General features: G+C 38.0%; 4 protein-coding genes across 5 annotated transcripts in view; 1 reads left to right on the top strand and 3 right to left on the bottom strand.

Moving 5' to 3' along the window:
* Positions 1-17,597: 17,597 nt before the first annotated feature.
* On the bottom strand, positions 17,598-21,694 carry txna (thioredoxin a). The gene is made up of 5 exons (XM_082164947.1): positions 21,516-21,694; positions 20,044-20,148; positions 19,898-19,963; positions 18,095-18,160; positions 17,598-17,925 (listed from the first exon to the last, which is right to left on the bottom strand). The coding sequence occupies exons 1-5, from the start codon at positions 21,537-21,539 to the stop codon at positions 17,860-17,862; spliced, it is 327 nt and encodes a 108-aa protein (XP_082021073.1). The 5' UTR covers positions 21,540-21,694; the 3' UTR covers positions 17,598-17,859.
* Positions 21,695-24,087: 2,393 nt separating this feature from the next.
* On the bottom strand, positions 24,088-33,480 carry faah2a (fatty acid amide hydrolase 2a). Of its 2 annotated transcripts, none has more exons than XM_082163599.1 (11): positions 33,157-33,480; positions 31,961-32,043; positions 31,753-31,889; positions 31,470-31,679; positions 30,351-30,470; positions 30,043-30,178; positions 28,188-28,305; positions 27,987-28,106; positions 26,610-26,721; positions 26,216-26,404; positions 24,088-25,180 (listed from the first exon to the last, which is right to left on the bottom strand). In XM_082163599.1, exons 1-11 carry the CDS (start codon positions 33,340-33,342, stop codon positions 24,993-24,995), a joined length of 1,599 nt encoding a protein of 532 aa, XP_082019725.1. In that variant the 5' UTR covers positions 33,343-33,480; the 3' UTR covers positions 24,088-24,992. The 2 variants fall into 2 exon arrangements, with proteins under 2 accessions (XP_082019725.1, XP_082019726.1); XM_082163600.1 differs by having other exon boundaries at positions 33,150-33,284.
* A 5,676-nt stretch (positions 33,481-39,156) lies between these two features.
* On the top strand, positions 39,157-54,163 carry tesk1a (testis associated actin remodelling kinase 1a). The gene is made up of 11 exons (XM_082164508.1): positions 39,157-39,348; positions 39,819-40,359; positions 43,214-43,335; positions 46,870-46,918; positions 47,007-47,153; positions 48,562-48,644; positions 48,828-48,918; positions 49,006-49,089; positions 49,745-49,831; positions 49,938-50,034; positions 50,643-54,163. Exons 2-11 carry the CDS (start codon positions 40,195-40,197, stop codon positions 51,677-51,679), a joined length of 1,962 nt encoding a protein of 653 aa, XP_082020634.1. The 5' UTR covers positions 39,157-39,348; positions 39,819-40,194; the 3' UTR covers positions 51,680-54,163.
* Positions 54,164-62,787: 8,624 nt separating this feature from the next.
* Positions 62,788-72,089, bottom strand: part of LOC309495319 (sterile alpha motif domain-containing protein 9-like) — a 16,035-nt gene continuing 6,733 nt past the window's right edge. Inside the window, exon 3 of the mRNA XM_082164990.1 lies at positions 62,788-67,564. Within this exon, the coding sequence (XP_082021116.1) occupies positions 66,341-67,564 (1,224 nt within the window). The 3' untranslated portion in view covers positions 62,788-66,340. The remainder of the gene's footprint in view (positions 67,565-72,089) is intronic.

Consider the following 72,089-nt stretch of genomic DNA (forward strand, 5'->3'; position numbering starts at 1 on the left):
AGCTTCGAGTAATGAACCTTTGGCTGAAGCAATGGCCTGCGAGGTATCAGTGGTTCAGGAAGCCTCATTTTGCCATCACTAATGAGAACCCATGTGCAGTTTTATTATAACTAAAACAAAACATGAAACAAAAACATGGCGTGGCATGAAAACAAAAACCAAAGCTTGAACATGAACTTTGCACAACAGCAGACTACAGGAAACAATACTTGACAAACACACATGGCAAACAAGAGGGCTTAAATACACAGACTAATGACAAAACAAGGGACACCTGTGAACAATGATCAAACAATTAACCAATGACAAGACATGGCAGGATCACATGACAAACAGGGAATCACATGACAGACATGGAAACAAGACATGACACAGAAACATATTAACAAACCCAAAACGTGACAGTCTCCATGACCTCCCTCAAATATCTCCACAAAGAAAAAGAGGACATCCACTGCACTCTGATAAAAAAAAAAATTATACAAATATCTTCATTTGTGTTTTGAAAATAAATAAAAGTCTAATGGGTTTGGAACGACATGAGTAAATGCTGAAAATGTTCATTTTTGGGTGCAATTTTTAGCTACCGTTTTAAGCTAAATGGCTAATCAGAAGCTGGTTAAAAAAAACATGATAGCAAGTAAGAGTTGAACGACTTCAGATTTTTGTGATCAAAATCGAGTCGACATTGACTACTCACTGATGAAGTCATTAATGAACAAATAAGCCTGAACCTTAATCTCGAACTCGAGTTGACTTGTGCACAGCTATGAAACAGCGCTGCCCACAAGGCTATTGCTCCTACATAACACCTAATTTTTATCAGTTAATTTGTCTTTGGGTTATTATATTTCTCACAGATTTCTGGTTGTTCTATACAGATAAAGTAGCACAGTTAAGATTACATTTAATGCATTTGTGAGAGAGAGTGATTACGTGTGTGAATTAATTATACCTGGCAGCGTCTCTCTACTAACGATGAAGCTGTGGGTTTTAGTTACTAAGAAATTTGTGACCCTGGACCACAAAACCAGTCTAATGGTTACATTTTGGTTTATACATCATCTGAAAGCTGAATAAATAAACTTTCCATTGATGTATGGTTTGTTAGGATAGGACACTATTTGACCGAGATACAAATATTTGAATATCTGGAATCTGAGGGCTCGAAAAAAATGTAAACATTGAGAAAATCGCCTTTAAAGTTGTTAATTTATGTTCGCGATTGTGCTGTATTCACTCACAAAAATAAATGTTTTTTTATCTTTACGGAAATGTACAAAATATTTTCATGGAACATGATCTTTGCTTAATATCCTAATGATTTTGATAAAAAAAAAAGAAAAGAAAATTTTTACCCATACAATGTATTTTTGGCTATTGCCACAAATATACCCGTGATGCCTGTGACTGGTTTTGTGATCCAGTGTCACATATATTTCAGTTTCTAAGCTATTTTATTGATAAATCACAGAACAATACATTTCTGCGCTACTGAATGTTTCCGTGTGTGCGCGATCTGTACGAGATATGCAAGCTACTGGCTACTGTCTGTGTGTGCGTTTTATAATGTAGCAGCACATAGAACGGCGATTAACTTACATGTACAATAAGCTGTTTAAATCGTGCATTCACCCAATCAATATCTTGTGGAGCGCTCTTGGATTATGCATTTATTTGTCATTTTAAATGTTGGAAACGGAGTGTAAAAATGGACTCCAAAGATTTCTTTGAACTAGTCGATGTCAAGCTTAAAGCGCCATGGCAGAGCATTAAAGTCGGTTAGTCGACTAGTCAGTGCAACCTCTAATAACATTTTATACTGCAGTAATTATACTATTAACATTATAATACATATTATACTATTTATAAAATCAACCTTTTTGATCCTCCTTGATTGGGTCACTAACACAGATTTAGATAGATTTGTGAACAATATTTGAGAGAAATAGGCCTTTTGTGTACATAGAAAAAGTCTTCAGCTCATGAAAAATGGGGGCAAAAACAAAAGTGTTGCTTTTATAATTTTGTTCAGTGTAGTTACCTATTCAGTGTGTATCTGATATGAATAAAAAACTTCGTCAAATTATAATACAAAGGGTTATTATTGCAGTGGCCTAGAACTGTGTGGACTTTGTTTTTACAAAGTGTTTTGGTGGGTAAAGCTCTGGAAGCTTATTCTGCTCTAAGCCTTGTGAAGAGTGCTAATTATGATCAGGTTAAAGCATCTATATTGAAGGCATATGAGCTGGTTCCTGAAGCTTACTGTCAGCACTTTCAAAGTTGTACCAGACTTGCTTACCACACTTATGTTGAGTTTGCAAAACAGAAGGAGAATCTATTTGATCGGTTGTGTACATCTCAGAAGATGGAAAGTAAGGAACATCTTAGACAACTCATTTTGCTTGAGGAATTTAAAAACTGTCTGCCTGAAGTTGTGTCTGTTTATTTGTCAGCAGAAGGCAGTGACTTTAGAACAAGCTGCAATCATGGCAGATGAGTTTGTTTTAACCCATAAGGTACATGTTGGTGAGTTTCAGGGGCAAGATGATGACTGATGATGGATCAATTTCAGAAAGGGTTTGTTTTTATGATAAGAGATCAGGTCATCTAATCGCAGACTATCCTGCTCTAAGTAAGAAACAGAAATCTGCAAAAACTGTAGCGTTTGTAAGCCCTGTGCCAAGTCTTCCTCTAGCATCCTTGGTTGCTAGTGTTCCATGCAAGAAAGGTGATTTAGTTGGCTCATCATCATTTTTGATGGTTTTGTGTGTCTGTCTTCTGACCCTCAACAAAGGCAAGTTATCAAGATCTGGAGAAATACAGGAGCTTTTCAGTCTGTTATTTTACATGATGTTTTGTCCTTCATTGAAATTTCAGCTCAAGGTTCAGAGGTAATTGTCAAAGGTTTTGGTGGAGGATATTTGTCAATCCCTTTTACATAGCATTAATCTCCAATCAGATTTAGTCTCTGGGGATGTTGTTGTGGCACTTTGTTCCCAGATTCCTATAGATGGTGTGTCCTTTATTCTACTTTACTTTATCTTTATTGTCCCCAGGCATTCCCAGAAACGTTTTCTGTCAGTGCAACTACTCGTGCCATGTCGGCAAAGAGGCATGTTGAAGATAAACATTCGAACAATCAATCTGTGATTCCACGTTATGATAATTTCATGGCCCAAGGTGACATGAACTTGTCAGGGTTGGGAAAGATGTTTCCATCTTGTGAGCAGTTAAGACTTGAGCAAAAACAAGGCCCCACTCTGTAACCTATGTTTGAAGATGTAGTGTCAGATGAAGATTACCAAATGTAGCTTCTGGCTAGTTTGTCAGTGATGGAGTTTTGATACGAAAGTGAACCGATCCAAAAAATGTCAAATGAGGATAACTGGAGTAGTGTGTTTCTAGGTCTGACATATTGTACAGTATCTTTGCCCATGATCGTTGTCTGTCTGGGCACTTCGGTATCAGGAATACTTTGGATCGTGTGTTAAGGCATTTATTCTGGCCTGGTGTGAGGTCAGACGTGGCACAGTATTGTAGATCATGTCATGTTTGTCAGGTTGAAGGCAGGTATTTTTCAAAGAAATTTGATATCCATCAGAAGCACTATTCTACAATTGAGAAGGAAGACTTGGTCTTTATTCATGCTCTGAATCATTACGATGTGTACGTTTCATACAGTGTTCCACTTATTGTGTACACTGATCATAATCCTATAGTTTTTCTCGACAGCATGAGAAATTCCAACCAGCGTTTAATGTGATGGAGTTTGTTTTTTGCAGGGTCATGATCTTAAAGTTTGTCACATTTCTGGAAAGGATAATGTTTTGGCAGATGCCTTCTCAAAAGTGAACCAGTGAACCAGTGAAGTGAAGCAAGTGTCTGCACTAGTTTACATTTTCCTTTACATGTTGGTGTTGCATTCGGTTGTCCTATAGCAACATTTTAAGGGTGGGAGTGTTATGTGGGAAGTTTTCTAACCTGTGTTTTGTCTGGTAGCTCACCTGCAATTAACCGGTTAATTGGTGTCACCTGAAGGGAGCCATTTTAAATCCAGGACACATGCTCATTCTCTCTCTCTCTCTGGTCTCGCAGCCAATAGCAGTGTTGTCATCTCTACAGTCTCATTTTCCTTTTATAATTTAAACAACTTTACTTTTGATTTGGCAGACGTTGGTCTTTGTGTCCTTAATGTTGCTTCCCTAGAGCCAGGGTTGTAACAGACTGGTAGACACAGAACACAAAGAATCCAGAGAACTAAGAACCATGAGGAAGATACAACACAACCAACCATACCAAAACAATGACTGACAAAGAACAAGAGAAACACAAGGGCTATATATACACATGAGGCTAACAAGGAAACAAGGGGAACACAAACACCTGTGGAAACAATCAAGGTGAAAAACTACAAAACTACAACTATGGCATGAGACAGGAAGTGAAACAAAAGCCCAAAGACAAACACAGAGATCATGACAGAGCCCCCCACATAAAGGGGCGGATTCCAGATGCTCCAAAAACAAACAAAAGTCCAGGAGGTTGGTGGAGTTGAGACGGATCAGGGGGAGGGAAGGAGGGCTAGGCCTATGGAGAGGAAGCAGGACTGGACACTGATGTGGATCGGGAAGCCATGGCAGAGCAGATGGAGATGAAGACCACCATGGCGGAGCAGGAGGAACTGGTGACCACCATGGGCGGTGCAGATGGAGCTTGGAAACACCAAGGCAGAGCAGGCGGAGCTAAAGACCACCATGGCAGATCAGGCAGAATTGTAGACCACCACGGCGGATTAGGCTGATCTGGGTACCACCCATGGTGGCGCAGAAGAAAACCACGACAGATCAGGCAGAATTGTAGACCACCACGGCGGATTAGGCTGAACTGGGTACCACCCATGGTGGTGCAGAAGAAAACCACGACAGAGCAGGTGGACCTGGAGACTACCACGACTGAGCTAAAACAGACAGAAAGAGGTTAAAACGGTCTCTGTGGCTGTAACAGGAAGCATGGAGGGTTCACAAAAGGCCTCTATGACCATGTCAGAGCAGACAGAGAGTTAATTGACGGCCTCTGTCCTGTGTCAATGCAGACATAGAGTTCAGGAACAACCTCCGTGGTCGTGTCATGGCAGACATAGGATTCAGAAACAACCTCTGTGGTCATGTCAGGACAGATCTAGGGTTCAAGGATGACCTCCGTGGTCATGCCACGATATACAGAGAGCTCAAATGTGGCCTCCTTGGCCATAACAGGGCAGGCAGAGGGTTCAGGAGCGGTCACCGGCACCGGTTATTATAACAATAATACAATATTGTTAGTCTTAAATATTTTTGTGTGTCCTAAAGGATTGGTGGTAGAATTGTTGATAAGTATGCCAGAGGTTCTGGGTTCTAATGTGGCCTCTAATATATAGGGCCTATATTTATCCCCTCTCATTACAACCAAAGTTGTTTATCAGTGTATATCAAGAGCAGGGACACGTTTGTGTGCGTTTTGTTTAGTGATTTCACCGGAACGAATAGAAAGTCTCCGCAACAGCGATAAGCACTACATATATGTGAAGAGAGACTCTGTGCACGAGCGCCAAGGAAGCACAGTTCACTTCCGCAACTGATAACATCGGCAACAAGCACTCACCATGATTTCAAAAACAACATTCGAGCGCCAGCTCTTACGAACGAACGAATTGCTAAGCAAATGGAGACGTTTCTTTTGAATTAGGTACATGTAGGCCTACATCCGTGCAGTGAGAAAAGTAGTGGGGACAATATCGGCTCTGGCAATAAGTGGTGTGGGGACATATCCCACCCGCAAATTAACTTAAGTGATTGCATAAATGCTCAAATTTAAAGACAACCTGTTTCCATTTTAAGCATCATTATATGCTTCCAATAAAAATAAAAATAAAAATAAATAAATTGTAATAGATCACTAATGACCCAAGTAACATATCTACAAAAAGAATCCACCCAGACTGCGATCTAAACCTAAAATAAAGAGATAGGCATAATGCTAAATGAGAATAGAGGAAAAAGGAAGCAAAAAAAGAAAGAATGCTAGCACATGCATAATGCTATCTGCTTTTTGTAAATAGATAGTTTGTGCTGGAATGAAGACTGGCTTCATTCCTGCTGTTATTAAGGATCCTGGTCCCTGTAGGTACTGAAATAATAGCTATTTCTACCACCAATCAGGTGTTAGGATTGGGCTTACTGTGCGTTCAAACCGGACGCGAATAGCGCGTCAAATTCGCGCCTGCCGCGTCTAGTTATACGCTTGACCACTTTGTGTTAATTCGCGCGTCAAGAGCGAAATTGATGCGTGTAAAAACAAAAGTTTGAAGCGAAATTTACGCGCGTCAGAGGCGAAAGTTTCGAAACCCGTTGGCAGCCATCTTTTTTAGATGTTTATCGAGCATTAGCATTAGCATTAATCGAGAGAGTCACCGCTCGTATATGCTCTGGAGAGCAGAAACAGCTGCGTAGGGGACATCGTCGCTGTACTCGGGTCCACCAGACCCTCCGGAGGGTTTCAGGAGTTTCACAATTTGCTCCAGGAGCTAGGTTTGGTGGGCCTAACGGTGAGGACGCTGACGAGGACAGCGTAGGCCGTATAAGGCCTCGGCCTCGAGTGGTCGCTGCCTGACGAGCCCGCGCTGTACAGCCCGGCGAGAGGTTCACCCTCACCCGCACCCACCTAATCTGTCATTTATTTTTGTTTTGATAATAAATGGAGCCAGCCTCCAAAAGTGAAACCTGTCCTGTGATTTTTTTTTTAGTTTGTATACACTAAATTGTGTTTTTTGTCTTTACATTAGATTAATACTCTTTCATATAATCTAGAATAGATATGGAATAAATAGCATTCAATACAAAATGAGTATCTCTCATATATTGAAATCGAGTTTTTATGTGAAAGATTTGCTTTATTGTTGTGCATTTTAGTCATATTACAAAATAATTTATTGAGGCCAAACATAAAATAACAATATAAACTGTCACTTCACCACGTGACAGCAGCAAGCAGGCTCCTGATTGGTTAATGCGGCGCGAATTGACGCAGAAGTTCAGATTTTTCAACTCGGGCGGCAGACGCGATTTCGCGTCAAACGCGTGAATGCACAAAAAGCACTAATAAAATAATTTGCGCGTAACGCGCCAGACGCTCTATTCGCGCGAACTTGACGCGCGAATGAGGCGTATTCGCGTCTACCGCACCGCGCTCTACGCCTCATTCGCGCCGCAGGAAGTTTTTGCGCGCGTAACGCGTCTTTGCATTGACTTAACATTGAAATCACTCGCGCCTGAAGCCCAATACTTCTGCGTCGGACCTACGCTGGAGCCTCTACGCTGTAGACAACGCGTTGGTTTTCATTTATACTTCTGCGTCGTTGTACGCGTTGACGCACAATTACACTTGCAGAGGGAGCATGTGAAACCCGAGGGAGGGGTCCTAGCAGACCAATCACAGCGCTTGCATCCGCGTAGAGTTGACGCGTTGTTACATTTTTGGAGAGGTGCACGTCAGGGTTCGCCGAAGGGTACGCGCGCTACACACAGCCTACGACGTAGCTACGGCGTTAAGGCCAATTTATACTTCTGCGTCGGGTGCGCGTAGAAGGTACGGCGTAGCATACGCATTGACGTGTACCATACGTCGTACCCTTCGCCGTACCCTGACGCGCACCTCCTCAAAAATGTAACTACGCGTCGCGGCGACGCGGACCGCAAGATCTGTGATTGGTCGGCTGGATAGCATCGCGTTTCCTCCTACGCATTTCCGGAATGATCTTCTGCACTCTGCATCGCCCGCCCGCCATTTTTAAATTCCGAAGATCAGTGAAGAGCCATGGAAATAGACCAAGTGACCGAGAGATTGCTTGAAGAAGTGCGGAAATACAGCCATCTGTATGACTCCTTCAGTCGCCATTGCTCGTAGAAACCTAAACTCAAAACAGCCGCGAGGAATGTAAACACAGTGGAACATTAAAACCCACCCGCGCCAACTAGCGTTTCGGCGGTGTAACTGCAGAGCAACACAGACATTCGCAGAAGTATAAATGCTCACGACGGCGTCGCCTACGTGCGTAGCCTACGACGTACACTATGGCGTACACTCGACGCAGAAGTATAAATTGGCCTTTAGTTCGACGCAGAAGTATAAATTGGGCTTGACGCGCTATTCGCGTCCGGTGTGAACGCACCATTAGGACTGGGTTATGGGCATGTGTACACCATAGTTAGCACTTTAAAATTTCCGTCCAGTTTAAGGGTAAGGTTAAGGTTGGGTTTGGGTTCTGAAAAAAAAAAAATGCTAAGTATACTTGCAGCCAGACCAATTTAGTATACTTCAAGTGTGTTAATGATTAGTTAACTTGAAGTGTGCTATTTTGAAGCAGCTTATTTTGTACTAAGTATATTTTAGTTGTAATTAAATTGTAGTAAAGCATAACTTTAAGTGTATTTAGTGTGCTAAATTGGAACAACTTCAAGTATACTTAGTATACTTTAAGTATATGCCTGTGTAGGGACTAATTACATGCTTGATTAGTGATATTAAAGTGTACTTTATTTGTGTTACAAGTACATTGCAAATTCATTACGAGTGTCTTTGAAACATGCAAGCAATATATATAGTGTATTTATATACATCTTTTTTATTAGGATTGGACATTAGCTAGACAGGAAATGAGGTAGGAGTGAGAGAGGGGGGACAGGATCGGAAAAGGTCCACGAGCCGGGACTCGAACTCGGGTCGCCCGAAGCACAACGGCACTACATGTCGGCGCACTTGCCCACGAGGCTATCAGCCATAAGCGTATTATATTTGAGTAAAACGTTTATCCTCAGTAATACCTTTGGCTTATTTCAAATATTACAAATTGCACACTTTGTCTTTAATAACAAATTCACATTAATAAACAAATAATAGTCAGCTAGTTTTTGTACAAAATACTATTATTAAATGTATTTTTAAAGTATACTTTCAATTCATTGTTACAACTAGTGCAGTGCCCGTGCAAAATCAGTTTTTGTGTGTGTTTTTAGTAATTGTTGGTTTAGTGTGTTTGAGTGCTCATTGTTACAATTACACAGCAAAAGTTCAGTGACATTTTTATTTGTGCATGGTAGAAACCACTGATACTGACATAATGACATACAATAAATATGGAAAATTGAACTACACAATTCAGGGAGCAGGCTACACAGTGAACTCGGAGAAAACGCTCGCTTGAGCAAACAGTTTGTGAATAGGCTGCTACTACAAATAATGGCTGTGAAAGAGACTGTGAACGCTTTGAATAGGATATGTTTAGTTGGTGAATAGCATAGGCTACTATTACACAGTGGCGATAACATTAAGCGCACCAGAATAAAATATAATATTCAGAAGTAAACAGTGTAGCTGACTTACAGATTCAGTTAACATCCACAAATGAATAAGCGCGACGATTCAGGGAGCAGGCTACACAGTGAACTCAAAGAAAACGCTACGCTTGAGCAAACAGTTTCATTATTTTAAGAGTTAAATTAACTCTGCTCAGAGAACATTTGGTCCCTGTTCTGCCCTTTGGGTATTGTCCTTGCTAGAACAATTAGGACCTCTAGCGGTCAAGTTTGGTATTGCAGGCTGAATCAGGAAGTTTAGTTTCAAAAAGCACATGGTGAAGATTGTTCCAGCTGCAATAATCCTGTTACGTTTCGATTTCTCCTTAGCAAGAACTGCCTGTAAGTTGTTTATATATTTTCTGTTTAACATTATTTCTAATAATAGATTTGTGCTGATTTCATGTTGATTTGAAACATATATGGGTATAAATCTTTGATTTCATTTCGTGAACTGATTGTTTACTGAGACATTTAATTGTAATTAAGCCTTATTAGTATCTGTACGAGTGACAATTTCACCTTAGTGTATTTTTTCTGCTTGTTTTCAGTTTCACTCCTTTGTTCATGTCTTCATGCTCAACAAGAGTCTTTATTAAACGGAGCTAAGAAGCTATATTCTGACTCTCATGTTTTTCATGACTGGAGTTTGGCTGGCTGTCTAATTTTGGTTAAGAACACCAATTGGAGGACAGTACAGTCCCTCTCTACAGAGAGTTAAAATAACTCTGAATCAGAGTTAAAGTTAATGAGATACTTAAGTGATTAATTAAGTGATGATTGGGCATTAATGATGAACACCTGCTGTCAACAAGCAGAATCACTGAATGAAAGAGATTCAATAAGAACAGAGAAAAAGAGAACTAAGGGCGCTTTCACACTGGCAGTTTAGTGCGGACCGGGGCACGGTTCGCATGAAAAATCGCTAATGTGAACGCTGTCATCGGACCCGGGTGCGCACTAGAGTACCGAACCCGAGACTACCTGGAGGAGGTGGTCTGAGCTCGGTTGCTCCCGAACCGTGGCGCGGTTCGCGTTAATGTGCAAGCAACACGGACTCGGGTGCGCGCTTGTTCAGGAAGTATAGTATCCCGCGCATGCGTATCACTGTCGATATCATTGTTTCCTCACACACGACAACCATGAGTGGCAGGGGAACGTTGTGAAACACGGCGTCCCCTGGATATGTGCTGAATTACACCATGTAATGAACATAAACGTAGTTGTCTCTCACTATGTTGCGCATAATAGCACCAAAAAAACAGACAAATTACAGCTATGCTCAGTCGAGTTGTATTCTCCATGTGTTTTCCGTGTGCGTTTGCGATGACGTAAGATCACTGCAAACGCACCTGGGTTCGATACAACTAATTGAGTGTGAAACCAGACCAATGGACCGCAGCAAACGAACCCAGTGGAAAAACGCCCTAAAACTGACTTCCAGCCACAGCCTAATGGTGCGTTCACACCGGACGCGAATAGCGCGTCAGGCGCGAGTGATTTCAATGTTAAGTCAATGCAAAGACGCGTTACGCGCGTAAAAAATTCCTGCGGCGCGAATGAGGCGTAGAGCGCGGCGCGGTAGACGCGAATACGCCTCATTCGCGCGTCAAGTTCACGCGAATAGCGCGAATTGAGCGTCTGGCGCGTTAAGCGCGTTACGCGCGAATGATTTTATTAGTGCTATTTGTGCATTCCCGGGTTTGATGCGAATTCGCGTCTGCCGCCCGAGTTGAAAAATCTGAACTTCTGCGTGAATTCGCGCCGCGATAACCAATCAGGAGCCTGCTTGCTGCTGTCACGTGGTGAAGTGACAGTTTATAATGTTATTTTATGTTTGGCCTCAATAAATTATTTTGTAATATGACTAAAATGCGCAACAAAGCAAATCTTTCACATAAAAACTCGATTTCAATATATGAGAGATACTCATTATTGAATGCTATTTATTCCATATCTATTCTAGATTATATGAAACATTATTATTCTAATGTAAAGACAACAAACACAATTTAGTGTATAAAAACAAAAATCACAGGACAGGTTTCACTTTTGGAGGCTGGCTCCATTTATTATCAAAACAAAAATAAATGACAGATTAGGTGGGTGCGGGCGAGGGTGAACCTCGCGCCGGGCTGTAGAGCACGGGCTCGACAGGCAGCGACCACTCGAGGCCGAGGCCTTATACGGCCTACGCTGTCCTCGTCAGCGTCCTCACCGTTATGTCCACCAAACCTAGCTCCTGGAGAAAATTGTGAAACTCCTGAAACCCTCCGGAGGGTCTGGTGGATCCGAGTACACCGACGATGTCCCCTACGCAGCTGTTTCTGCTCTCCAGAGCATATACGAGCGGTGACTCTCTCGATTAATGCTAACGCTAATGCTCGATAAACATCTAAAAAAGATGGCCGCCAAAACTTTCACCTCTGACGCGCGTAAATTTCTGTTCAAACTTTTGTTTTTACGCGCGTTAGACACGCGAATTAACCAATTATGAAGCTGCAGACTCGGAGCCTGCATCTACAGTCCCGCACCCAGAGTCCCGCATTCTCAGACCCCTCATTTTTCGAGACAGCGCCTCCTGCTGTTCGGAAAATCGTATAACACCCTTATCCAAATGCCATTGAAAACAATAGGATGCAATACGGTCTCGTTTTATTTAAAGTTATCCAAATAAATATTTGTGTTCCCTGCTTAATGCATGTGCCAAAAAAAAAAACTCATTGTGTTCTCTGACTAACAAATGACCCAGTAGTTATTTTTTGAGCGTGGGTGTAATTGAAAGAAAATTACTGATGGAAGGGATACAATTACTATGGAAGCTTGACTCCGCCACTGAATAATAAATAAATAAATAATAATAATTGCGACTTTTTATCTCACAATTCTGATTTTTTTTCTCACAATTGCAATATATCAAGTCAGAGTTGTGACTTTTTCTCAGAATTGCGAGATATAAAGTCGCAATTCTGAGAAATAAAGTCGCAATTGCATATTGAACTATCTTCTGAAAAATATTATGTGATATTATACTGTATTGCTACAATGTTTTTTTTTTTTTATTCAAATTCCAATTTTTCTTTCAGTTCAATAATGGTCTAATTAACATTATACCATGCTAAGATTACAAAACCTGTTTTTTTGATATTTTGAATGCGAAGCAAAACTCAAATAAGAATAGACAAAACACCAATAATAAACAATTCTGTACTTTATTTAACGATCACCTAAGCATCATCTTGCTGTAAACAGGACAAAGGAAAGAAAAAAGGAAAGAATTGTGTTGGTGACTTTACTTTTCGTCTTCAGTTGCATTAAAAAAAAAAACTCCTCATTTATAAGTCGCTTTGGATAAAAGCGCGTCTGCTAAATGAATAAATGTAAAATGTAAATGCATGAGGTAAAATAATTTCTGGTAGGCGAATGTTCCTTCTTTTTGGAATCGCTCTGTCAAATTCCTCGACTTCACTAAAATAAAAGATGAATGCCATTGTCAAAAATATTGTGTAATAATAAATAATATTTTTTTGCAAATGCAAATTACAAGCATACCTAGGGTGATAAGTAGGGCCACGGAGGAAATGGCTGGCAACAACTTCATATCAGTTAAATTAATATTGATTCATTTTAATACTACGTTTTATAATAACTAATTTAAGTAATCTACATAAATTATATAAAGTAAAATAATTACTCCGGCATTAATTAATTCAACTTAATAGTTTAAGGAAAAAAGGTCCGGTAATTAAAAAAAAGGTAAAATGGTGAATCTGATTAAATAATTAATGATGACATTCTTTGATATTAACACACTTAATGTATTTAATTGGTCTACTTTAATGTCAACGAATTTTAATCAAATTTTTACAATGGCTTGTCTACCAAAAGTCCAAGGTTAAAGGCTAACGTAAGCTATCAAAATATTTTCTGGGAAAAAAGGCGAAAAAACATACATTAACGGCTCAAATTTAGTTACAAACTACTTTACAAATATTAAATGGACTATTCATATGTTGGTGTATCGATGAGCTATAAAGTAGTTTGATTAAAAAGGAAATCGATTGAGGTATGATTCGCTAAATAAAATTGACGATACTCACGTTTCGGCTTAAGTTCTTCACATGTTTATCCGATCTAATTTGATAGGAGGCGCTGTCTCGAAAAACGAGGGGTCTGAGAATGCGGGACTCTGGGTGCGGGACTGTAGATGCAGCAGGCTCCGAGTCTGCAGCTTCATACTACTCGAATTAACACAAAGTGGTCAAGCGTCAAACTAGACGCGGCAGGCGAGAATTTGACGCGCTATTCGCGTCCTGTGTGAACGCAGCATTAGATGAAATCAACTGAAGATAAAATAAGACATTAAATCTCTCAAGATCTCAGCAGAGGAGGATTAAACAACTCCACAAACAGCATTACCAGCTTCACTTATTACTAACCAGACTGACTTTATTTCTGTCAGACGTCTACAGAAGTTCTTATTGAGAATTAACAGAGGTTTAGATGTTGATGATTTATTGAAAATGTTTGGTCACCATTGTGGTGTCTTTTTTTTAGTTTGTGGTTTTTGCAACAGTTTTTACCATAACACGTAATTTGTTGCAAAGAAAACCAGAAGCAAAAATGATCAGGTGATCTAGTTTTCAACAACAACAAAATTGAATAATGCACCTATATCATCACTTTTCCAAAGTGGCTTTTTGATGTTAATAGATTATATTCACCAACAATACTCTATTGCCACATATTGGACATTCAATTTTTTATTTTTAAAATACATAATGGGTATTTATTTATTTATGAAGTCAACAGTTGGATGTGCCAAAACTTTCTTCAGTAAAACAAAGACAAAACTGAAGTCATTGCATTTGGAAACAAAGATGAAGTTCTCAAGGTGAACGCATACCTTCACTCTAGGGGTCAAACATCTAAAAATCAAGTCAGGAATCTTGGTGTGACACTAGAGTCAGACCTTAGTTTCAGTAGTCATGTCAAAGCAATAACTAAATCAGCATACTATCATCTGAAAAATATTGCAAGAATTAGATGCTTTGTTTCCTTTGTTTAGAGAAACTTGTTCATGCTTTCATAACCAGCAGGGTGGATTATTGTAATGGACTCCTCACTGGCCTTCCCAAAAAGACGATAAGACAGTTGCAGCTCATACAGAACGCTGCCGCCAGGATTCTGAGCAGAACCAGGAAATATGAACATATCACACCAGTCCTCGGGTCTTTACACTGGCTCACAGTTAGATTTAGGATTGATTTTAAAGTATTATTACTGGTATTATACCAGTAATAATACTATATAAATCATTCAATGGCCTAGGACCTCAATACATTGCAGATATGCTCACTGAATATAAACCCAACAGATCACTCAGATCATTAGGATCATATCAGCTAGAAATACCAAGGGTACACTCTAAACATGGCGAGTCCGCTTTTAGCTATTATGCCAGCCGCAGCTGGAACCAGCTTCCAGAAGAGATCAGATGTGCTCCTACAGTGGTCACATTCAAATCCAAACTCAAAACACTTCTGTTTAGCTACGCATTTACTGAATGAGCACTGTGCCACTGTTCGTACGACTGTTCGTACTGTACTGTATTTTATTTTATTTTTCTAAATTGTTTTAATTATTCGTATTTCTTTTTATTATTTCAATTTCTTCTATGTAAAACACTTTGAATTGCCATTGTGTATGAAATGTGCTATATAAATAAACTTGCCTTGCCTATTTATTTTTTAAGACACAGACGTCAAGAATCAGCTTTTGAATCTCAACAATGGTGACATGTTTCATGCCGCAATGCATCCTGGGAGCTATTATGTGGCCCCCAGCATGCATTGTGGCATGAAGCATGTCACCATTGTTGAGATTCATATGCTGATTATTGATGTCTGTGTCTTTAAAAAAATAAAATAATTCACCATAATGTATTTTAAAAACCAAAGAAAGTCTGATCTGTGGCAAGAGAGAATTGTTAACGAATATAATCTATTAACTTCAAATAACCACTTTTGGACAGTGATGAGATAAGTGCCTCATTCTACTTTTTGTTGTCGAAAACTGTATCACCTGCTCATCTTTGTTTCTGGCTTTCTTTGTAACAAATTACATGTTTTGGTAAAAACTGTTACAAAAACCACAAACTTGCAATAAAAGCCAAGAGTCAAACTGCCCAACTAAAGGAAACACTGGTCACCACAATGGTGACCAAACACTGCACTGCCAAGTCACTGCCCGTAGCAAGACACCTGTCAAGTTTGAAATCCATCGGACTAATGGTTTGAGAGATATGCAAATAATAGACACACACACACACACACACACACACACACACACACACAGAGAGAGAGAGACAGACAGACGTTCCTGTAATTTATAGATAGATGATCATTTCCAGCACACAGTTAAAATATACCTAAACCTATATACCTATACGTTTTTAATGAAGTGCAAATAAATACACTTTTAAAAAATACAAAAATAAACTGAATTTTCACTTCAAGTAGGCTATATTTTTCTAAAATATATTTTTTGAAAATATACTAAAGTACAAATATTTTAAAGTGTGTTAAAAGTTGTATTGTGAAAATAGATTAAAGCATGATGCTAATATACTTTTAATATATTTCAAGATAGTAAAAAAAAAAAATATATATATATAAAAGTATATTTGCAATGCACTATTGAAAAAGGGAATGTATTTCAAATACAATAAAGTATTTATTTATTTATTTATTCACTAGGGTTATAACGTTACAGATTTGTTCCAGGACTCCATGCTGCCCCAGGAACATGCCTCCAAAACCAGGACAGGCCGGACAGTCCTTATAAGTCAAAAGGTTGTCCTGCATCCTCAATAAACAAGCTACAATTGGTAAAAAAAGCAGCTTTCAGGTCTTACCAGCTTTCTTACCAGGTCAAGAAAATATGATCCTAATTTTATCATCTCTACGCTAGTTACCTATAAAGTTCTAATTATTTTCCGTTTGCTTATCTCTTTCTACACTGGGATGCCCATTACTAGACATTACGCCAGCTCCAGTTTAGATCAAGCCTCTTATGAAGATTTCAGATGCCCCAACACGTGTAAAGGGATGGCTCCGACACTTGCAAGGGCTTCAGATGACTCCAACTCTGAATCCACATACACCACTGCCACATTTTCTAAATGTTTCTTTTCTGTCCTGTTCCTGATGCTTTGTGAAATGCACTATACAAATAAATGTGAAATTAATTATTTATTTACTTTAATCTTTCAGTCCTTAGATATTATGATCTAGATTTTAAAGCATTTGAGCAAATGTTTTTAATTGAATAATTACTCTGCATTCATGGAGGATATTTAGGCTACTCGTTCATGTGTCATCATTACAAAATGAATCAACCCATACTATCACAATTAAGTAAACTGACAAATGCTACTGGAGGTAGCAGGGGTTCAGTTAAGCCCTCCAGCAACAAGGAGAAATTAGAGAGAGAACAAATAAAAAGTAATAGTACATGCTCTAAGCTTGCCCAATGATGCCTGCCTCTTGTGCGAATGTTTTTAATAACCCTAAAACCAGATGAAGAATACAAAATGGTCTGGTATGAAATAAAGCAAAAGCGTGACTGCTAAATGGCTGGGGGGCAAACTGTTGACTTGATGCTACACCATAATCTATATATGGAAAAGCTATTGATAAACAATATTTTGCAACAGACTCATAAAGCAAAAAAATAATGGTGGAACTACTCATACAATGTTTGAGAAGAGATCAAGGTTGATTACGGTCAAGGTTGATGCAAGTTAGAGATTAGGGTTAAGATTGGTTCAAGTTACGCACACAGCCACTCTCTGTATTACCTGTTTATCAGGATGTAAGGGTGCCAATGCTTGGCTTATAAGATCTCCTTGGCGAAGAAAAAGATGAACTGCTTTGGATCGCATTATTGTAATCACCATGCAGACACAAAACTTAGAGCTGATGTTGTAAGCAGGCCACTAGCAATTTATGCAGCTACAAAAATTACTTTGGACAAAGATTGAGAAACCTTTAAAATTACAAGGCATGAATAGAACAAGCAAACAACAGGCATCCATCACATCATGGCCTGGGACAATAAACTAGCTAGTGGTGCAGAAATACACTTCCCCGGCAAGATTAATTTGAAAACTTCTGAAGAACAAAAACAACATTGTCCATAAGATTATTTATTTAATAATTGCGTTTATTGATTTTGAAAAAAAAAAAAAAAGACATTTAATAAGAGTTACGTGTGAACACATAGACATACAGAGGTAATCATTCATTATGGAAATGGTTGACAAATTTTGTAAGGCAGATTCCGCTAAAATCGTAAAACGATTAGAAAATTAAACTCCCTTGATGAATAAAACAAGTGAGCAGTTATTGTAAGTGAAATTTGAGCTTGGGCTGCACAGGAAACATTTATGAATGTCAAATCAGGCTTAGTTTTTGTATTGGTTCACCATCTCTTCCAGTTTAGCCTGGTTGGACCCCGAGAAATCATCCAGCTACAACAGAAAACAAGTGATTAAATCATCCAAACAATAACTGGAAATAAATTAAACACTACATGCATATTCATAAAGACATATCTGTAACTTTTTACGGTTGATATGTGACTAATATTAGTTCAATTAAAAGTTTTATGTAGCACTCAGGAAAGACAACAGAACTAACCTTCTTCCCGTTCTTGTAGAAGTGGAATGTTGGCATACATTTGATCTCACAAGACTGGGCTACATCCTGAAAAACACAGAATGTAACTTTTATATTGCTTAGGACTTTTTATTGCTCTCATTCTAATGCTTTGAGCTAATGAGACTTGCGGGGGACATTCAGAGCAAGTAATGAAAGCAAAAACAAAAGTGTGACTGAAATGTAACCACACCATTTCATACATTATTCTAATTCTGCTACCCTCTATAGGTGTATTTCATGTATTAAAACAGCAAAAAATACGTTTTTTCTGCCGATGTGACTGTTACAGGTACTTCCCTATACAGAAATTTCACATTATATTGCACATACAATACCTATGACTACACAGCAAATATTTTCCCAACTATGTTACAAAAGAAAAAGGTTAGGTGACGAGAGCATTTCTTTTATCCAAAGGGATTTGGGCCTAAACACTATGAGCAACTATGGTTGCAGTAGAATAAACAATAAGATTCATGAAAGAAAAAGCTTTACAAGAAATTCTGACTAGTTTTAACCAACAAATACACGTTACACGACTGCGTTCCCAGACAGCAGGCATCCACCACCTCTGACTGCGTTTATTGCGTTCACAGTCTGATGCATAAGTCATTTATAATATATGGAAAAAGACATTTACATTACACTTACATTTAGTGATATTTGGCAATTTATCAGGAAGTGACGATTTTCTCCTCTTTGTCTCACTGGATGGAAGCTGTGCTTTATTAGCAAATGCGATATTCCAATTTTGGTCAAATTTGCAACTTTGGATAGAAACATGGCTATTTTAGGCCTACTCTACCTCATGTGTCATTCCAAACCCATAAGACTTTCGTTCGGAACACAAACGAAGATATTATTATTTTTAAATCTGAGAGATTTCGGTCTCTCTACTGACTTTTCACTCGAAACTCTGACACTTCAAAACGTTCATAAAGAGATCTGAAAAGAAATCCACATGAATCAAGTGCTTTAATCCAAGTTTTCTGAAGAGACACGATTGCTTTATATATTGAACAGATTTAATTTAGGCTTATATTCACAAATAAACATTGATCCGCAAACATACATAGGGAACTCAAATAAGGTCAAGGGAAGCTCTAACATTATTGACAACAGAAGACTTGGATTAAAACGCACGATTCATATGAATTTATGTTACAAATTTTTATTTATTAATGTTTTGAAGCATCAGAGTTTTGGGTGAATAGACTTTCAATAGAAGGACAGAAATCTCACACATTTAATTAAAAAAATCTTAATTTGTGTTTCAAATAGGGATCCACCAAAATTAAAATTCTGGGCCAAAACCGAAAATTCTGGATGCACTTGGCCAAAAACCAAAACCAAAACTGATTTAAAACATGTAATTCCTTATTTTAAAATTTTTGTTTGTATAATTGTATTATTATAAGACTTCTTTAATTGAATACAATTATTTAATAATGTGATATTAAAAAAATTACAAGCCACTAAAATAAAATAACACTTTAATTTAAAGTAACAAATATTAGACAGAAAATAGGCCTATATTAAAATAATATTATATATAAATATATTAATATCAATATATTATTCTTCATTCAGTTCTATGCAACATAATCCGATTTAACAGATACATTTTTTGACCAATTATCAAAATAAAGTAGTCCTACTAAGTTTGCAGATGCATAATACAGTTTTGTATTGGTGCAGCAAATTATGTGACATGAGTTGGCATTAATTATTTTAAAGCCTAACACTACAGCTCTAACAAAAAAACTCCAATAGAAAACTCACCTGTGCATCATCCACGTCCACTTTGAGGAAGACCACATTAGCATAGGAAGGATTTTCAGACAGACCCTACAAGCGAGTCAAATAAGTTAATTCCAAGAACCCAATGAATATAGTGATTCAGATGCAAAAAAACAAAGGTTACTTACTTTGAAAAAAGGTGCAATGCTCTGACAAGGCCCACACCACGTGGCTGTAAAGTCAACCACTATAAGCTTATCACCAGCCTCAGCCAGAGCTTTGTCAAAGCCGTCCTGTGAACACAAGTCAATGCTGGATTTCATATTCTGTCACCAATACCATAAAGAGCTATTTTTAAAAACAAGACAATGTCACTGTGGACCCTTATTTTTATACAGGCAACAACATGTTTGTAATAAATTACAAAGTCATGATTACGTGAACCTTGTTATCTGCCTTTACATCATTCCAAACTGTGGAGTAAAACCAGCCACTCCACTCACATGCTGTTCCAGACCAGCTTTCATTAGTCTGTTGCTTGATGATGCACAAAGCTTGATGCTTTGTCTGCTTTTAGAATTTTCATTAGTGGAGAAGAAATAAACTAAATGGCTACATTTTTGTCAATAATTAATTATTTGCTTGTTTATAGAACTGTTATTTAAAAGGAATATAGTTACTAATGCTTAAATGCGTATTTTGTGCATCTCATTTGCTATTTATAGGCTATAATTAAATTGGTATATGTATATACTGACCACATGCCCTCTAGTTACAACACAGAAACCACAATGGTAGACCGCCTGTCAATATTTTGTAACCTTAAAATTAGGCTATTTATCAGTAACAGGCGTAATTAAACCACATGGTGCCTTTGCATAAATTCAAACAAATAGTAAGAGGAAGTCAACATGATGACAGTTAATGATGTCCTTGTATACAGTCTTGCCTCTTTCACTGCGGCAAATTATAAAAAAAAAAGAAGAAGAAGAAAAAAAAAAACTCGCAAGAGTCCAACCCACGTGATTTGATGGCGCGCTTCGTCTCATCAGGCCGCGATCACAGAAATAAACAAAATGATACAGGAGTCAGAGTGTGATATATTAGTTATTCAAGTAAAAACCGTCTATGGGAACACGTTTTTTTTAACGGTAGGATGAGACGACGTTGCGTTGTCATAAGCAGGAAGTTGTGTAACGTAGTGGCTTGCCAGCTGCCGTTATTTCACGTGGATTGGTTCATAATTTTACAACAAAACTATTGGGAAAGCGAATAAGACAGTGATATGAGAGTGGCATTTGGGGGGGGGGGCTTTTATCATTTTTAGCTTTCGGCTGTTGTTGTGGCTAGGTAACGTTCGACATTAGCTGGTGTGAAGAGCCGGTTAGCAGATAGGCTAAGTAACGTTAAGTTAACTATATTTTTAACAACCTGAACTAGCATATTTAATTGTATCATTTGGTAATACTTTGTGAATTCTTACAAAGGGCTGTTACATTTTCGACAAACTTAATTGAAATCGGTTTGGTGGGCAGCTAAAGGCTCTCGTGCTGTTAGTCAGCAAAACGTGTCATCCCTAGTCATACCGCGTGAATTTGCTTATTTTTTGGTAGAATTCATTTTTAAATGAAGCTCTGTTGAATCAAGCTATCGTTCTTACCTGATCTTCAATGATGATGATCATTTTATCGCTTTACTTCTGCCTCGAGCTCAGAGAACAAATACGCTCGCCCAGAAATGGACCGTCTGCTCTCTGCCTGTATGAATCAAGCGTGTAACGTTAGTTTACAGTCGATTCATTCAAAAAGCCCTGCCCATAAACGCGCTCTCGCTGGCGGACAGAAGCTAGAAATGCACCATTGTATGGGACTCTGTAATGTGGGAGTATACTGGACATTCTTGCTAAAATAAGCTTCTGTAAATAACCTCCCCCAACATTTTTTTTTATATATTTTACAGAAGTTGTTAAATCCACGTGTCGTGTTAAATTTGACAGACATCTCAAGCAGTTAAAACGGTCAAACAAAGCAGTCAAATCTTATTTTATATTGATATTATAATTTATAGCTTTGCATGATCATAAAACTTTTAAATTTGCATACATTATTATTTTTATTATTTTACATCACTGTGATTGACACTTTAACAATTCACTTATGTTAACTTTACAGTGATTTTAAGCCAGTGTCAACTGGTCATTTTTTTAGAATTGCAATATAACTTTTGTTGAATTTACATTATTTGGTTTCTGATTATAACAGTGCAGATATTTTATCTAATAAACTTGTCTTTTTTGGGGCCTTTTGCACTGTTAAAACAAGGTGTGAAAGATAACAGCAAATAGGCCTATGTTCATAGAATATTCATGCTGAAAATCATGAATATTTTTATTTACACTCATGCAAGCTCTACCACAGGTGATGAATGACGTGTGCTAAAACAGTCCATTAAATATCAAAATTAATGGTAAAGCAATGAGTAAATGAAAAAATTATACGTGTTTACATGATTTTTTTTTTTTTACCAGAGGTCACACAAATTGCCCACATAGGTAATTCTCATATAGTGCCACATGTGCTGTTCCTTTTTTTCTGCTCTTTAGAACAGCCTTCAGCTTCACTCAGCCTGTTCTGTGATGTCTCGTTCCATCCCATCCAATCACATGTTAATCATTTTCTTTGAACACTGATGAAAATGCATGAGATGATGGTGATGAGTGTGTTGTAATAGGATCTGGAATAATTGCTCTTTGAAGTCTTTGAGTACGACGTTGCCACAGATACGAAACACTGCCTCTAGCAGCTATTCACCGATTCCAGGTGTCTGGCCTATGTCTCCATAATTTGGAAAGGAAGCCTTATAGCCGCTTTAAGGTCATGTGAGTGTGGTTGTATAGCCCTAAACGTTCGACTGAATGAACATCACGTTATAGTTTAATAATGAGATCGTAGGCGGTCTGAGGAGGTTTTCATTGTGGAAGAACTTATTTAATATTTATAAACATCTGGTTTAAACCTGTGCAGTGAACTGGGGTAAATTATGCTAAAGATGTTAGAATACTATTACAATTGATTAAGCCAAATAAATAATCAGCAAAAATGACCTCAATAAAAGTCCATTTGCTTACAAATTAACTCACACATTTTACAAATACCTGGATGAATGCAAACCCTCACAAATCTGTTGTCATTATTGAATGCCATAAAAAAAATTCAGGAACAGAAAAGACATTTTGTGGACTGCCGAAGCATCAAGTGCTGAACACATGGTCTACAGTCCATATCTCAGATCCGATTTAAAAGCCAACAGTTTTACAGAGACTATTATTAACATGTTAATGACATCTCTCATATCTCATCAGTCTGAAGCTGTAGAGCGGTGATTGTAAAGTGGACGTGTTTTGCTCATTCCATTTCCTAGGTGTTTTGATCTCAGCCGTATGTGTAGACAGATAACAAGTGAAACAGAAAAAAAAACAATAGATTGAAAACATGGAAATAGTCCCAATATAAATAAGGGACAAACTAACCTGCATAGAGGCAAAAGAGTGTCAACTGATCACTCCCTAACATAAGAGTAAAGGGAACGTGCATTTTTAACTGGGTGAATTGAGCTTATAATTTTAATAATGTACCCAAACCAACTTGTTACTTAAAACAGAATTTCATAATTTTTCTAATTTTCCGAAATAGTGTAGACTCTAGAGTAGACATGCCATAATGTGTAATGCTGTCATCTTGTGGTCACATAGTGCTATGGTCAAAACGATGCATGACCTTGGACTGACCATCACAAAATATAGAGAAAATTAACAATTTTACTATTAAAAGCCATTTCTACTCTGCAAAAAATTCAAAATGTTATATAACTTTGTTAACTATATTAAAATGTGCTTGTATTTAAATGAAATGATTTTGTTATATTTATAGGTTACACCAAGGATCATCACATGAATAAATATCTTAAATATATGTTTTTTTAACATTAAAATACTTTCTTTAATCCCAGTTTAATGTGTAGACTTAAGTAAGCCATTTGTAACTTCTTGAAAGGATTAGAAATTGTGGTGGTTTTAAATTCAACATGTTTTGTAACAAAGCTTGTTTTATTGGCACAATCTAATGGGTGAATTTGAGTGATTTTGAATATTGTGATATACTTATTTTTGATGGGAGAGAGAAAGAAAAAGTTATGTCTTCAGTTATGTGAAATAACCTTATATCCAACAGATCTTGACCCTTATCTGTCTTTATTCATGATCCCTTCAGAATTACACAATAAAACAATAAATGCATGTCATGTCGTCTGTTGTTCATATTTTCTTTTGATATTATGTTTGATGTTGATGACACATTTGACATATCTGAGAATTTATGTTAAACACATCATCAACATTCACATACCTCCAAAGCCATATTAAAATATATATTATCCAAGAAGACAGATATTACACCCAATATTTGGGAAAAATCACATTAAAAGAGTAATTTTTATTTAGTCTTACTGCTTTAGGTAATTTATTTAATACGTCAGCAATGTTTGAACAGATTTTTCAGAGAAACCACAACAAAACATGACTAATAAAGGCTAAGAAAACAAAGGTGCACCAATGCCCAACATTTAAAATGATCCAGTGTGTTATTTAGTTGTAAATATGATTGCTTTACATCCTTTGAGTGCAACAAAACTTCTTCCTTCTAAAACACTAAAGCCTGCTTATGGCATATTCTAATCATAAAACAGATTTGTCAGAAGAAAGAGCCTGCTCTTGAAAAGCTTGTTTAGAGGACACAATGAACAGCACAAATGCTTGTTCAAACATCACTGTTTTCAGTGCATGAAAGTAAAAAAAAAAAAAAGTACTTTTATGAATTGCAGTTTTTCTCACATAGTTATAAAGTTATTAAATGTCTCATGTAATCATCCAGTTCATTATGAATAAAACAAAGTTTTCACATATCAAGGTAAACACAAATGCAGCCCTCTGAAACATGTCAGTTAATGTAAAATACATTCTGCACTTAGAAAGCAGAACAAATGTAACTAAGCTTTGGATAGTGACATGCTGTAAATGTGGTACAGTACGTGTGGTTGGTTATGTGGTCCAGTTGTTGCAGATATAGATGCATGAGATGGATTAAGGCTTGGCTGTTGTCTTGCCTGGTTCCTTCCAGCCACCAAAAGCTTTCTCCAGGTAGAGGGCGGTGGCCAAAGAGAGACGGTCCTGTAATTTACCTGTCACAATCTGTACGCCCAGGGGCAAACCCTCCACACTCAGCCCTAATGGACACTGGGTCACTGGCAGACCCAGGATATTAAAGATACCTGCAGAGAATAGAACTGCTTACTGTGCGTTCACACCGCCGCTGGTGAGAGCGTCAAAGTGGCCAGAAGTAATACATTTTCAATGCGAGTCGGCGGCGAGAGCGGCGAGAAGAGTTGAAGTCAGGTCAATTTTATGGTAATGAGCTATGACACGGTTCGGCAGCAACCAATCAGAATGTAGAAGTCCTCCGCTTGAGAGGATTCCAGAGAACGTAGTCAAGTAATTCGATCGAATTTTGCCGCTCTCGCCAGCGGCGGTGTGAACGCACAGTTAGAGCCTAGACCACTCCGGGAAGGTGGCCCATTAATGCCACGACACACCAAGCCGACGATCGGCTGAGCATCTCTTAGCTCAGTTTTTGCAGTATGTCAACACTGTTGGCAGCTTTTTTAGTCTGCTAAATATAATGAACTGAATAACAGGCTAGTATAGGTAAAAGTCACATTTTAAACTAAAATTAATTCTTAAGTAGCGACTTAAGAACATGGCAGCTGCGCAAATTGATTTTTAAACTGCAATCGCAGTTTACTATTATATTTCTAATTGTGGTATTGTAATTTAAGGGAAGAAATAAAATAATACAGACATAATTGAAATGCGGGACACTGATTACGTCTTGCTGGATGCGGGACAAAGCTCCCAATTTCGGCTGTTCTAATTTTACATCATCTTACCAGAGAATTCCAATATGCAAATATTTTCATAAATATTTGGCTGTCTGAATGAAGAAATTGACCATTATTACTCATATTAAAATAGTAAGAAAGTGCTGCTTTGTTCATGGTTTTTATATCCACAGTTCTAGTTAAGGTTTCTCATTTTGAATTATGAAAATAGACACCTGTCACCTATTGATATAGAGTGTAATTTCCTCTCACGCAGGCGTAGAACGTTCCTACTAGTTGGCCAAGCACAGCTTTAAACCCGGACGCATGCGAGGTGACGCCACAGTTAGCTTTCGTTGTGGCTAGTTCTTTGATGTTGGTTTGGTATGTCGCGGCCTTAATAAGTAGATTAAAACCAACAACACTTACCAGTGTAAGAGAAGTTGAAGGGCGTGAAAACTGGGTGGTGGTGTTTTGGGGCAATCTGTGGATGAGAGGGATACAGCAGCACTCCATCTGTGCCTAGTAACTTCTCCAGCTCCTGCTGCAGACTTTCTTTCTGCTGTATAATGAATGAAGATGGATGGGAACTCTGGAAGAGTTCAACTAATGCCAGACCTGTGAAAGAGAGACAGAAAGGGACACTATTATCATATGCATTCATCTTCAGATACACTAAATAGTTTCAAAAACACACGTCTTTGGATACTTTTGGGAACACTCATCACAAGAAGACTTGCTAGCACTGATTTGCATCAGAATGTGTGAGACATGGAGCGAAAGAGGAATTCACAAGTGCACAAGCTTATTTGCTGTCACACACCTATTGCTGCTATAGTGTGAGAAGAAAACCCCAGAAACCACTTGAACAGCTCCCAGACTGGCCAGACCTTCTTCCCGCCTTTACTCATTAGCTCCGAAAATGAGGTGGGAGGCTGAGATGGAAAAAAATGACAAAACCATCTGATAAAAACTACGTTGACAACTAGAACATCATTCATGTTATGCAGTAACCCAAATACAGTATAAAATGAATATGCTTGTATTGTAAGAAAGCATGTGAGTGATTCTATAATTGTAGGTACATTTCGTGTCCAAAGTCATTATTTTTTTATTTTTTCAAATGGTTATTTATTCATTATTTTAATCATTAGTTACTCATTGTCATGGATCACAAGCTGAAAATCACAATTTCTTGTTGTGTGAATTAGTGTATTTATTTTCATCAAGTATCATTGTGTAATCAAAACATTTTATTTTACTTTTATTTTTGGTAATATTTAATTTATAAACGCCCTAAATTGTAATTTTCCTAATTCTACATTAAATCGTTAATAACTTTTATCTTAGAAAAATGCATGTTCATAAATCTTGTGTCAATTCTGTTACTGTACTATACTTTGCCTTTAAATTGGTGGAATTATCTCCCACAACTGTAAGATACAGGAATGATGTCACTTTCCCTCCCTGATAAGGTCTGAAGCACTGAAAGGTATGTGTGTTCTCTCTGAGAAAATATTTTAATCTAAAAAGTGTTTTAAAAAGTTAACTACCAAGAGTTATTTATGCTAGCAAGTGAAGTTTTTGGCTAAGAAGTTTAAAATAGTCAATTCTGTTACCGTCAAACTGTTACCAAGGTAGAGTAACAAAACTGACAGTATGTAAAATAATTTACCGTAACAGAGTTGACGAACAATGCTCTAAAGAAATCTAGGGGGGTTTTTTCCGTTAAAAGTAAAAAAAGGAAGTAACTTGTGTTTGGCAAGCACTGAATTATTAAACTGAATATGTTTTCAATAAGATACTGGACAGAATTTATGTTAGTGAACAGTTTGCAATGCAAAATGTATCTCCAATTATAGAATCACTCATGTATATAAAAAGTGTAAACAGGCTCTGCTCTAGTTAAGCTCTGACACCTAAACTTAATTATAACTTCATTATTTACACAATAGCAAAAATTTCAAAATATCAAAAGGGCACTTAACTGAATGAAAATAATAAGCTTAAGTTAGCCTTTGCTCAGTCAGAGATTGAAAGTTATCTTATGGTAGTCAACAATCTTCTGAAATTGACTTCCATATTTAAAAAAAATGTAAGTAAAATATTTTATCCAATATATTCATTTAATCAATGTTATGTACAATAAGGGCATGAACATTATATGTACATAAAAATTGTAATGCCCCAAAACACACACCTTTCCATCCTTGCCAGGTGAAGCCATCATGGTTCCCCAGATCTGAAAGGAGTATTTGAGCTGTGGGATGAACAGCTCTTGGACCTTAACCCCAAGGTCTGCCTCCAAGCGTTTGACCACCTAAAAATAAAGCTCATTTTGAGATAAATATCAGTTGACTGAAGCCCATACACACACACACACACACCTACACCTACGTACCATCTTCTGTGCCTGAAGCAGCTGTGCGTCCACTGGAGAGACTAAATGAGAGCCCCCATTGTGGGGAACAGAGAAGAATCTCAGCTTTTTCAAATCTATTTCATCAGAGAGAGACAGTCTAAAGAGAGTGAAACAGACAGAGATCATTTTTCATTTGGGATGCATTCAATAATAGGGGTTGATTTAAACCATTGAAAATAATCAAGACGAAGCAATAAGATGAAAGCCACGCAGTGAATATACTTCAAGGAAAAAACAATGAAATTATAATGCAAATACACTACCATTCAAAAGTTTGAGGTCAGTAAGTTGTTTTTTTGGGAGAAAATGAAAGGTACACAATGTAACTTTTGGCCCTCTGAAGTCGTTATCGTAGATAACCATTAATAGACTGTATTAATGGTTCCTTGAAAATAAATTCCAGCACAGCGCTATAACAACCATCATGAAATGACCCTTCACAATAGATAATGCTTTACAATGAACTCTGTTAGAGAGCCACATATGGGAGTTTATCTGTTCAATAAAACACCTTACTTGCCTGTTGCCACTTTTACAACATTTCAAATCCCTCAGTTCTCGCCATCTCCGAAAAGCCAAGCCAATGTTGATTCTTGTTTTATTACGAGCTCTATCGCGTTTCTCTTTTGCCAGCAGACTCTCCTCTGTTCTGCTTTTTTTTAAACAGATGATTCCAGGAAGGTTGGAGATTTAGCTGCCCATGTCATCCATTCTCGCTCATTGTGACAACTAACCCACTCCCACACCATACACGCATCAAAGGGTGCTTCTCATTTCTAATTTGTGCATTCTCCTCTCCTCACCTCCTTTCCTCGCGTCTCCCCCGTAGGATCCGAGGGAAGGATGCAAGGAAAGAAAATGAGGACAGAAGAATCAAAGGTAATATTGGAATATTCAACTGGTTAAGAAATCCTGGTGAAATTAGCGAATTGAGATGTCCTCCAAGATGGCTAACTTTGACCAGTTTCTGGGTCACAGGCTGGAGGATGGAGGAGCAAGGAAACGAGGAAGCATCAATTTCAGTATTGAGAAACATCCAAAGTAGCTGGAGCAGCTTTCTCTATTTACAGATATGACAAAACACACACAGGCGAGTGACATATGTACGCAATTTCCTGCGAAAACTATCCCGTCGGGTCTAAAATATAAACACTTATAATAGGCTCACCATAGTGAATCAGGGTAAGAAAAAAAACACATTTTGGAAGAAGGATTGATGATGTATTAACTCATTCTTTCAATTTTGTTCAGTTTGAACAAAAAAAGTTACATAGTGTACCATTAATAATTTTAATCAGCAAGGATGAATTAAATTGATCGATAATGACAGTAAAGACATTCAAAAGATTTATATTTCTAATAAATGCTGCTCTGTTGAACTTTCCATTCATCAAAGACTCTTGGAAAATAGGATTTCCACAAAAATATTGAGGAGCAAAGATTTTTTTCAACATTGATACTAAGAAGCAATCAGCATTTTCGAATGATTTCTGAAGGATTATGTGACACTTAAAACTGGAGTAAGGGCTGCCTTGCCATCGCAGTAATAAATTACATTTTACAATGTATTAAACAGAAAATGGTTATTTTAAATTGTAATAATATTTTTCATCACTGTATTTTTATCAAATAAATGCAGCTTTGGTGAGCATATGAAACTTCTTTTAAAAAGATTTTTAAAAATCATACAAACCCCAAACTTTCAAATCATAATGTAGATGCTACAGAAAAGTATTTCTGTCATGTTGCACTTATATAAAAAGTTCATATTTGCTCAGTGTTGCTGTGAAGACCATATCTATCTAATTATTTTGTAAATATCATATTATATTACTTGTTTGCATTGGGTCCTCCCATGATGCTTAGCATGGGAATCAGGTCTTCTGCATAGCGGCACATAGGTCCTGTACACAGAAATCCCATCTGCAGTCCCGAGGTGGGAGGATACTGTCCATCATTACTTACGATACCTTTATGTACAGAGAAAACCAAATGTAGTTTGCCTTCCTTATGGCCTTAACCAACATTACTACAATTACAATGTTAAGTATATATACAGTAGAAACCACATACTCCCTCTGTAGACTGTCACCATTATTCTACTAACCAACACACGCACACAACTGCACCCACTCTTCTTACCTAATGATGGCTTGTGTCCGAAGATGCCATTGAAAAAGCAGGGAATACGGATACTACCCCCGATATCTGACCCAACTCCAATCACAGAGGCACCAGCACCCAATATACTGCCCTCACCTCCTGCAAGTGACAGAATTAACTACAATTAATTTTCATAAATGTTGCCCTGGCAGTCATATTGGACCTATAGTGACACCTAGTGGAGAGGATGAAACACACACACATTTATATACATCTATATATTTATTTATATATATAAAAAATTAAGTATACTGCATTAGACTAAACTGGGAAGGGTCCCAGCACTTTCACATTGTTGTCCTATTGTTAGTTTAATTGCTTCTATTGCTCTCCTCATTTGCAAGTCTGCTAAATTATTAAATGTAAAGTGATCGTGTCTCTTTAGAAAATTTTGACTAAACCGCTCAATTCTTATGGATTCGTTTTACAATCTCTTTATTAACTTTTTAAAGCACCAACGTGTCAGTTGTGTAGCGGTCTATGGAGAACACAGAAAGCTCTTCGATTTTATCAAAAAGATCATTTGTATTTCGAAGATGAACGAAAGTCTTACGGGTTTGGAACGACATTAAGGTGAGTAATTAAAGATTTTTCATTTTTGGGTGACAAAACCCTTTACTGGTTTTAAAGCCGTTTTATTGCGCTAATAATTATATGAGTGGATTTTTTATCTTGTGTGAGTGTTTATTGACTTGTGCATACATTTATTGAAACAATCATTTTCTGCAAAGCTGCTTTGAAAAGAGCGAAAAGAGGTAGACAAAAACACTTAAATTGAATCTACATTTTTTGTTTTAAAAACTGTACATTTCTTTAGGGGTAAAAAGTTTTTAATAATGAAAATTTTAATTGAATAACCTGAATTCTATTTTAATGTTTGATTTAGGTTTATTTTTATTAAGCTATTTCAATAAATAAATAAAAATAATACAGGGAGTATCTTTACAAGTAAAAAATGTGTATGCAAAACTCCTAAAAGTGCATAAAAAATAACAACCATGTCTGCAATTGTATAATAATTCTAAAATTGAAAGAAAAATATATATTTTTCTGTCAGTTTTACTATGGTTTAAGTGTCAGGATGTGTATAAAAATGACCTGAGCTGCCGCCTGCAATTCTCTCAAAGTCATAGGGGTTGTTAGTGATGCCATAGAGGTGGTTGTGGGACTCTAGCCACATACAGAGCTCACTGCAGTTAGTTACACCCAGTGGAATCGCTCCCGCCCTCTTCAACAGTGCAACAGATGGGGCATCTGCCCCCGAAACCAGATCCCGTCTGCTCAACAGTCCTGTCGAGTTAGGCATGCCTGTTAGGAAGAAAACAGAAAGTGTCACCCTACAGACATACACCATTCTGCAATGAAGAGTTATATAATATACCTTGCAGAGCAAAGGCCTCTTTAACAGTGATGGGTACCCCAAGTAGAGGTAGCCTGTCCTCCAACACATCCTCTCCTCCCGTCTCCTCCTCTATTAGTTTGTCTACCTGTGCGGCTTCCTGAAGCGCTGCAGAAAACCTGAACAAATGAGAATGTGTGTTCAGAGTCAGAATGAAATGAAGGATGATTTTGCCCTTGAACTCCCTCACCTGTCCTTCACCATGGCATTGATAAGTGGGTTGACTTCCTGAATTCGGTCAATGTAGGCCTGTACCACTTCAACACTTGTTACCTAGAGATATTTGAAGGAAATCAATAAGTGTTTGGAATGCATAATGCAGTAAAAGTCACTACAGCACACAAATGTATACAAAAATTTGTGTGGGTAACGAACTGAAAGACAAACATACAGTAGAAATACACAGATTCAAAACTTAGGTCAGATCTATTGTGAATAAAATGAATGTAGCTAAATGCATAGATAAATGTGCACACTGTGTTATATCTGTCTGTTCTCCAAGAAAGAAAAGGAATTGTAAAAAAAATGTTTTTATAAATATATAGCAATAATACATTTGAGTAATATAACAGTCTGGGGTTATTGGGGGGCTTTTTTGATTACTTGAAATCTTGAAAAAATAAACTTCAAAATATTTTTCATCAAAGCATATCCTGAAAAAAAAAATCAAATCATATCCTTTGATGGTATGATGGGTAGGCTTTTTTTGATATTGTGTGCAAATATTATGTGTGATGGTATAGAATAACATTTGTCAAAATTAGACAAGTGTTGAAAAATTACCTAAGTACTATATATTTTTTAAATATATATGAGTCACAAACTTATATTTTAAAACGTCTACATTATACATGTTAAAACTAAAATTATTATTATTTAAAAAATGTTTACATAAGTATTTCTTTTAAAAGGGGGGAACTGAAAATAAATGTGATTTTCAGACAAAATAACTGGCTTGATACACAGACCTATGGGAGACTTTTATTGCATACTTAAGCCCTTCATAAGTGCTGCTGACCTTTGACCAGCCTTGAAAACTCGTGATTCCTCTAGTCTAGTGTGTAAATAAGTTCCCACTCTGATTACCTAACGTTACATTAATAGCTGAACTAATATCAGAAAACAAACTGTGATGTTAATAAACTACACTGTGTGTGAAAAAAATAAAAAATAATAAAATAAAACTACGTTTTTAAGAAACTACTACAACTCCCAGCATTCATTGCAATTCATCTCGTCGCATCTCTTCCTCCTGAGTGATGTGACTGTGAAATAATGATCTTTACAGTAGCGTCATTCAAAGTGTAATCAACATGTCATTACGGTCATGCTGTTAATTATAATGATCAATATATAGAGCCTATGGAGTTTTTATTTACATCTTACTTCCTTCCGACGAATCTTTCGTGCAAGCTGCATGGCTGAGAGCAGCAGAAGTGGGTTAGTGATGGGTGGGAGTCGCGAAACTCCATGCCGTTGCTGAGGTGCAAATAACTTAAAAGCGGCGAATAACATCCACATCACAGCTCGAAGCAGTCGGCTTAAAAACCGCTCGAACCGGGTTAAAGCCATCTTCAATGAGCAGCGATGACACCAGTACGCAGCTTGGTTTGAAAGTGAAAACAGAATTGATTCTTTACTGCCCTCTGTATGCAGAGTGGTGTTACTGAATCCTTGCACTTGGATACACGGAGACTAATGTTACAAAGGCCATACATTACCAGTCAGAAGTTTGGACTCACTTCACAGATTTTATGGTTATGAGAACGTATGTCTTTTAATTAGGGCCCAAGCCCTGAAAGGGTGAAGGCCCTATTGTTTCCGGAAGGATTTTTTTTTCTTTTCTTTTTTCTTTTTTTGTGCCTTTTTGCCACTTTTGGGGCCCTTAACATGCTCAAAAACTCTTGAAATTTTGCACACACATCAGAACCTGCAGCCATCAGGGCCGGACTGAAGCGTGGCAGGGGGGCTCGACAGCGCCCCCTGGAATGGTGTCCGAAAACTTGGTCCATAAATCAAACACGCTTGCATGTAATAATATGAAACTCAGCACACATATAGATCTCATCGGGCCGAACAACTTTCGTGCTCTAAGTTTTACGCCAGCCCAACAGGAAGTCAGTTATTATACGTTGTTTGGAAAACGCATACAATGGAATGTGAAATACTCCTCCTAGGGAATTCATCCGATCACCACCAAACTCGGTGTGAATGAAGTCAAGACACTGAGGATGAATTCTTGCGAAAGGATTTTTGATATCTCGAACGGTTTGGCTGTGGCGAGGAAACGAATTTATGGCGAATAATGGGACACAGGAAGTGTGTTATAACTTCTGCATACATTAACTGATCTTGATGAAACTTCTGCAGTGTGTTCGTTGTAAGAGGCCAATCACATGGATGTGACTATTGTGAGTCAAAGTTATAGCGCCACCAACTGGCAGCAGGAAGTTTGTCACTTTCAAAATTCTTTTGACAAAAGTGTGTGTGTGTGGGGGGGTAGTTTTACCCAGAGTTACAAAAATCAGTACGTATATTGGTCTCATCGAGCCGGACAACTTTCTAATTTACAGTCATTAGTTCCGACCAACAGGAAGTCAGATATTTTGGTTTGAATGTAGATTTTGGGGATATTTCAGACTCTGAGATTTTAGCTACTAGAAAATACATTAAAGATGCTAAATTGTGAACGGATATTAAATATCTCAAACGGTTTTGCTATGGCGAGGGATTAAAGTAATGTCAAAAAAGGAAACACTAAAAACCTTCTATCTTTTTTTTTCAATTTAATAATTGTTTAAGTTTAAAAACATCCAGAATGTTTTTTTTTTTGTCCAAAAAATAAATAAATTATATCATTCATAGTGCTATACTGCCCTCTTTTGTTCAAAATCAGGTAGGCCTATTGTATCTATATAAAAACATACTAGGTATGTGACGGTGAGAATATTTTACCACCGGTTAATCAATGTGTGACACCGCTGGGGGCTTTTGAATCGCTAACTTATAAACGAAAGTAAAATATGTTCGTCCGCACAGACATGGATAATGGTGCGGAGCAGAGCGAGTGTTTTCAATGAATTCCTATGGAAGTAGGAATGAACTAAAAAACGTTCACTCCGTTCTGCTCGTTCCTCGGCGTGGCACTGTTATGAATGCCTGTGCAGCCGTGAGCCTTTTAGTTTAATTTTAAAATAGCGCCATTTAGGGGGGAGGATTGCTTGAATTTATTTTACAAAAGCACAATGTTGTGTTTTATTGCGAGTGTACACAAACACTCTGCAGTTTGAATGATGTCCTGTATTAAAAAAATTACGGAGTATGTTTTTATGTGTCCACTGTTCAATCGTGCCCGCGCCACACACACACACACATTCCAGCATTGCAATTTTGACACCGCAGTCTGTTCATTATAGCCTTAATAAAATATAATAATAAAATAGTCAATCACCGCTCAACTGTGATGTTTCCAAGCATATTTTTGCGCATGTGAAGAGGATAGTTTTTCCCTTCAATATTGGAATGTGAGTGAAGTACAAAGCCTATGATAAAGAATAGTTTAGCATCCAAAAATGTTTATTATATATATATTAAAAATAGGGGGAAAAAAGAAGCTATATTTTGATTTGTTATATGTATTTTCTTATGTTTATTCTAGCTGAGCATATACTGTAGGCTATATCACAATGCAGTAGCTTACATTTTGAATTATTTTCAAATTAAAATAAATGAACAGGAAAATATTATGGGATGAATTTAGTGAACACATGCATGCATGCATATATCCATGAACTTGATAAATGTTGCAGATATGTTTTACTGTCCAAAGCCAAATGCCTTTCAACTTGTGTGTGCAAAATTCTGAAATAACTGAACGTGCAGCCAGGCGTACAAATAGAGTTATTTTTGTGAATACAAATTCTTTTTTGTCAAATAGATAGGTAGTGTGCACACATTAATAATTAGCACCAGGCTTATTCATTGGTTGTGTGTGGGTTGTGAAATGCTTGAAAACCACAAAAAGAAAGTCTCAAAATCCAAATAAATCAAATGAGATTGACTCGGAAAAGATATCAAGGAATGCACGTGTGTCTCCTGATCCACAAATACACATCTTCTTTGTTACATGCGCAATGATACACTAATACAAAAGAAAAATTTGGATTTTCACCTGCAAAAAAATTATATTTTAAGCCAGTTATTTATATATTTCGCTGTAGTGTTTTAGTTGGAAATATCAGTTTACATTTCCAAAACATTCCTTTTGCCATTAATTGTAATAATCAAGTGAGATTTTTGTATGCATAAGTAGTCTGACAACAGCCGGTATGATCGACACAGAGATCTGATCTCACCATCATCAAGTTCATCTAGGATTACATGGAGAAACAGAAAAAAACTGAGAGAGGCTAAATCCAGAAGAACTGCGGCAACGTCTCCAAGACGCTTGAAGAAATATACCTGCAAAGCTACCAAGTTTTAGGCACTTGTGTAACAGTTTAGTCTGTGTCATTTTTTTTCTGTTTCTTCATGTAATCACAGATGGACATGATGATGGTTGGTGAGATCAGAACTCCGTGTGGAGAGTATGTAGTTATTGTAGTTGTATTGTGGTCACCAAATAAGCAAACCAATACCGCCAAACACAAATATTTCAAGGTTTGGGAGCCTTGCAAGCCCATGTCAGCCTGCCATGGTATACATTAGTATACACTAAGCCTCTGTGGCAATCATTAGAGAAACTTCTAGGACCATGTTGAGAGTGTCCCAGCAAGTAATACTACCAGACATTAAGCTGTCTGAAGAAAGAACAGGGAAACTTTGTGGCTTAGACCATGAATGCAGAAATATTTTCTCCAAACCAACCAGAAGGGGGAGAAAGGATTATGACTTTGAACTTCCCTGCTGAAAATTCCAGCATAAACATGCATGAATTCCATGTTGGTCCGGGCTGGTTTATGCTGGTTAGAGCTGGTAGTGCTGGTCTAGCTGGTGATCCAGCATAGTCATCCTGTTTTCAAGCAAAATTGGCGCACCAGCCCTCCTCCTGCTTCTCCTGCTTGTGCTGGTGACCAGCTAGGCTATATGCTAGATTTTCCTCACTGTCTTTGTAATAAGCTATAAGATTTGACAGTTCTAAACGGTAAGGTCAGAAATACTGAGAAAATTCCAGCATTATCCTCAGTTAACTTTTATGAAGCCACTTCCCTTCCCTTGCTTGAGAACAGTATGACTATGTTAGTCCAACAGATCAGAACTAACCAGCCTTGAACTAACATGGAATTCATGATGATTAATCCTGGATTTTTCAGCAGGATTGGCTCAGTGTTATTTTTCTCGCCTTGTTTCTTTGTTCTGTTTTATATGATTTAGAATTACAACAGTCTTTTTGTTGTGATGAACAAAAATCCATGTCGCACTCAGGGAGGAAGTACACTACCTAGCCTGCAGGAAAGAGATTGCTAATGTTCCCATAAGGTTATAAAAAACATTTCTGAAAACTCATTGAATGTTCAAAACGTTCAGTTTTTTAAACATTTTAAAAACATTTTTAATTTTTTTATAATTTTTTTATTATTATAATTTTTTTGGCTATGCAAATGTTAAGGGAACATTCCATTTTTTTTTATATTACAAACATTTTGGTGATGTTACTCTTGAATGCTCTCTAAACATTCTGAAACCATGCACCCAACTAAAACGTTTCAGAGAAAAAAAGGTTTAATGAATGATGTAAATAAAAATGTTTTGCTAACATTTTGGGAACATAAGTGGCATCAACAAAACCAAAAAACTAAAATAATTAAATCTTTAATACATTTTTTTGTATGACAATTAATTATCAGCACAAAATTCATGATTGTGGAAGGCCTCATTTCTGACTGTGAACAATACAAGTGTGATTTTTTTTTTTACGACCGTTTAACCTTTTTGAATGATGTCTATGTGTTGTGTGCGTGTGTGTGTGTGTGTGTTTGTGTGTGTTTTGTACCATTCCACATTCCAATGAAGTAAAAAAAATAATAATTACAAATGCAAAATGAATTGGTCTAAAATGACTGAATAATTCCAGGGGGTTTAAATATAACCATTTAAAAAACAAATTGTAAAATATTTTCCGTGATCAGGGTATCAACTGAGGCTTTACACACGATAGCGTACAGAATATATTTATGAGTAAAATTTTGTCTCAAAATACTTCTGTAAAATATATTTAGCCTATTTTCATATCTCTCACAAACTTATCAAATGAACTACAGCCCGAATGTGGTGTAGAGCAAAAGTTCAAAGTAGCTCCAAGACCAAGTAATTTTTAATTTTTTTAATTGAACTTTCAAAATTGCAGAATTCGACAGCAAGTTCTTGACACATTTTTAACATTTTGTAAGTATAAATTGAAACACAATAATTATTTAAATAAAAAGAAAAAAAGAACTTAAAAATTAAAGGGCAGAAAGAGAAGTCTACATTTCTCTCTGCTGCCACCTATTGATGAACCATGGCAGATGCAGGCTTTTGGTCATCTTTTTCATCTGAAAGTTAAAGTTTATACAAGTAAAATTAGAAGGGCATATTTTATTTGAAAACATTTCAGAGTAATAATAATGTTGTTTTGATGTAGTTTTATTATTAATATACTCGCTTATTGATTACATTTTGTTCATTTCTAACGAAAAACTCGAGTAGATTCAATTTAAGCTTATGCTAGGCTACATAATTTCAGTATTTTACGTTTGGACAAATGTATTGGTCTGTACATTTTAATAATGACACTGAAGACAAAGCAATAATTTGTCAATTATTTTGGAACAGTCATTTAGTCTGATTTAACTTAAATGATAAAAGTGGCTTCAGATGAGAGGAGTTCACCAGAATGTCAGAGGAAGCGCAGGAATTGCACAACAGTAGCCAAATTGATATGATACTTTAGTTTCATTTCAAATAATGGGTCAGTGGCCTTTTTAAGTACTGCAGTGCTGACTCACGACGACGATGATATCATCCACGGTCACTGTCTGCATGTTTTTAACGTTGCATTGTGAATTGAAATGTAAAAGTGACATCATGGTTCAGTAACGCCAGTGCACTGGCCGCTCATTGGCTTTAATGCTTGATTGACGTATAATGCGGCCAATCAGAAGCCCAAATACGAAAGCTCACATCAAGAATAAAGGCAAATGTAAACTCATTCTTGCTGTGCAAATATTGGCTAAAATGCTTGCTTTCGAACTCGATTAAGCTAAGATTTCCATGACTTGCAGTCCGTGACGTCCCATTGCTTTGTCGACACTGTCATTCTCCTGAAAGTAGCCTGCCTAAATAGTGCAGAATCACACTGGCCTACGTTGGAGCATTTACCGGGCAAGTGCGCATGCTCGACGCGCAATGTCCAGCCTCGCCAAGACCTGCCCCTATTCTTCACCAATGAACGGAACGGGCAAATTTACAAGCGGCATAAGCACTATGGCCGAGACGGACAGTGACAGCTTGCGAACGAGATGTTGACAAAACATTGAAGATCTACTAAATGCAACGTTGGTCCCCAAACGAGAGTCTTTTCTTCGATATTACTGAAAGGTACAGTGCCGATATTCTTTGGCAGCCGCATGGGCCCGGCTACGTGCATGCCGTCCTTGGTTGCATGTGCACGCTTAAAGATGCTTTTATTATATATTCGCATGTCTAATAGAAAATAATATTCAGCTTAGTCTGTAAAACGGTAGTCGCTTTAAAAGTCGATAAAGGCGAAACATAAATTGCATTCAGAGCAAGCCCTGACATAGCGGTCAGAAACAATCCGCAATGGATCTCTGTAGCCAGGCTTGACAGATGGTGCGGACACACCGCATTTCTTACTGCCATTGGAATTGTTTTGCTGTATTCTTATTTTGCTTGCAATATGATTTTTCCCTTCTGCTGCCTCTCTACATAATTTTACTCGTTCTGTCGCCATTTATCGGGCTTCATTTGACAGCACATGCCTATTTTTTATATATATTTTAAAGGAGCAATGAGACATTACTTATTTTAAAACATTTTTTTTGCAGGATTTCTTTGTAAAAGCTGTTGAGAGTGAAGCTACAGATATTGGGGAGGACATATCTGGAACTGCGAGCGATAACGCACAACCTCTTTGGAGTAAAGACTGATTTAACGACCGGAATATAGGAATATGAAACATGGCAACTGCATCAATCGCGAAACAGCCCGAGCGGACTCTTCATCACGTGCACTTATTTGCCCTTTTTGGAGAATATTTAATCGAGTAATTCTATGTGGTACTCAGTATTTCACGTCCTTTTACTAGTCATTGAGCTGCTTTTTTAAGTGATTATTTGTAGTCTATCTCACTCGGGATATGGATATTTGGACTTTGGATATTTGGCTGCGTTGAAGGGACCCGCTGCCTGCCTATCCATCATAATGGATCAAGATGAAAACCAAGAACCTTTTCATGCCCTTTACGGGCCCAACCGGATGCGGCCGTCATCGTACCGGGCACTGCGAAGTGCGGTGTCCAGCCTGGCACGAATCGACGATTTTTTCTGTGAAAAAATCGGTTCTGGGTTCTTCTCAGAAGTGTTTAAGGTAACCTTTCCTCTTTTTATCCACAAACGTTTATCCACTGTCACACTGCAGTGGTCATGCCTGATAGATGACTGGTTGAACCTTTTGATTACTTTAAGTTTGGGATGAAAGCAGGGGTTTGCATGATTTGAACAGTAGGCTATACCATAAATAATTATGATCATTGACAGAGTTCAGGAGGCTAGCGAAATAAATTCAAAATAGCATTGATTGTATATATTTTTTTTACGTATATTCTTATCAATTTAAACTTTTTAATGTTTATTATTATTCTTTTTATTATTTGGTGTCTACCAATAAATGGCACTCTTTGGCGTGTCTCTAAGAATAGCACCCAACAGTGGTATTCATTGTAAAGTAACTTTTATAAATACAAATATTTTTATTTAATGTGTTTGATTGTGAGAAATAATAATAATAATTAATCATTTGTATAATTAATAATTCTTGTTTTTATTATTATTAACAGCAACTATATTAATAATTCATAATTAATATTGTTTTAATGTTTTAGTATCATGATCATTTAAATATTATGCCCAAAAATACCTGTTTAAAAAAAAATATATATATATATATATATATATATATATATAGGTCCCAAAGTCTCATGAACTACAATGTATAATAGCTTCAGTTATCACTGCTTCTCAATAATCATGTGTTGTATATAATAGAACAGTGTCATATGTGTCCAAGTTAAGAGCAACGGTGTCTGTTATAAATGATAAGACAGGACGGTTCGACAGCATAATCAGATTACCAGCCTGCCATAATCTGTCTGCCTCATCACAGAGGAGTATGTGTGTGTTTATTGGCCCACGTCTTTTGCTTCTATCAACAGTTGGCGGCTCTGATTTTCTTCTTGAAAGCCAATAATGAAAAACATTCTGGGTTATTTGTTTAAAATCATTTTGATGTAAGTGAAACCTGACCACAACTGGCTGTCATGAAGTTCACAGTCAAACCATCCCAAATGTAATCATTTACAAAAATAGTAGTAATACATAAATAATATTAAGACATAATTACATTATTACATAATATTACAGCTATTTAATACTTGTTGTTTATTAATTAGTGGTTAGTTACATCAGTATTACCGATTTTTTGCAGTACTGCAGATATGTGAGCATAACTAATAACTCGTGAGGTCTGAAAATATGTGACACATGACTTTTTTGATCTCTATAAATAAAGAAAAACAGCTGTTTTGACACAGATTTTTGAATATGTTGTCTTACAGTAGGCAACTAAAACAAGCTGAGCATGTAACTTTCAATAAATGTAATGTTTCATGAAAATGGTTTGTGCCATCTTAAGTAAACTGTCATGTGTCTTTTTTCCTTTTACGATGTCACCATTAATTACAATTTATTTGTAACAAAATGGTGTCATAGAAGAACTTTGTCTGACTGACAAATGACTCTTTGTTAAGTATGAAATATGAATGTACTGTTTGTTGACATACGGTTCACAAATAGTTATAAATCAAATTCAGTCCGATATCTGATTTATAAATGTGGGATGATGTATGCTGTAGTGTTTGGTGATTGATCATGTGTAGGAGTGGGTGAAGCCCATGTTAAGTTTTGCATGCGACGTCATTGATGTCCGGCATTCCAGCTGGTTAGGTGGGATGACGGGAAATCCAGAAAGCCTATTAGTGCCTAATGACTATTAATACTCAGCATACTGCACTGGATCTCTGTCTTACTCTCTCACAATAATACAAACCAAAAAGCCATATTTAATTTAACTTAAAGACAACTATTGTATTATTGTGCATACAAATCCCAGATTCTCTAGTCTATCACCACTAGATTCTCAACTCCTATATTTTCCTCATTTTAATTGACATGCTTCAGAGTAATTCTGTTTTTCTTTAGGCCCAGAAAAAGCTTTAGATGCTCTTGTAAAAATGTGTATAGATTTTATCCTCAATTAGAGCTACACGACTAAATGGCATGACCCATCAAGCACTTTCGCTGTTGTGAAGACCAGCTGTGGAAGTTTTTACATTACAATATAATATTTTTATGTCTATTTTTGCAATGTATCCATGATTTTCATGAGAATATGTAAAGAATGAGATATAAGCACTCTACAGGTTCTAGATGCAGAAGCTTTTTGATATTGATTAACAAAATTATTAGTTGTGATTTTTACTGAAAAAGACGTGGTATGGAGTCAGGAAATCAACTTATAGATTTAACTCCTGTATTGGAGTATATATAGACTGTTCAGTATATTGCAATAATAATAATACAATAATAATACAATAATACAAAAAAAAATATCTTCTGTGGAAAAAATACATTATTAATATACTGCCTTACCTTAGTTTGACCAAAGAAAACTAAATATTGTCACATGCAGAGGTGCCCAAACCATTTACTACAAAGGAACAAAAGTCAAACTTGTGTAAGCACCGTGGCCCGAAAGTAAATGTTGCATTATATCCAACTATATTATAATAATATTGACATTTTTACAAAAAGGTTAATACAAAAAGATGAATTAAATCAATGAATTAAGTTTTGCTTCAGTGGCATGTTTTTTTCCCCCCACCCTCTTTTGATATGGCATGGTGGGACAAATCAAAGGTCATTGACCCTGGTTTAGGAATTTCTGGTCTACTATGTGTATCATACAAAATATTTAATTTTAGTAGTGTCACTGTCACATTTTTTTATCTTGTGGGGATAGTTTTTGGTGAACTTACAAATCATTATTTTTTGAAAAAGAAAAAATGCAGAAAGTTTTCTGTGATGGGTAGGTTTAAGGTTAGAGGATAGAATAAACAATTTATTCAGTATAATAATCATCATGCCTGTGTGTGTGCATTCTGCAGGTGCAGCACAGGATCACAGGGCAGGTGATGGCTCTGAAGATGAACACAATGGTCAGTAACAAAGCCAACATGCTGAGAGAGGTGCAACTCATGAACCGCCTTTGCCACCCCAACATCCTCAGGTGTGGTACTCACTTTTTTTCCCTTTTTAAAAAAATGTTTTGTTATACAAAAGACGGAATACTTCTCTGTATGCATGGAATTAAGGCTGGGCGATATGAAAATATAACTGTCAGTTACCAGATTGGTCATCGACAATATCTGGAAAAAATTACAAATATATTTCACATAGCCCCATAGTTACCATACACATATTGATTCACATGCAATCGCATGGATTAAATATTTTCTATAGACTAGGCTAGTAGTTAGTAGTGTTAGGAATAGAAAATCTATTCCAATTATGTAATTAAGGTCAGAAATTGCTTATCGTTTCCTGTGTGTGCATTTTTAATGTGATTTTAAACCAAGTGCAAGACACGAAATGTAACACTAATGTATTTTCGTGTTGTTTTCTGTGCTGCGCACACATCCAAAGCGCGCACATAGAGCCGCCTCTTATATAGTGCATGGACAAATACACTCAAGATATATTCAAGATATCCCCGTAAACAGTCGGTTTTGTTTGAAGTGAACGCAAACAGGATCCGTGCATTGACAGCAGCCTAATAGCTATACCTGCTGCCACCTGTCATTAATGTTAATCAAAGAACAAAAGAAAAAGAAAATAATTCACTAATCTGGAGGTGGTTTCTGAGGTGGACGAGGGACTGGTGAAGGAGGAAGCCCCAGTGGAAGGAACCATGGTGGCGATGATGGTGGTAGGAACCAAGGAGGCAAGGATGGGAGGAGTGGCCAGGTGTTACACCAGAGCACAGTCAGGATGAAAGCCCATGACAGAGTCGACGGAGGGAGGGGGCATGATGGAGTCTCAACTGACAACATCCAGGGGACGACCGACGGAGAAGCCATTGACAGTGGAGCCCTAGGCGCAGATGGAGAGCTGATGGATCCAAGTGACACCGATGGTTCAGGAGACCAAGGCGGAGCCGCAGCACTGACCCCACAAGGTTAAACCGGGATACCAGATGACTGAGGCGGAGCAACTGAGGGCCGAGGTGGCCCCAAAGGGAGGGCGGAGCCAGACAGAGCCATAGGGGTGGAGAGACGGAGCGCGGCAAATGTAAGTCCGTGGCATAGGAGGGGTGACGTCTGACCCAGGTGGAGCCGGTGGAACGAGGGAGCCGAGGTGGAGTGATGGGCACAGATGCTGGAGGTGGAGCCGGGGGAACCACTTACTTAGGTGAAGCTGGCAACCGTAAGACCCGAGGCTCATCCATACAGCAATGCGTCAGGGGAAAGATGAGGGGCTGAATGGAACCAGCTGAGGTGGGGCTGAAGGGTTGGCTGAATCTGGATGAGGAGGCAAGAGAGGGAGGCTGGGTGGGATTAGCGGTGATGGAAAAGAAGATTCAGGGATGGAGAGACCAGCGGTGATGGTGTCAATACAGTAGATACAGGGCAGGACTAGGTTGGGAGCATTACCTTCTGTTTCCCAATCGATCAGCCATGCTTCAGTGTCCAGCTCCACCAATACTCCCACTGGTACAGATGTTACCAGCTCACACACCTGGTCAGACCCACTGTGGGGGCTCTGACGTTGTATCCGTCTTGCAGGATGAAGGCTGGCTGGGCTCTGTGCACGGCGACATTTCTGTGGATGTTGGGTGGGGCTGGATTGCAATGTTCTTATCCACCACTCTGCCAGTGACAAAGGAGGATCCATCCACCTATAGAGCGAAATTTACGTCCTTGTCCAGCCCACACCAGAAACCGTCCATTAAGGAGAGGTCATCACACATCGCACAGTGGCTGATGTTGATAAACTCCTCCACATAGTCCTCCAAACTACTGCCACCCTGTAAAATAAAAACAATTCCTCCTCTAAGTTCAGGGCAGCTTCTACTGTAGGCACAACATTTACAGCTGCAATGTCCCTATTTGGTCTGGTATTCTGTCATGTTTAGATTCCTAAGATGATGATGATGGCAGGTTAAGAGTTTCGAAAGTAACAAGGTTTATTTACTGAAGTGAACAATTTGAGACAGAGAGCATAGCAAACACCAACAATTCTAGACAAACACAGCAAGGAATGAGGAAATTAAATACTCAATGATAACAAACTCAATAATGATATCTGATAATTAAATGAATATCTATGGTAACAGATGACTGCCGGGAAAAACAAAGGAAACAGGAAACAGATGATAAACAAACCAAAAGTCCATGAAAGTGAAACTAACTGAACATAATCATGAGTCATGACATACACATCTTAATTTTATGTTTTTATTCCTAAGTTAACATTGCTATAAATTTTTATGCTGTATCCTATAAATTCGAAATAGCAGTGATATCTCCCATTTTAAAAATCATATTATTTTGAAGTATTTTATTGTGGTCTGCAGTCTAATCAAAGTTAAACAGGAACATTTTTATAAAATGGTAGCAGCCTATGTAACTATGTAGCCTGTTTCTGAATATTAATTTAAATAGTGTTCATAATAAATACAAAAAAATATAAACATGACCATTGTAATAAAAATTATTTTATATATACAATTTAGTTATATTGCAAAAAGATGAAGAAATTGCAGTGCTTTGAATATCTCATGCCTATACTCCAAGTAAAATCCAAAATTTTGTTAAACCAATACTCACCTTGAGGTCTTTCTTTCTTTAGGTTTGGAGTTTCCGATGTTGGCTTATTAATAAATAAAGCTTATTAGGAGCGTTATACTTTGTTGTAGATTAAAAAATAAAAAAACATAAATATAATTTTGAATTACTTCTGTTTCTAAATAAATAAAGCATTTCGTTATAAGTGACCTAAGGAGACTTTGGAACTCTAACCAGAAAGAAAAAAGAATCTTACCGTTTTTGCTCATGCAGAATGAACCAATTTGTTTTTAATCCCTGATTTATATATATATATATATACATTATAGCTTTAATACAAGTTTAAAAACAGTTTAAAAACAGCGCTAAACAAGTTATTACTAAGGAAAATTAAACTAATAATCATGAATTGTGGCGATAATGCCAAAAAGAAAGAGACAATGAATTTTATGGTAAAATAGGCAAGACACATTGCTATGTGACATCAACAAGCATAGTTTTTAACTTATTTGCCACACTTACATACAGTAACAGCAAAGCTAATGTTTTATGTTAGTTAAACTCAAACTAAGGCTATCAATTAGTGCAGTCCAACTCATCAGCTGTGTTGTCTCCGGCAAGGCTTGGGTAGACGATGTACTCATATATCGTAATATTTTTTAAGGCGTTTATCGATAAATAAATACAAATTCATATCGCCCAGCCCTACATGAAATGCTTCCCAACACTACAATGAATTGTTTACTGCACTACTGTTCAATGGCAGCACTACACCGTTTTTATATTTTGATATTTACTTGAGTTGTGTGGTTGTAAAGTCTGAACTGAATGTGATGAAAATGTGGTGGTATATTTTTGTTGGTTTGTTTGTTTTATGTATCTCATGAGGGAATTATCCGAGGTTAAAAAATGCATATTTACAAAAGGAATGCAAAAAGAAGAAAAATATCCAATACTCACCTTGAGGTCTTTCTTAGGTTTTTGGGTGTATGTGTTCACGAAGGACAGCTTCATGCTCTAACAGAGGTAAGACACTGCACAGAAATCCAGACTACATGAGTTAATGGACTGTCTGGTTGATGTGATGATAACTGTAGTGTGACTACATTTACAGTACATAAATGGGGGCAACTTGGAGCAGCTGCTGGACAGTGACATATATCTGTCATGGACTGTGAGGATAGGTCTGTCTCTGGACATTGCAAGAGGGCTGCAATATCTACACAGCAAGGGCATTTTCCACCGAGATCTTACATCTAAGGTACAGACACAATTACAATGCACTGATTTATTCTATTAACACTAGGGTTGCCAACTTGAGCAAAGGAAAATAAGGGACTATCTTGGTTCTTTATGGGAAAATAATGAACAGTATAAAGGACACTCAAAAATGCTGTACTGTACCACACAGTCTATGCCATTTCAGTGTATGCAGTTAAGTGTGTAATTTTTGTTGTTGTTGCCTGAATTAAATGCTCAAATGAATCTCAGACAGCAACAGATTTGTTTTGCTTAACCTATTTGTACAATTTAATTTAATTAAAAAAGGGGTAAACTACAGGTAAAGGTTTTATTTTTACTATAGAAAAAATAACATTGGAAAACAAAAAGCTCACAGGAAAAAGCACACATTGACTACTGCATAATCAGTTTTTAATATTTCGTTGTGTTCATTATTTATTTGCATGACAGTGCGGCCAAAAATGATGTCCACACAATTTGGCATGTTTTATTGAGTTATCACAAATAAAACAATTGACTCCAAGCACAACTACACAAAATGCTTACAAAATCTTTCATTTTAAATCTTTTTAATAATTTGAATAAAGGGTGAAGAATTTTTCTATGCCGAACATCACTTTTGGCCACTACTGTGTACAACCCGATCTCATGAAATGCGTCTCTATAGCATGCATTGTGTTTATCGTGCAATTTATAAGCGAAAATTAGTATTTATGTGCATATGATACGCATTGTAAACCCCTTGGGTAGGATTAGTGATGTGGGGTACCTGTACGTGCGTATTACACGCCATAAAGTGCGTATCATATGCATGTGAAAACTACGTATCATATGCACGTAAAAACTCATTTTCGTATATATACATACAATATTCATGTATAACTTTTATGAAAGGTTTTGATCCACTTCAAATGTTGACTACTGTATATATTAAACTGTATGGCTGGATGTTGTGTGACTGAATATGGGGCTAATGAACAGTAACCATGTTTTCTGAATTCGGCCTAACTGTTTTGCTGCAATCAAAACGCGGATGGTAAAACAGAATTCCTATTAGTAATGAGTCCCACTCGCTTTGAAGCCAGAGCAGAGGATTTTGCTTTGTTTTTAAAGTCTTCCTTGAACTGCTATTGATATATGTATAGTCTCTCATTTTCAGGTTAGTATCCGCAAAATCCCTTTAAAACTAGTTGGTCAAATAGCATATGTCTGTGTATACCCTAGAGTAGACTACACTACTGCTACTTTGATGTCTTAAATAAGGGACGATTCCGTATTAATACGGAACAGTTGGCAACCCTAACCAGCATCTATGTCTACTCACTGTGCTTTGCTGCAAAGTGTTACAGTTATTGGACAAAAAAAAAAAAGGTTAAGACTGTACATAATATTACAATATACACTCTGACACAACACTCTTTTTACAGAATTGTCTGGTGCGTTGTGACAATGGTGCTTTTACAGCTGTGGTTGGGGACTTTGGGCTGGCAGAGAAAATCCCTGATTATAGGTCAGTGCATACCTTATCTTACATATAACAGAAATAATACAGAGTTATGACACACATTTAACCCAGAAATACAAGCAAAAGTATTACACTTATATGGGAAGACTATATTCAGAATGTTATTCCAAACATAACTCAAATACGGATTGAAGACATGCATGAAATGTTTGTTTTGCTCGTCTACAGTGATGGTGTTGAAAAGCAGCCTTTGGCAGTTGTGGGCTCCCCCTACTGGATGGCTCCAGAAATGTTAAGAGGAGAGCTCTACAATGAGAAGGTATCCTGTCTTTGAAAACTAACAAATCAATGTCCAACTCTACTCATGTGCTTGCGTAACTTTATTTATGTCATGTTCATACCATAGGCGGATGTCTTTTCATATGGAATAATCCTTTGTGAGATCATTGCTCGAATTGAGGCTGACCCAGATATTCTCCCACGGACAGAGGTACATCATTCAGCTGTACAACATCACATGAAACACAGAGTCAAGCATAGAATCATAAGCTGGTTTATCAGATATAGATCAAGCCTAGAGATTGTGTGAAAAAGCACTTATAACTTTTGCTAAATTTAAGTTTAAAGACAAACATTTTGTTCAAAGACAAAAACTTAAATCTTGTCTGCAAGTCTATTTCTAGTCTATTAGAAAGTCTATTGTTTAGGTAATGATAACAGAAATATTGATATTCTAAAATTGTATTGAATTTTATTGATTGTAAAATTGTAATCTGTAAACAAAAAAAAACTTAATGCAGAAATAATTAGATTTATTTTGGCCTTATGTCACTTACTCCCATGGTTTTTTATAAACATGATGCATGTGCATATGAATAACTATAATGAATCAACATCTAATCTAAATATGACGTTAAATTGAGCATGACCACTAGAGCGCTGCCTCCCTCTGCTGGTCAAGCATCATGTTGCATATTTCAACAAAATAGATTTTTCATAGTTCATTTTATTTTAGAAAGCAACACGATGTTCATTATTGAAGTTAAATATGTATCTCAAGTTTGTCTATGTGTGTATTTGTATTCTGTCTGAAGATGCCTGATTAGTGTAATACATATGAAATAAAATGTTCTGTTTGACTGTAGGATTTTGGACTGGATGTGGAAGCCTTTGGGCATATGGTGGGAGACTGTCCACCTCCATTCCTTCGCCTGGCTGTCAATTGCTGCAATGTAAGCTATGTACCCAAACATAAAATAAAACTGTAAATTCAAAAACACATTGGACTGTAGATCTGTATAAAATCGTTATTTATGTGTTATTTTTTGTCTATGGTAGATGAGTGCAGACAGTCGCCCTGCCTTCTCTGAAATAGTAGTGACACTTGAGAGGAACGAGAGAGAAAGAGTGAAGAGTGAAGTTCCAGTCATCCTAGGTAAGCATGTTACAAATAACATGGGCAAACAACATGGCCAGGAAATCAGTGTGCTAAATCAGTGTAATGAATTATTATTTATAATCATTAATTAAATAAATAAATAATTGATTTTAAGCCCACGTGCATATATATTGTGTGTGAGGTCAGTTTAAAAAAATTTTTTTTTAAAGAAATTAATACTTTTATTAATCAAGGATGCATTAAATTGTGATGGTAAAGGCATTTATAATATAACAAAAGATTTCTGTTTCAAATAAATGCAGTTTTGAAAAAAATATATAAATCAAAAATATTAACTTTTTTTAACATTCAAAATCAGAAATGTGTCTAACGCCCCAAATAATACAATGATTTCTAAAGGATTATGTGACACTGAAGACTGGTCATTTTAAATTGTAATAATATTTCACAAGATTACTGTGTTTACTGTATTTTTGAACAAATAAAGCTCTTGCCAACCCCAGCCTTTTGAATGGCTGTGTATATTATATACAAATTTAAAATGTTTATTGTATTTTTTAAGTAAATTTACTAAACTTGAACTCTTTTTCAACACTTTCTTTACCACTCTTAAAGAAATAATGTCATTGTTGTGGTTTCCTCAGAACCCATTGCCATTGACGTCAGCCCGTATAGGAGAAGAAGCTCACCATGCTATCCTGGTGACCAGCGCCTGTCACGTAGTCAGTCAGACGTATTGCCCCCTGCCACATCACCATGTTTAGGCACTCCTGCACGGGTCAACCCATTCTCTCTTCGCCAAGACCTCAACGGCGGTCGCATCAAGCTGTTCGACACCCCTAGCAAATCTGTCATCTCTCTTACCTTTACCCTTCCACCACCTCCAGACCCTTGTGCCTCCCCACCACTAAACGGGAGCCCGGGGCTCCGAGGACCCCCTCGAAGGTGTCGGTCCCTGCCGTGCACCCCTGATCTGGGTCGACAGCTACCCTTCCGGGACCAAGAGGGCCGGGAAGAGGATGAGAGAAATGAAGAACTGGGAGATGGAATGAAAGAGGAAGAGGCGGAAGGACCGCAAGATGTGGTGGAGGACACAGGCCTGGTTCTGGACTTAGATATGGTGTCTTTAGAACGGGTAGAAGAGGAGGAGGAAGAGGTGGAGAAGGAGGGCCTGAACCTCACGGAGCCCATGGACTGTAGTAGTTCGCCCGACACAGCAGAAGGAAATGTGTCAGGAAAGCGGCTTATTAGCGGTTCTTATTCCCCGTCCTTAAAATCCAATGGTTGGGCTGCGCCCATCTCAAACGGACCAACGTTATTACCTCCCCTTCCCCGTTTGGACAACTACAATGGACTGATGAGGCCTGGGCGGCCGTTTGCATGGGCTAGACTCAAAGGATACCGAGGCCCTGCCCCGGAGCCTTTACCGCCCACTAATGAACAAGACGATGTCATGTCATGTCCAGCCTGCTGTCTGGCTGGGTTCAGCTTCCCTTCCTTGTGCCTGCGTGGACCACCTCCCTCGCACCATGGACCTCCACGACGACCTTACAGGAACTTTAACAGAAGGGAAGCATCTGCAGCCACAGCAAAGGGACTGCTCTGTCGGGGAGCAACGGGTCTGGCTCTATCCACTGCAACCTGTGAGCCAGGGTTACCTCTGCCAGAGGCCCAGACCTAAAGATGACCACTGCAACATCTCAGAAACTGCTCACAGTCGGGCCGCATCCCTGATGTTAGTATGGTTATCTTACTCTTACTGGATGCAGTGTGGGATGAAACATTGAAATAGAGGTATGGTTCACCCAAAAATGAAAACCAAAAATGAAAGTCAGTCAGGTCCAATGTTATTTAATTGTTTGGACAAAACATTTGAAACATTCTTCAAAATACAGTTTTACAGAATAAAGAAAGTCTTTTGACATGTGGGTGAGTAAATCATTTTCTAGGGCTACACAGTATATTGAAATAAATTCAATTTTGCGATATGGCTTAGTGTGATTGTCAAATTGTGCTGGCTGCAATTTATTTAAATAAATATATGCACTACCATTTTTAGCGGATTGCATTTAAATGAATACAGTGCCATGCTTTACTCTAAAAACAGGCAGTGCATATATTTATTTGCTGGCAACTTGCCAAATCAAAAGCTTGATGGTTTAACTTTGAAAATAAAGTAACTAAGATACAAATATTAGTATAACAATTTGATGGTTTTACAATAAAATACAATTATTTTTAAGTATTTTTATTTTATTTTACAGTACAATAGTATTATTGAACTGTAACCAAATTGCTCAGCCCTTAAAAGAATGGTTCACACTCAAAAAAAGTTAATCTTTTTTAATTATTTTTTTATTTTCTATGCAGGAGCACTCCCCTACAAAGTATGTGTAATATACTTTTTTTAATTTTTTTTTTATATAGTTATATGTCATCAGCAGAAAATTTCAAATTGCTAAATTTTGTGCTGTCCTAGAATTTTCGATTTTGAGTGAACTATACCTTCAAATGTGTGCATTAGATACACATAAGTTAAAAGTGAGAAATGAAAGGCATGCTGGTACCATAGTGCCAGTTCTTGTCACAGTATTTCTTTTTTCTTTTCTTTTTTTGTACTGTAATTCAGAATAACTTAATATCATCACTTTACAATACTGTCTGCTTTTTATTGTGTGCTCTTTTTGTGCTCCATAAATGTTTGATTGACTCAAAGCCACTGTTTAAAAAAAAAAAAAAAAAAAATGTTTAAGGGTGACCTATGTGAAAATAGTGGCATGTCAAACATTGTATGTGTATTATCTCATGTATTTATTTATTAGATAAGCATTCCTCTGAAGGACTGAGTGCTCTTCACTTTGCTGTGAGAGTGGATTAGGGTGTGTGACACTGAGTACTGATGTCAGACATTTGTTGATACAATTTTGTGATACACTTGTATGTTTAGATGCAATGTATGCAGTAAATCAGTAATTCTGTAAAATGTACTGTTTAATAGGCATTTTTTTAAGTGAAAACTTCCACGTTTTGAGTTTTACACAAATGAAGATGTGTAGGAGTGCCTGTAAGGGATAGCAGGATACTTTTTTTTTATCTCCCCCTAGTGGTCAGGAGGACGCACTCTTGTTAGATCACTGCTGCTGTTATTTAAAAAAAAAAAGAAAAGAAAAAAAAAGACTCCTCTTACATGACTGATGTTTGAGGACATTTACCTTTTCTTTATTTTTTCTTTATTTTTTTTTCTTTATTTTTTGATGTTCAAGGTATGGAATTGTATTTAAAAAAGTAAAATAGCATCTTGCACAAAGTGTTTCCTGATGCCACTGACATTTACTCATGACAGTTATATGACACACCCCAACTACAAATCTGGTTTCTGTTTCATATTCAGTCTTTACTTTATGCAGAATCTTAGACGGTCTGTAATGCTGAAGTGCAGATTAAACCTCAAAAATACATTCACTGAATTTCCTGATGCTTGTGAACGTACATCTGCTTATGTTATAAGATGAGCATAGGAAGTATCTGCATGCTGAGTACTGTACAAAACAGTGATCTGTACATATTAATGCATGACAATAGGCATAAAGCTGTCTAGCGCATTGAAACTTCCCTTCATACTGGTATCAGAAGTGAAGTTGTCTCAAGGCGTTTTGTCTTATTCTGATCTGAATTCAGATGAGATATGGATGCAATAAGTGCTCTTGCTTTAAGCAGAAAGTTATATTTCTTATAGTTTGATGAGTAAAATGGTAAAAAGAATGAACTTGTTAGGTTCTTGAAAAGTACATTTTTAAATACTAATCTGTGAAGTAACATTGGGCTGTAAAACTCACAAAGCTGATAATGAAATATCTGATTAATTTTTACTTTTCCATGCACGCAAGAGAACTGATCTTGTGTAATATATCTAGCACAGACATTCAGAACTTGCCTTCTTTGTGTCAGTGATGAAGTGATGTTATAGCAGATAGGGGATGGATGGATTTGTAAGGTCCATGTTACTGTATCAAATTTGTTTCTTTCTAAGAGAGATCCTCTTTCTCTGAAAACAAAGCACTTATCACTATGATTACTGTTATTAGTTCTGGGGAACCGCAGCTTTAATAAATGTCAATGAGTTGTTATTTATGAAAATGTCATGAAATAAAAAACATTGAATGTAGAAAAAAAGTTTCTTTCTTTTTTTCTTCTTTTTTTTACATTAAAACTGATTTGAAATGTTGACAGAAATGGTTAGCTGAATCTTAAAAACTGACAAACAAGAGCCATAAACGCAGGTTCCAATCTGGCCTGCATATGATCCCATTCCCACTCTCCTGTCAGCAAAATCATCAGATAGGAACAAGACTGACTGACTGACAACTTTTCTCACCCAGCCCGCTTAAAAATCCCTGGCCAAATTGTTTTTTGACAGACAGGTTGTGTGGTAATATAATTGCCGTCTGAATCCACATCTCTAAGTTTACAAGAAGAGATTCAAAATTCACTGTTTAAATCCTTTTTCATCACTACCGAGTACCGTATGTAAGATGTACACTTTTATTACTGAAATGCTGGAAAGTATTTACAAGAACAATATTTCATCGCAGCTCCACCTCAGCGAACAAAAATGGGAAGCATGACCTGATCATCATTGATCTTAAAATCTTGTCGACAAAGACAGTGCTCCTGTCTGCGCTAGCTTCCTCCAAGAGGGGGGACCTGCAAGCATTTTCGGTCGACGAATCATGCCTGGAATTCAAGCCGGCCAACTCTCACTGTAGACCTGAGACCCCAGCCCAAATATTAGCTTAAGGTTCCCACCACTCCTTTCAGGGACCAGGTGGTGAACCTGTAAGCGCTGCCCCTGGAGGAGGCCGACCTAGCCCTAGCTTTGCTCTGTCCTGTCCGCGCTTTGCGCCTGTACGTGGACCGAACACAGAGCTTCAGGACTTTAGACCAGCTGACTTGACGTTGAATGTGACCGAATAAGAGGGAATGTCTCGTAATGTCTCGAGGGTTACATATGTAACCCTCATTTCCTGAAGGAGGGAACAGAGACGTCACATCCCGTTGCCATAGTTGCTGTACCACTGCTGCACTGTACCGGCGCTGCGGGTATATTTAGTTTGCACACTTCACACTCGAAGGTGATTGGGCCCTCAGGCGAGATCCCGGTTCATCTGTGCGCCGACATGACGTCTCCGTTCCCTCCTTCAGGGTAACCAATGTAAATGTAAAATACGTAACCGAGACGTTCCGTTGTTACAAAAACTACCCTCCTACTGGGGTGAGTTGTAACACAGACTGGGGATAGATGTAACAGTGAGAGCTAATTTGCTGAAATAAGATCCACGAACAAATGTAACTGCAAATTCTAAATGTACAGAACAATTTGCCTGTCTCATCTGCCTCTCGATTGACAGGGTTCATCATTGTTCACTGCTCCCTATTCTCTAAGCATATTTATTGAAGTTCACTATACTTTACAAATTGCTTGAACTAGGTTGAGTGTGTGTATTTATCTTCAGGGCTGAATAGCTAATAGCTTGAATAGGCTGAACAGCAAATAGCACAATGAACTGAATGTTTCTTCTTCTGGAAGCCATGTAACCTTAGGCCCTGTTTACAGTAGTGCGTTTTAGTTTTAAAACGGCATTTTAAAATTAAAACGATCCTTGTCTACACTGGCGTTTCCACTGCGTTTTGTAGAAACGATCTACGTCTACATGACCAAAAACACATTTTACATGACCGTTCATGAGTGTACAAGTCTTAATAGTTGCCTCTTGCGCATAGGCAGCTGCAGTATTATAAAATGCAGACTTTAACTGCACAATTGCTGCTAAAAAAGGACCACAAAGTCAACGTAGCTTGCAATTCCGTCTCTGTTATTGTTCACTGTCGTCGAAGCTTGTATGTTACAGAGCCGTTGAGAGACGGCTCTGGGCTGCGTTTCAAAGAATTCTAAATTTTATTTTAAAACTAAAACGCACTATGTAAACGGGGCCTTAGTGACATAGACCAGGGGTTCCCAAACTTTTCCATGACAAGGCCCCCCAAATACCACTAGGTTCTGGCCAAGGCCCCCCTTTTGCAGGATGTGTTATTGAACCCATCGACAATACTATGGCAAATGTAGAAATAAATAAATAAAACATCTAGGTGAACATCAGATTATGTGATGGTGTTTGATACCAGCCAATCAGAAAGATTATAGAGATGAACCTATTTCAATTTTCAAGGCCAATTCCGATTTGTCATTGAGTTTGACCTGCCAATACAGATTTTAGCCGATTCTGATTTAATTTTTTCTAACCACTTTACAGCACACACAAATATTTATTTTCTATATATATATATATTTTATAAAACACCACTTTTATCCAAACTGATTAATAAAAATTATATTTTTTTGAGTCTTCATTTTCTTGAAGCCTACTGAAGTTCTTGTTAAAACACACTATACATGCAAATTATGTGCATTTTTGGTACTTTTTGTGTGAAATGATATTTATTTTGTCCATCAAAAGTGTGCTTTCACTTTAATTGAGCGTGAGCAGCGCAGCAAAAATAGACTCGGCGCCGGAACCCTCCTTCACTACTGCTCACAGCACGCGACGCTCCTTGAAAAAAATTTGCGCTACACACGCGCCGCTCGCGGTCTGAAACGGCCGTAATTCACAAGGTTTCCTACATGTGTGTTCTGTGTGCACGTGTGATGCTGATGTTGCGCGATGTTAATCATGCGGCGCCCGAGTGCATTTGAATCGGCATTATGTCAGACTGAAAATCACGTGAAAATCGGCCAATTCTGGTCACCAGCCGATCAATCAGTTAATCTCTAAAAGATTAGCATTAAAAGTATAATGTTCAGATGCTATGCAACAAATTATTAAAATGTTATTTTATAACAATACTCATATTAACAAATTTTTTTTCCAACTTGTTGCGGCCCCCAGTTTGAAAACCCCTGACATAGACTAAGCCCACGAAGGCATGAAATTATCTAAATACTTCTCAGAAATATTGAACAAAAAAGGTTAACAGGGGACTATTATTTGCATGAGTCATTTGTGAATCTAGTTTAAAGCTGCCGTCGGCAACATTTTTTTGATCATATTCAGTGTAATCGACACTATAATCCGACAGAACAACATAGATAAGGTGGTTTTAGAAAAAAACCCGAGCTTCTAACTCCACCTGGAGCGTGTTATTTGTTTTGCAAAAATCCAGCGCTCCCGCTTCATCAGGTCCAATCAGCGCAGGGGGGTGTGAGATCTGACTGTCAATCACAGGTCGTGCACACGCCACAGATCCCCCTCACTCGCGCACGTTAATATCACATGCACACGCCACGCCTGAAGTTCGCCTGGAGATTGCATGAAGCGTGATGGCGGAGAGAAAATCTACTAACAAGCTTCCAATTCCTCGGTTATTGCTATCTATGGATAGATTAGCCAGGGCAGCCTACCTCCGAGTCCATGGTGTTGATAGATGCTGAAGAGACGAACGCGTTCACAGAAAATCAGGTACACACGCACAGTGACGCACTGACGAGCACGACCTCGATGGGAGGGTGCTCGCTGGTAGTGGGGAGGGGCATGAGAGTTGTAAACATTCAACATTTTGGCTAATCGACCCAATCTGCCAGACTTGCCGACGGCAGCTTTAACCAGCAGTTAAAAAAACCAGCCCCTTTTTGAAAATTACTTTCAGTTTTGTACAGGGATTATGTGATGTTGTCCTCATTTAACCTTTTATGAAGTTCATTGTTATATTTACAAAGGTTGTTTTCAAAGGTGAATATTTACTTTAAAATGCATTATGTAAAAGGCTCTGTGAAATGCATACGTAAATACTGCATCATACTGTAAAAGGCATCTTCATACAGTCCATGCGACGGTTCTGGTTGTTGATATTTTTTAATCCCTTCGACTGGTTCTGGTCGGCCTTCAGGGAGTTGGGAAGAGTGCAGAAGGAAACACCATTCTGGGCCGAGAAGAGTTTCGCTCGGATATCAGTGCCACTCCTCTCACATCAGCGAGTGAAGGCAGGAATGCTGATGTCTGTGGGAGGAAAGTGACTGTTGTGGACACTCCTGGCTTGTTAAACAGTGAGACATCTAATACAAATGTGAGCAGGAGCTGGAGAGAGCCTTGACCCTGTGTGAACCCGGCCCCCATGCTTTTCTCCTCGTTATTCAGCTGGGTCGCTTCACTGAGCAAGAAAGACAGGTGATGGACACTCTCCAGAAGATGTTGTGCTCAAATGTGAATTCGTTCACAATAGTACTGTTTACATATGGAGACAAACTTGAGAGTAAAAGTTTAGACCAGTTTGTAAGTGAGGATAAAAACTTGCAGAAACTCACCCAAAAGTGTGGATCACAATATCATGTGTTCAATAATACTGACAGAGAAAACACATATCAGGTCAGTGAGCTCTTTGAGAAAGTGGACTCTCAGTTGAGAATGCTTTTGAACTGCTTTTTCATTTTCTCTAGTTGCTTTTCGTGTTCTTTGTTTTTAATGTTTAGATGCATTTTCTCCTCTAGAGCCTCCATCGCTCTTTTTCGTTGTTCTTGATTCTCTTTCAGGATTCGTTGTTTCTCCTTCTTAATTGCTCTCTCTGCCTCTTGAAACATTTCATTAGTGTAGTACTGCAGTTATCACTAACCATTTTATCCATATTGTCCAGCAGCAGCATAACTTGTGGTGAATCCTGCTTCTTATTGTCAATCACGAAATAACGTCCCATACAGTTCCTGACAAATGCTTGTAATGCGGAATTACTGCAGATAAATGTCTTAATGTCCTGCTCTAGTGTATCTCCATGAGTAAACAGTGCTATAGTATAATCTCTTGCCTCTTCACTAAATATTCTCTCAATTAATTGTATTGTTTTTGCATTTTCTTTTGTGAATCTGTCTGGTTTAACAACAACTAGAAAGGCATGTGGACCTGGAGCAGAAGGTGCTTCGCCTGTGCTTCCCCCTAATATAGTCTCAAGTCAATATCTGTCTAGGAAATCGCCTAGTGTTAATCTGCATCGCTAGCCTATTTGTACTCGTTGTGAATACACAGGCCACAAGAAGTAATTAGGTGGGGGTTTTTTTTTTTTTGGATCACTTTTACTCAGGACATGCTAGCTGGCAACAAATGCTTCCATTCATTAAGCTAAGCTAAGCTAAGCTCGCGCCGATCCTATCAAACTAAAACAATCCATGCACTGAGACAAAAATGCATTTGCCCACCTATCTAAATGTAGGAAAGAAGGTGAATAAGCCCTATTTCAAAAAACGGTGGAGTGTTCCTTTAAAGGGGTCATATAATGCCATTTTTGTACAAGCTAATATGATTCTTTAGGGTCTAAACTAAAAGTTTGTAATATTCTTTAATTAAAAATTCTCATTAGTATTGTAAGAAAACACTAATTTTACCTGGTCAAAAACAGCTCTGTTTTCAGCATGCCGTTTAAGTGCATGTGTCTTTAAATGATAATGCGCTTTGCTCACCCCGCCCCTCTGTTCTGTGCGTACACCGTTTGTAACACAATAACACAATAACCATAACGCGTTGGTCATTATGAATGTGGGATTATGAATTATATTGAGAACGTCGTACATAGAAAACATGCCGTAATGTACCCTGAGTGTAAACAGCCGCATTCATTGTGAAGCGTGCAAGCGATTTGCAAAGATTAATATAAATATTAATATAAAGGTTAATAAAACGTTACACACACTACTTCTTCTGGAGGTTCAGCAGGAACCCGAATAGTTGGTACCGATCCTTTTTTCAGGAGCAGCTTCTTAGAAAAACCAGCTTTTCTGACCCTCGTTTGTAAAGCAGTCTGGTGTGTGAAATGATTCGCGCAAACATAAGCATTGACGTTGATCGTGGGGAATATTCCCTTCGAAAACAAAACTCAGCCACTGCGTCTTCAGCGGTTCGGATTTAGGAACATCAAAATGATGCGTTCGTTATTACACCCAAGAACAGAACACCACAATCGCTTAGACGCCATTCTGCTAGACAGTGCTCCAGCGTATCATCAATGACCGCGTGGACTATGATGACAGACAGCTCGCTCACAAGCGAGGGCGGGTCTGTGTTGAAACGCTGCTGTCAATCAACAATCGTGGGAGGGGCGTCCGACCGTGTGACGTCACATGGTTGAACGGCTTAATTTGAGACGGGAAAACATATAAGATTTTAAAAATACCACTGGTTGGATTTTTATCATTTTATGATGGTTGTGTACAGGTACTGCCAACACACATTTCAGTACAATCAACTTATAAAAGTGCATGTACCATTATATGACCCCTTTAAGTACATACTAGATCTCAGGTTAGATGGAGCATGGGGCACATCTGGCGAGATTCTAGATTCCTGACTAACTGCTTGACTTTAAGTTGTTATGCAGTCGCATTTACTATAGGGGGCTAGATAAAAATACTATTGAGGTAATAGCATGCATTGGGGCGAGTCGGGCGACATTATCTTAATTTAGGCTACTAACCATAAATTCTGATTATTGTTTGGGCTTTAACTAAGTTAAATAAATATATATATATATATATATATTTGTTATATTTAGGCGACTGTAGGGGGCTAAATGGGTACCTTTTAAAATACCTGTACAGATAGTATACAAAAAATATAGATGCAATTGGAGAATTGAGATGTCCTTCAAATGACTTTGATTGGTTTCTGGGTCACAGGCTAGTGGACAAAGGAGCAAGTAATCAAAAGCATAAATCTGAGTATTCAGAAACACCCTGTGACTCCTAATGTCAAACTTAACTGGATAAACTGGGTTTCTGTTTCGTTTTTATTTTAAAGGTGCTCTAAGTGATGTTGGGTGACGTCACTTCTTTTTGACATTCAAAGTATTGTCAAACAAAATGGAGGCTAGCTAGACCCTCCCTCCTCCTCATCCGCACACTAACCCCCCAAACCCCACCCCTAAATCATTCTTGCTGGTTATTGGCTGGAACAGTTTGTTATGTTTCGTGGTGCGGGTTAGCCCAGTCTGTTTTTGTTGCCGTTTGTGGAGCCTGGGCTGTCTACAGAGACCACGTTTTTTTACAGTGTGTTCAGGGGACAGGCAGCTAGCGGATAGTGAGGAGATGTTTGCTGTATGTGACAAAAAATGTTTGGGCCTAAAAAACCAGTGACATCGCCTTAGAGCACCTTTAAAGCTTGCTAGGCTTTCATTGAAAGGGTTACCAGGTGTAGACTACCATCTACAGGAGATAAAGCGCCACTGCATAATACTGTTTCTTTATCAGTCTAGCAGATTCCTAGCCTGACGTCGTCATACTCAGATTCTAGTCAGAATGTGAGTCTGATACTGCTCCATTGAGCTTTGATTATGAGGCTTAACCGAACCAGGAAGGAAAATGCCTCTGCACTCAATTGGATAGACCTACAACCAATCAGAGCAACGGAGTAAGTGACGTATGTTTTTCATCCATGTTTCCGATCGACAAATGCCTTGATCGCGGTTCTCTGTTCCTCTTTTAAAATTAATGCGCTGTCGATATCTTCTATAACAGATGCGATGGCGGAATCTACACATAATGTTTTATAAACAAAGTTCGAGAGGAGCACGTTCAAATAATCAATCCAATCAACTCGTCATCAAACAATGACCGTCTACGGTCTACCCTATCAGCATGAGAGGAAGCATATATTTATTCACTATGTCAACTCACCTAACATTCCTTGACAGTTTCCAGCATCCCTCCACTCACTCTCGGCTTGTTCTTCCACAGCCTGGAATACGGGGGGAGTACTTTGGGTTCGGGCGAAATACCAAGCCCGGAGCCTCTCCTCGGACAGAACGCCAAATATGCATTTATTCTATCTGACTTATTTGTAAGTGTTAACTCGTGAAATTCTCCAGCGGCAGTCATCTTTGTTGTAAACGAATTCAACCCAAGCACTCGTTGGTGACGTGGATGATTACGTTACGTTGCTCATCTGTCCATCATCGTATAAAGCCCGCCCTGACAATTTGATTGGTCCGAACAATTTTTGTTCGGGCATAATAGCTAAAAATTTTGTGGGCGGGGCTAAGTTCGGCTGGCATCCAGGCTAGCAGATTCCTCCTGTTTAAATGTTTTCAGTCCTGTAAGTAGACGAAACTAAATTCGGAATGAAATTCTAGCGGTTGAAGCATACAGTAAAACTGAATTTACAGGAACCTTGTTTATGTTTTACACAGATAAACATTGTGTGTGAATGTTTCTCTGTGTAAAACATTGTGCACTATGTGCATGTAAAACAGATAAATGTATGCTTTGTACAGTTGTCAATTATGGTCTGTGAAGATTAAGAAAACTTTACGCAAAACAGACAAATTGTTGTAACTACTGATATTCTTTTGTATTATTCACATTTCAGTTTGAGTTCAGTTTTTTTTTTTTTACTTCAGATGACATTGATTAATTTCAAGAGGGAGCAAGAGATATTATCAAAAATAAATTTTTAAAAAAGTTAAAATATATAATATGTTTTAATACAAAATCACTTTCCACTTTCTGTCTTAAATGTAGACATAAACCATCAAAAACAATGCTTGTCCCCACGACGCTGTTTGTATGTCAACTGGCCTATATACTCACACTCAACACAGCTTGGTCAACCACCTACACCAGAAAGACCATGATGGTAACCCAGGTTCACCAGCTCCATTTTTGCTTGAGAACAGTCATGTCTAAGCTGGTCCACCACCTACACCAGCATAAATCAGCTGTCACTCTCGGTTGCAGCAAAAAGATGATGAAGAGGAAGATCAGGTTTAAAGTCTTTAATAACATACACTCAGAAGGTAAATCTAAATAATACAGGCATATTAACTTGAACAGACAAATTAAGACTGAAAAGACTGCAACTTAAATACAAAGCAAATGAGGGAAATAATGATAAACACCTGTGATGATTAATAAATCTCCACAATAACTAATAAGTGGCGGGAAACTAAAGAGCAAGATAACAAAGTCAGTGACACAAGCCTGGACCCGCATGGAACTCATGCTGGACTGTTTTGGATTTTTCAGCAGGGTAGGCTGTTAACTCATTTAGTAGGCTCACTCACAGGTGCAGTTACCCATCTGTCCACAATCTGATGTGTGCTTGACAGTAAAACGATTAGGTCAATTAGGGGTTTAAAAGAAAAGTTAAGTGCCGAACAATCAAGGGGAGTGGCACCAAATCAAAGAACATAAACCAAACTCTAGCTAAGAAAGGCCTCTAAACTGACAAGTAAAGTCCGTTGCTAACCTATCCTATTTGAACATTAGTTCATTAGGACGCATTAGTTCATGCGTTCATGACCTCAAGGCTATATTATTGTAATGCTCCACTGGGTGGTTGCCCTGCACGCTTAATAAACAAACTACAGCTGGTCCAAAACGCAGCAGCTCGAGTTCTTACCAGAACCAGGAAGTATGACCATATTAGCCCGGTTCTGTCAACACTGCATTGGCTGCCTATTAAACATCGCATACATTTTAAAATATTGTTGATTACTTACAATACTTACAGCACTAAATGGTTTAGCTCCGCAGTACTTGAGCGAGCTCTTAACGCATTATAGTCCTTCACGTCTATTGCGATCTCAAAATTCCGGCCAGTTAATAATACCTAGAATATCAAAATCGACTGCTGGCGGTAGATCCTTCTCCTATTTAGCACCAAAACTTTGGAACAGTCTTCCTAACATTGTCCGGGAAGCAGACACACTCTGTCAGTTCAAAGCCAGATTAAAGACACATCTCTTTGACCTAGCATTCACATAATACATTATAGACTTTTATAATTCAATGTTAGGCTGCATAGATTAGGTCAGCCAGAACTGGGAACACTTCCCATAAATCCTGATGTACTTGTTACATCATGAGAAGAATGGCATCTACGCTAATTTTAGTGTCTGTGTTTATCCCGAGGTTTTCCCGCAGCCTGCCGGATCCAGGCCGTATCCAGATCTGACGAAGGACCTTCGCCTGGACCCGATGACAACGCAGTGCTGAAGTGCCAACTAGTCTCTCCCTATGGAGGATCCCTTTACCACTCTACAGATAAAGCGTTGTCGGGAAATTCGTTTCGCGTTCCTACCCCGAAGTGACAAAATAAAATAAAATTCTTAATCAAAATTTTTAAGGAAAGACAAGTACTTTGTTTAGGCTTGGCTTGTAAGGAATTCCAAACCTGCGTACATACACTGCTCACAAAAATTAAAGGAACACTTTTTTATTTGGGCCTGGCATGAAATCAATTAAACCTGTCTGATAATTTTCTCATTGGCTAAGCAGCTGAGGGCATCGTTAATCACTTTCAGCTGTATTGGTGTTCATGGACTTAACAACAGGTGCACTACAGTGGCAACAATGAGAAAACCCTCAAAACAGGACTGGTTTTACATGTGGGGGTCATTTCAAGTTTCTCCCTCTTGATCTTTTTTGGCTGGTTTTCCACTCGTGCTGGTTTTGGCTTGAGTAATTATCTCTACTGGCAGTATGAGGCGATTCCTTAACCCTACAGAAGTTGCACAGGTTGTCCAACTTCTCCAGGATGGCACATCCACACGTGCTGCAGCAAGAAGGTTTAATGTGTCTCCCAGCACAATCTCCAGAACATGGAGGAGATTTCAGGAGACTGGTGGTTATTCTCGGAGAGCTGGAAAGGACCGTAGAAGGTCCTCAACCCATCAGCAGGACCGATACCTGCTCCTTTGTGCAAGGCGGAACAGGCTGAGCACTGCTCGTGCCCTACAGAATGACCTCCAGAGGGCCACTGGTGTGAATGTCTCTACCAAAACAATCAGGAACAGACTTCATGAAGATGGCCTGAGGGCCTGACGTCCTGTTGTGGGCCCTGTGCTCACTGCCCAGCACCGTGGAGCTCGACTGGCATTTGCTCAAGAACACCAGAATTGGCAAGTCCGCCACTGGCGCACTGTACTTTTTACAGACGAGAGCAGGTTCACCCTGAGCACCTGTGATAGACATGAAAGAGTCTGGAGAAGACAAGGAGAACGTTATGCTGCCTGCAACGTCGTTCAACATGACAGGTTTGGTGGTGGGTCAGTGATGGTCTGGGGAGGCATATCCATGGAGGGACGCACAGACCTCTACTGCCTAGGAAATGGTGCTCTGACTGCCATAAGGTATCGAGATGAAATCCTTGAACCCATTGTCAGACCCTACGCTGGTGCAGTAGGTCCTGGTTTCCTCCTAATGCACGACAATGCCCGGCCTCATGTGGCAAGAGTATGCAGGCAGTACCTGGAGGATGAATGAATTGAAACAATTGAATGGCCTTCACGATCCCCTGACTTAAACCCAATAGAACATCTGTGGGACATTATGTTTCGGTCCATTAGGCGCCGCCAGGTTGCTCCTCAGACTGTACAACAGCTCAGGGATGCCCTCACACAGATCTGGGAGGAAATGCCACAAGACACCATCCGTCGTCTCATTGGGAGCATGCCCCGACGTTGTCAAGCATGCATACAAGCTCGTGGGGGCCACACAAGATACTGAAAAGCATTTTGAGTTGCAGAAATTAAGTTTTTGAAAAAATGGACTAGCCTGCCACATCTTCATTTCACTCTGATTTTAGGGTGTCTACACAATTGAGCCCTCTGCAGGCTGAAAACTTTTATTTCCATTAAAAGACTTGGCATCATTTTGTTCCTAAGACATTGCCCTGTCGTTATTTGTATAGATATCCAACTTCATATTGAGATCTGATGTATCTAATGTGGTTGTTTAAAGTGCTCCTTTAATTTTTGTGAGCAGTGTATATTCAAACGCACATAACTATAGAACCAATTCTAAATGCGCATGTGAACGCCATCAGCGTTTCTCACAGGTTCGTGTTTAAAGTCTGTGTAGAGAGAATGGTGTCGTCTTAGCGGCCCCTAATTTAATAACAAATGATCGTTGCGTTGCGACGGAAGCAAATCAATCAAAACTAACTTTAGCTGGAAAATAACTTTATTAAAGAACCGCTATAAAGCCAAAACAATCTCTGTTACCTTAAATTATACGCTTATCTCTGTAAAGCTGCTTTGAAACAATCTACATTGTTAAAAGCGCTATATAAATGAAGATGACTTGACTTGACTTGACTTGACTTGACCACAAAATGTACACCATGGGCTCTATTTTAACGATCTAAGCGCATGGTCTAAAGCGCACGGCGCAAGTGCACTAAGGGCGTGTCCAAATCCACTTTTGCTAGTTTAACGACGGAAAAATGGTCGGCGCCTGGCACATGGTCTAAAATGGAGAGAAGAAACGGATCTGCTCGTGCGCGGGCAGACCATCTACGGGTCTGTGTTTCTATAATGTAAATGCCCTTCTCCTTCTCCCACCTTCGCCGCCATGAAGTGTGCCATTTGGGACAGGGCCATGGTCTTCAGCTACCTGTCTACATAAAACCCAAAATTCCAATTCATGTTTTAATTTCTTATTGTTTTGCTTACAAATTTTAGGATTTTTTTCTGGTAAATAATTAATGGTGTTTGCACCAGAACGAATAAAAAGGCATTTTGATTTCCTTTTCTTCTTGTCTAATGTAGTGTAAAAAAGTTTCTTCTCAGTTAATTTATACTTTGGGACAACATCAATCTCAATAACCGACTTGTCCTTGTTATCTGGACATTTTACCTTAACGAACTTGGGGGGCCTAATGCATGCCATTGCAATATTAATATTTTCTTTGAAGTGCTCCTTCAGACCCTTATGAAATTCATTGATATATTTGTTCTGATCTGACACTTCTAGTCCAATAATTTGTCCATGTTTGTACAGAGGCTCATCTCCAACACCAAAATAGATAGTTCCATTTGTTCGAGAATTCATACATGCTGCAGAAAACCAACATGTTTCATCTCTGAATTTTTTTAATACATCCTTTTCCAAAGCATTCTCTGTTTTTGCCATGAGCTTGTACTCAGGCAGAGGGTCAATAAGATTGCTTGGACCAGTCTCAGGTGGAAGTATATCATTTTGTACGTATTCAAATGTGGTGCTGCATTTATCAAAGGGCCGAGGCTTACAATATACAGAGCTTTTTGACATGTCCACTGAGTGCTTTATTTCATCATAGAAGGACTCCCTTCCATTGCTTGTATATTTGGGTATGTCTTCTGACCATCTCTGCACACTTGATTTGCCACCCTTACTTTCTTCAATGCTGAGGTGTGCTGATGTCTCCATTTCAGCAAATCCAATGGTAGGACTTTCAGCTGGTGCTTTTTCTTGCTGAAAATGTTGAGTTGCAGATGTCCTTCCTGATCCATTTGTGTCTTTGGGTATGGCACTGTGCTCAGAATTTTCTGAGGATGTTTTGAACAGGGCCACGGTTTTAACGAAGTCTTGTTTATCAAATAAAATGAGAGCGGCTCCTGAAACATCTTCATTGTAAAGCATATCATCATACTTCAGAGGGACTTTCAACTTCATGAGCCATTGATGGACATCCTCTTTTGTCCAGCCATCCATTTTATTCAGCTTTTTCCATGTTCCATCTGAGGTTCTGTTTTGAGGGGAACATTCTGCATGCTGAAAAGATAATAACAATTATGTAAAATTGATGTTGAGAAAACTAGACACAAGTTTCTGGGCCGGCAAGTTTCAATTACATAGAAGCATAGAGGAATGAGACAGCTCTCAGATTTAATCAAAAATATCTTAATTTATGTTCTGAAGATGAACGAAAGTCTAACGGGGTTGGAACAACATGGGGGTGAGTAATTACTGACAGAATTTTCATTTTTGGGTGAACTACCACTTTAAAGTGTCCTGACTGCAGTGGCGATGACTGGTGTGCTTGATTAGAACTCAGGTGAGTGAGATCTCTGCTTGTGTGTGGATGGAGAACCTGGTGGGGGGAGGGACAATTTCACTATACTAGAGGTCGACCGATTAATCGGACGATTTTTTAACATAATCGGCATCGGCCAATATCCAAGTATATCAAGCCGATTATTAGGCGGGCGCATCTGTGGGCAGCCTAGTGTTGTTGTTGTTGTAGAACACGTGTTCAACGCGCTGTGCCTAGAGTCATTCTCCAGCAGAGTGAGCAGACCTCATCCAGTGCCTAAGGAAGGAGCTAAGTTCCTTGGAGAAAACTCCTTTATATTTAATTAAAAACTTTTGATATGTTACTGCCAACTTCGAGAAAAAACATGAATAGGCGACATGACGTTCGGCTACTTTGGATATTGATAGCGTAGTTGAGGTTGCATTAGCACAGCAGAAGGGTTGCTATCATGTCACAATAAGTAAGCAAGAATTTTGCAATTACAGACAGTGAATCTGAGACATTTATTTGTTCTGTTTGTGTGTCTTATATTTGAGAGGGTTGTCACTCAATTCAGAGAAATAAGTAATAAAAAAAGAGACCAACGCACTTTAGGCTGGTGAAGGACTGGCTTTGCTTTGCTAGGGTTGGGTAGCTACAGACAGACCCTGTGCTAATACGGTGTTACAATATATTTGGTTCCAGATATATTTGGTTCCAATGGGTGGAGCTACCATGAATATTCACAAATCACAAGACCAAATCGTGGGTGGGGGCGATACTACAGGCGAGTGGAACAGAAATGATTAGTGTGAGCGCCTCAGATCGTGTTTTGTTTTATGGATTATTTATTTCAAACAGGTAATAAAGTTGAACAAAGTTAAGCTATACATTTTATAAATAATTCATCGTTTTTGTAGCATGCGTTTCTCAGTACTCTGTGTTTACCTGAACTAGTACAGACCTGATCCTGTAAGTGTTGGAAGACCTACAATAAAAGCATATTTCTCCAAATTTCTCCCGGATTAGTTGTTGACATTCTATGCTATAGAACTGTTAATTTCTTATGAATGACTGAGATTAAGCTTTTTTAATTTTGCATGTTTAAATAAATATTTACAATTATATTGTGTTTTTATTCTGTCTCCCAAAGTTGTCTGCATATTTTTTTAAATAGCCTTTAAATTATAGGCTGATATCTCAAGACAACATAAGAACTTGGAGTTGCATGTTGCATGCTATGAATGTTGCTTTACACTCAACTGGAAAAAAAAAAATTTATATACCATCATACTTTATCATTTTTTTTATATCACAATCGTCATACTTTATCAAAGGTTATCATAAATGTTAAGCTATAGATGTCACGACCGCCAAGGTAATAAGCACAGGATCCAAAGTGCAGCAAAGTGAGGTGTTTAATATCAAAAGGGTAATCCAAAAAGAGAAATCCAAAACAGGCAAAGGTCAGAATCCAGGGGCCTGTTGCACAAAACTAGGATAAGGGATTAAGCCAGGATATCTTGGTGATCCTGGCTCAATTGATCCGTAATCCGGTTGCACTAAAGCTGGATAGGGGGCAGGAGGATATGTTATGGTATAAATTACCATGGAGATTTATTCTGTGGAGCTAGCCTGCTCCAGACCAGGCTAAATTCCAGGATCTATTTAATCACATCCCTAATGTCAGTCAGCAGTCACCACAAATGGAAACCAATATTTATTTCACTGCTCACTATACATTGTTATCACATATAACTAGACCCACTGTCATTATTTAAACGTTTGTGATTATTAATTTCAATCATTTTGGATAAATAATGATTTTTAGATGATGTTGCTATCATTAGATAATTTACAGTTTCCCATAGACTATAAGGCTATATATAAAATGATAGAATATTAGGGCCACAGAGGGAAAAAAAAGACAAGTCATAATATTGTAACCAGTTGTTTTAAAGGAGGACAGTTGTTAAAATGACAGATTTGGGGCATTTCGTGAAATTGTACTTCAGTATGGTTTCATAAACAAAGACATGCTGATGTGCCAGAATATTAAGTATCACATTGTCATAAGTGTCAAAACTGTAAAAAGAATATGTAGCTTTTCTGCAGAAAGAACCAGCCTCATAAATTTATGACTTTATCCTTTTTCCTCAGTGTGGCCCTAGTACTCTGTCATATAAACAAATACACATTCCATATGAATATAAAAACACAATGTGTAACATTATGTTCCTTTATTGAATAAGGACAAAACAAAGCAGGTAAACCATCAGCTCCTTTCGAAACTGAAGTCACAGTGACTCGACAAGATGGAAAGCACAGAATCAAAGCATATTATACAAAATGATACATACACATTCAAAGGTCTGTATATAACACACCCTGCATGTCTGCGCACTAAAATAAATGCAGGACAAATCCATACACATCAACTGAACAGACAAATGAATGGATGCAGTAGCCTCCCTGCAGCCTTGTATTACACACAGTATCCCGCACAAACATCATAACAGGCCAAATTCGTAAAAAAACGAACCCAAAAAAACCCAAATTCCTCTGCCACCGCAGGACATATTTAACCAAAATTGAAAGCACACATACTAACTAAAATAATTCAACACATATTGGTCCCTCAGCAGCCGACCACTGTCGTCATCAGGGAAGATTGCCGGATTGTCCCAGTCCATGGCTGACATTTAATGGAGTCACACTGCAAAAAATTACTTGGTATTTTTGTCTTGTTTTCAGTAAAAATATCAAAAAAAAAAAATCTTAAATAAAGATGTATTTTCTTGATTTGCTAAATGACCTGGCAAAATAAGTATAGTTTAGACAAAAAATATAAACTTTAAGTAAATGTGTGCTTAAAACAAGCAAAAAAATAAAAAATCTGTCAATATAATAAGAAAAATTCTCTTGAAATAAGTTTACTTTTTCCATAAACACTTAATTTTAGAAAAGTTCTCTTGTTTCACTGGCAGATTTTTTTGCTTATTTTCCTAGGTAATTTTGCTCAAGAAAATATTTAAGATTTTTTTTAGATATTTTTTTTTTACTGAAAACAAGACAAAAATACTAAGTAAGAAAGACATTTTTGCAGTGCAGTGAGCAACCGACCTTGGGTCCTTTGAAAGGCGCTATATAAATTAAAGTGATTATTATTATAGCTCATCTATTTATTCAATTAAATTTTATTTATATAGCACTTTTCACAATTGTTTCATTCTGTCAAAGCAGCTTTACATTAATAAAAGCAGGAGAAACACAAAAAAACCGGTGGACAACATAAGAAGCAGAGTACAACGGCTAAGATTAAACCGTACTGAGCGTAGTAACGTTAAATAATAATGTAAGGCTTTAATAATAATTTATCATAGCTTTATACAGTGTGATGGAGTTACTTTACACAATTTCACTCATATCTGCAGTGCATTTCAATTAAAAATGTAACCGTTTCATAATTACAGTACAACTGCGTTTTTGGAGATGTGAATTAAATATTTGAATTGTAATTGTGATGTTTCAGCGGAGCGGTGAGTGTGTAATTGTGCACTACTTACGCATTCAGGCGGTGTGCAATACTTTGCCACGCTTTTTCTCTTTGCTTTATCACTGTGGCGGTGTTGCCTTTCTTCTTAATTATATCTTTTACCTCCTCGTATGCCTCCATGAGGATTTGTGCTTCCGACGGGGAAAAGTACGCGGCTCTAGTTGCCATGGTAAATCAGTTAATCTGTGATCTGTGGCGGGGTCTATTTGAGTGAGCCGTGAGCGCGCACCTATCCAGGATTGGTTTCACCTGGCTTAATGAATCCGTGTCTGCTCATCCTGGCTTGGTCTTTGTGCAACCAATTAAGCCTGGACGCACATGTTTTGGCTTCATTGAGCTCAGCTGAGTCATTTATCCCGGATGTCTTAATTCTACTTTTGTGCAACAGGCCCCAGGTAGGCAAATAACAAAAACAAGAAACGGACAAGGCAGGACAAGGCAGGACAAGGCAGGCAAGGCAGGGCAAGGCAGGGCAAGGCAGGGCAAGGCAGGGCAAGGCAGGGCAAGGCAGGGCAAGGCAGGGCAAGGCAGGGCAAGGCAGGGCAAGGCAGGGCAAGGCAGGGCAAGGCAGGGCAAGGCAGGGCAAAACTCAGGCAACAGACGCGGTGTAACGTTAAACATTGATTCACAAAGAACACAAGACAAACAGGGCTTATATACATGAATGACAAGGGGATAACAAGAGACAGCTGGTGATACAAAATACAGACACCTGGGTGCAAATCACA

The sequence above is a fragment of the Leuciscus leuciscus genome, assembly GCF_965113295.1.
Source record: "Leuciscus leuciscus genome assembly, chromosome: 3".
In the NCBI taxonomy this organism is placed as follows: Eukaryota; Metazoa; Chordata; class Actinopteri; order Cypriniformes; family Leuciscidae; genus Leuciscus; species Leuciscus leuciscus.

What these genes read in the sequence shown, in the direction of transcription:
- faah2a (XM_082163599.1), bottom strand. Translation starts at nt 33,342, where the DNA reads ATGGCTTTAACCCGGTTCGAGCGGTTTTTAAGCCGACTGCTTCGAGCT. An exon ending in AGAGGCCTTTGCTCTGCAAG is followed by an intron (nt 31,680 to 31,752) that starts GTATATTATATA and finishes TCTTCCTAACAG; the next exon opens with GCATGCCTAACTCGACAGGA. An exon ending in CACCTGGCAAGGATGGAAAG is followed by an intron (nt 26,722 to 27,986) that starts GTGTGTGTTTTG and finishes TTTCCATCTCAG; the next exon opens with CCTCCCACCTCATTTTCGGA.
- tesk1a (XM_082164508.1), top strand. Translation starts at nt 40,195, where the DNA reads ATGGATCAAGATGAAAACCAAGAACCTTTTCATGCCCTTTACGGGCCC. An exon ending in GAGAGCTCTACAATGAGAAG is followed by an intron (nt 48,919 to 49,005) that starts GTATCCTGTCTT and finishes TTCATACCATAG; the next exon opens with GCGGATGTCTTTTCATATGG. An exon ending in TGAAGTTCCAGTCATCCTAG is followed by an intron (nt 50,035 to 50,642) that starts GTAAGCATGTTA and finishes TGGTTTCCTCAG; the next exon opens with AACCCATTGCCATTGACGTC.
- txna (XM_082164947.1), bottom strand. Translation starts at nt 21,539, where the DNA reads ATGATCATCATCATTGAAGATCAG. An exon ending in TGGACGTGGATGATGCACAG is followed by an intron (nt 18,161 to 19,897) that starts GTGAGTTTTCTA and finishes TGTGTTTTTCAG; the next exon opens with GATGTAGCCCAGTCTTGTGA. An exon ending in TCTACAAGAACGGGAAGAAG is followed by an intron (nt 17,926 to 18,094) that starts GTTAGTTCTGTT and finishes TTTCTGTTGTAG; the next exon opens with CTGGATGATTTCTCGGGGTC.